This window comes from Saccopteryx leptura, chromosome X, assembly GCF_036850995.1.
Source record: "Saccopteryx leptura isolate mSacLep1 chromosome X, mSacLep1_pri_phased_curated, whole genome shotgun sequence".
NCBI classification, from domain to species: Eukaryota; Metazoa; Chordata; class Mammalia; order Chiroptera; family Emballonuridae; genus Saccopteryx; species Saccopteryx leptura.
The window spans coordinates 81,385,990-81,454,658 of record NC_089516.1 but is presented as its reverse complement, the minus strand read 5'-3'; the positions used below and the strand labels follow the sequence as shown (position 1 = coordinate 81,454,658).

General features: G+C 38.8%; 2 protein-coding genes across 2 annotated transcripts; both read left to right on the top strand.

Annotated features, from left to right (window-relative positions):
* The first annotated feature begins 28,259 nt into the window (after nucleotides 1-28,259).
* LOC136386142 (melanoma antigen preferentially expressed in tumors-like) lies at nucleotides 28,260-30,957 on the top strand. The gene is made up of 3 exons (XM_066357531.1): nucleotides 28,260-28,555; nucleotides 29,021-29,623; nucleotides 30,444-30,957. Exons 1-3 carry the CDS (start codon nucleotides 28,260-28,262, stop codon nucleotides 30,955-30,957), a joined length of 1,413 nt encoding a protein of 470 aa, XP_066213628.1.
* Nucleotides 30,958-36,132: 5,175 nt separating this feature from the next.
* On the top strand, nucleotides 36,133-49,515 carry LOC136386388 (nuclear RNA export factor 2-like). Its single transcript, XM_066357826.1, is given in 15 exon segments — nucleotides 36,133-36,216; nucleotides 36,332-36,415; nucleotides 36,523-36,627; nucleotides 36,739-36,819; nucleotides 36,936-36,997; nucleotides 37,144-37,237; nucleotides 37,349-37,456; nucleotides 37,589-37,698; nucleotides 39,509-39,545; nucleotides 39,968-40,036; nucleotides 40,117-40,172; nucleotides 40,314-40,421; nucleotides 40,547-40,605; nucleotides 40,712-40,827; nucleotides 49,339-49,515. Coding segments are annotated over 15 exon segments (1,350 nt in total).
* Nucleotides 49,516-68,669: the final 19,154 nt, after the last annotated feature.

The following is a 68,669-nucleotide window of genomic DNA, read 5'->3' as shown; positions in this document are numbered from 1 at the left end:
TATTTGTTGAGGCGCTTTGCATTGCCTATTATTTTTTTAATATCTGGCTCTATACTTGTAATAGCTATTCTTAACACAGCCTCCAAATGTAAATCATTCAATTTTGATCTTGTAGTTTTATTTAGATTCATTAAAGAAAAAGTTTGTTCACAAATATAAGTTGAGCTGAAGATTACTAAATATTCCTTGGCAAGTTTTTTTTAAATTTCCATATTTTTTATTATTCAATTGCTTAGAAAAATTGCACAGACGAGTACAAAAGTTGTAAATCTTTACAATGAAATGTTTTTAAAAAATAAAGAAGCATCGCAAATCCATTCAACCAATTATTGGAAGTTAACCCTAGATTAGTCACACATGGAATTCTTTTCCACGTATCACTATCTTCTTAAATATCTCGATTTCCAATAATCAAAGATGCTTCCACTTCTGAGTAACTGAGGTTTTAACTTTCATTGTTGTACAATGATTAGATATCGTAGTTTATGTATAACAATTTAAAAGTACTACTTATTTCATTTCCACAGTGTGTCATGTGAAGAATATTAAAAATTTAATTGCAGGCCTCATATACTCATTACATGGGCCGGATCCGGCCTGCGGGCTATATGTTGGCCATGCCTTCCCTAAAAGGGTCAGACTTGCTGCTCCCAAGTTCTTAGAAGTCTGGAAAAAACAATGATTTATGTGGAATGAAGTGGAAATGCCTGAGGTACCATGGTATACAAGAGAGAAAAAATACAAAGTATCAAGGAGGTAGACAAGATGGAATGACTATTTTACGGAGACAAGAAGACCCAGCTGAGTATAGTGTTCTATAAGACAGCTCAGAGAACACATTATTCATCTGGGCCCTCAGGAATGTAAGGAATGATAAGAGGGATACCAGCATCACTAAGAAGTTCAGTGCAGACCAAGAATGATGGTTGGAGAGGCAGTCACAAAGCTGGGCTTATTTATATCCATGGGATGAAGGCCTATCTTAAGTGCCTGAAGCCAGGAACCTAAAATTATAACAGCCAGCAACATAAGTGGGGAAGCCAAGAGTCTTTAGCCACAGATATTTGTGAAGATAATGAATGGAACATGGAGTCCCTAAGAGAAACATAACCTAACAACCAAAAACTGTGTGGCTTTATATCTACAAGATGAAAAAGACAAGAGTGTAAAAGAAGAAGGCCAGTGGAAGTTTTCCCAATAACATCATACTGCTTGTTCAGTTTCTAAACCTAACTCAATTTTAAGATCCATAACATTTATGAAGGAGGGAGCTAGGTGTCTAGAAGGAAAAACCATGCAACATGACAATAAGTAAATCCTATAATAATTCTGCTAATCCTTCTCTGAAGGAAACTATAGCTATTCACTCAAGTGATTGTATACAAGGGATATGAGAATACCAAGACATTTCAACAAATATTGAAGCCTGAGCCTGAGTTTGACATTGATATCTGGAGACCTAAAGCCTAGTCGTGGCCTTACTGTTACAGAGACTAGGTATAAGTCTCACAGTAACCACAAATCAAAAACCTTCTGTGGGTACACGCACAGAAACAAACAAACAAACAAATAGAAGAGAATCAAAGAATATCATTAAGAAAAACCATCAGTTAACCAAGGAAGTCAATAAGAGAGAAAGAAAAGAGCAAGGAAACTACAAAATAGCCAGAAAAAATAATACAATGATATGAATAAGTCCTTACCTATAAATAATTACTTTAAATTTAAATGGATTGAATTCTCCAATCAAAAATTATAAGAGTAGCTAAAAGGATTAAAATACAAGATCCAGCTGCATGCTGCATACAAGAGTCACTTCCAGCTTTAAGGACACATATAGGCTCAAAGTAAAAGTATGGAAAAAGATATTTCATGCAAATGGAAAGAAATACACTGCTAGGGTAGCCATATTAATATCAGGGAAAAGTAGACTAACTCAGAAAATGTAACATGATACACAGAAGATCATTATGTATTGACAAAGAGGGCAATTTCTCAAGCAGATTCAATAATTATAAATATATATGCACCCAACATCAAAGCACCTAAATATAATAAAGAAATACTAACAGATTCGATGGGAGAAGTAAACAGCAATACAACAATAGTAGGGAACATCAATACCCTAGTTTCAAAAATGCATAGATCACTCAAACAGTAAATTATTAAGGAGACATTGAAGATGAACTATCGTTAGATTACATAAACCTAATAGACATACAGAACATTCCATAGAACAGCAACAGAATACACATTCTTCTCAAGTGCACATAAAGCATTGGCTAGGATAAATTATGTTAATTCACAAAACAAGTCTTAGAAAATTGATATACTAAAAATCTTTTTTGACCACAAAGTTATAAAACTAGAAATCAATAACAGGAGGAAAACTGGAAAATTCACAAACATGTGCAAATTAAACAACACACTTCTGAACACCAACGGGTAAAAAAAAAAATCAAAAAGGGAATAAAAAGTATTTTGAAACAAATGAAAATGGAAAGACAACATACTAGAACCTGTGAGATGAAGCAAAAGAATTTCTAAGGGGAAAAATTTAGAGTAAAAAATCCTATATCAAGAATAAATAAAGATATTAAATTCAAAACTAAATTCACACCTCAAGGAACTAGAATAAGAAGAACAAGCTAACCCTAAAGTCAGCAAATGAGAAGAAATAACAAAGATCAGAGCAGAAATAAGTGAAATAGAAAAAAATAGAAAATATCAATGAAAGTGAGAGCTGGTATTTTGAAAAGATAAAATTTAGCCAAAATAAGAAAGAGAGAGACTTGACTCAAATAAATGAAATAAAAAATTAGTGAAGATACATTACAACTTATATCACAGAGATAGAACGAATCAAAGAGATTATTATAAACAATTAGACATGAACAGATTAAATAATCAAGAAGAAATAAACTTCTAAAAACATATAACCTACCAAGACAGAATCATGAAGAAATAGAAAATCTGAACAGACCAATAGCAAGTAAGGAAACTGAGTTTGAAATTAAAAACCTCCCAAAGAGAAAAGTCCAAGAATAGTTGGTTTCACCTGGAAAGGTGGGCCCTAAACGATACAGCATTTCCTCCCTGGTTTCCCCTTGTCCAGCTGTTTTTACTTCTGGAGGATACATTTCCCAAGTAGGGCTCTGTGTTAAGGGTTATTTGCATTTAAAAATGTAAAAAATATTGCCTGATTTGTTTATCAAAAAGTGTAATTTAAGATGATGTCTTGTTTTTAAAAAATATTTTTTCTGACTAAAAAACTTCCCCCTAATATTTTTTTTGTGTGTGTATTTTTCTGAAGCTGGAAATGGGGAGGCAGTCAGACAGACTCCCGCACGCGCCCGACCGGGATCCACCCGGCACGCCCACCAGGGGGCAATGCTCTGTCCATCCCGGCGTTGCTCTGTCGCCACCAGAGCCATTCTAGCGCCTGGGGTAGAAGCCAAGGAGCCATCCCCAGCGCCCGGGTCATCTTTTGCTCCAATGGGGCCTCGGCTGCGGGAGGGGAAGAGAGAGACAGAGAGGAAGGGGAGGGGGAAGGGTGGAGAAGCAGATGGGCGCCTCTCCTGTATGCCCTGGCCGGGAATCGAACCCGGACTTCCGCACGCCAGGCCGACGCTCTACCGCTGAGCCAACCGGCCAAGGCCCCCCCTAATATTTTTTAACATCTGTCGTTTTCTAAATTTATTTATTTATTTATTTATTTTAATGAGAGGAAGGGAGAGAGAGAAGAGAATGATCTTCTCCTGTATGTGTCCTGACCAGGTTATTACCGGCAGCTTTTGCACTTTGGGACAATAACCAACCAAGCTAAATGAACCAGGACCTAAAAAAATTATACCTGGAATTTGTTTTTGTGTAAAAAAAGTGACCTTGTGTTTTCATTGGTGAATTCTACCAAACATTTGAAATATAATTAATAACAATCTTTGCCAAATTCCTCCAAAATATTGGAGAGCAAGAAATACTCCAAATTCATTTAATAAGGCCAACATTATATTCATTATACTGATATCAAAGTCATATAAACCCTTTATAAGAAATATAATTAGGCCCTGGCCGGTTGGCTCAGCGGTAGAGCGTCGGCCTGGTGTGCGGGGGACTCGGGTTCGATTCCCGGCCAGGGCACATAGGAGAAGCGCCCATTTGCTTCTCCACCCCCACCCCCTCCTTCCTCTCTGTCTCTCTCTTCCCCTCCCGCAGCCAAGGCTCCATTGGAGCAAAGATGGCCCGGGCGCTGGGGATGGCTCCTTGGCCTCTGCCCCAGGCGCTAGAGTGGCTCTGGTCGCAGCAGAGCGACGCCCCGGAGGGGCAGAGCGTCACCTCTGGTGGGCGTGCCAGGTGGATCCCGGTCGGGCGCATGTGGGAGTCTGTCTGACTGTCTCTCCCCGTTTCCAGCTTCAGAAAAATACAAAAAAAAAAAAAAAAAGAAAGAAATATAATTATAGAACAATATCCTTAATGAAAATAGATACAAAAATTCTCAACAAAATATTGGCAAACAGAATTCAGTACCATATTAAATGGATCATATACCATGGTTAAGTGAGATTTAGCCTTGAGATGCAAGGATAATTCAACGTATTCAAATAAAAACTGTGGTGCACCATGTTAATAAAGTGAAAAGATAAAAATCATATGACCATCTTAATAAATACAGAAAAACATTTAAAAATTATTTCATGATAAAAACTCAACAAATTGAATGCAAAAGGAACATATCTCAACATTATAAAGGCCATATATGAGAAGTCAATTGCTGCCATCACACATAATGATAAAAGGCTGAAAAACTTTTCTTCTAATATCAGGAACAATACAAGGGTGCCCACTTTTACCACTCCTATTCTACATAATAAGTCACCCAAATAAGAAATGAGGATGTAAAATTGTCTCTGTTTTCAAATGAAATGATGTTTTATATTGAAAACCCTAAGAACTCTAACAAAAAACTCTTAGCAAGAATAAACAAATTCAAAAAAGTTGTAGGATACAAAATCAATATAGAACAATCAACTGTGTGTCTGTCTATACATTAACGGTGAACTATCTGAAAAAGAAATAAAACAATCCCATTTACAGTAGTCTTATAAGTAATAATATACTTAAGAATAAATTTAACCACTGAAAACTATGACATTGATAAAAGAAATTAAGACACAAACAAATGGAAAAATGCCCCAGGTTCATGGATGAGAAAAGTTAATATTATTAAAAGTTCCATATTAGCCAAAACACCTATAGATTTAATTCAATCTATATCAATATTCCAAAGGCATTTTTCACAAAAATAGAAAAAGCAATCTTAAAATTTGCATGGAACCACAAAAGACCTCAAATATCCAAAGCAATTCTAAGAAAGAACAATGCTGGAGATGTCATGCTCCCTGATTCTTTTTTTTAAAGAGACAGAGAGGGATAGATAAGGACAGACAGACAGGAATGGAGAGAGATGAGAAGCACCAATCATCAGTTTTTCGTTGAGACACCTTAGTTGTTCATTGATTGCTTTCTCATATGTGCCTTGACTGTGGGGCTACAGCAGACTGAGTAACCCCTTGCTCGAGCCAGCGACCTTGGATCCAAGCTGGTGAACCTTGCTCAAACCAGATGAGCCCTCGTTCAAGCTGGCAACCTTGGGGTCTCGAACCTGGGTCCTCCACATCCCAGTCCAACACTCTATCCACTGCGCCACTGCCTGGTCAGGCATGCTCCCTGATTTTAAAATATATGATAAATCTGTGGTAATCAAAACAGTATGGAACCAGCATAAAAATAGACATACAAACTAATGGAACAAAACTGACAGTTCAGAGATAAATTCATTTATATACAGACAACTAATTTTCAACAAAACTCCAAGAATAGTGCCTGACCTGTGGTGGCGCAGTGGATAAAGCATCAACCTGGAAACACTGAGGTTGCCGGTTCAAAACCCTGGCTTGCCTGGTCAAGGCACATATGGGAGTTGATGCTTCCTGCTCCTCCTCCTTCTCTCTCTCTGTTTCTCTCTCTTTCTCTCCCCCCCCCTCTAAAATGAATAAATAAATAAATAAAAAATTAAAAAAAAAAAACTCCAAGAATACACAAGGAAAGGATAATCTTGTCAATAAATAATGTTGGGAAAACTGAATATACACAAGCAAAAGAACGAAATTGGATTCTTATTTTACACCATACATAAAAATAGACTCAAGTAAATTAAAGACTTAACTATAAGACATCAAGCAGTAAAATTTCTAGAAATAAATATGAAAAAAGCTTCCAAATTATTGGCGATAATTTTTTGTATTGCATAAAGCAAAATCATAAGCAACAAATGCAAGTATAAACAAGTAAGAGTATATTAAAATTAATGTTTTCTGAACAACAAGGGAAAAATTTACAAAATTAAAAGGCAACCTATTGAATAGGAAAAAATATTTGCCAACCATTTACATGATAAGCGGTATATATCCAAAATATAAATAGAACTCATACAACTCAAAAACAACAACAAAACAAATAATCTGATTTTAAAGTTGGGCAAAGGAATTGAACAGATAATTTTTCCAACGAAGGTATACAAGTGGCCACAGATACATGAAAAGGAGCTTACCGTCACTAATCATAAGGAAAATGCAAACCAAAACCATAATCACATGTCACCTCACACCTGTAAGAATGAGCAATATTAAAATGACTAGAGATATCAAATTTGGGTAAAAATGTGGAAGAAAGGAAACCTTTGTACACTGTTGGTGGGCATATAAATTGGTATCACCACTGTGGAAAGCAGTATAGGAATTTTTCAATGAAAAATAGAACTACCATATGACCCAGCAATCTCACCTCTGGGTATATTGACAAGAAACAAAATCAGTATCTTTACAAAAATATGTGCACTTCCATATTTATTGCAGCATTATTCACAGTATCTAAGATATAAAAACAACCTAATCATTTGTCAACAGATGAATCGATGAATAATTTATAGCATATATGTACAGTAGAATATTATTTAGCCATACAAAAATAAGAAAATCCTGCCTTTTTCAATAGCATGGATGGATCTTGGGGATATTATGCTAAGTGAAATAAGTCAGAAAGGGAAAGACAAATATTGTATGGCCTCACTTACATGGTAGTCATTATGATAAGTGAAATAAGCCAGTCATAAAAAAGGAAAATACCATATGATCTCACTTATATGTGGAATCTAATAAACAAAATAAACCAATGAACAAAATAGAAACAGAGGCATGGCTACATGGAACAGATTGACAGCTGTCAGAGGAGATGAGGTTGGGAGAATTGAATGACAGAAATAAAAGTATTAGCCAAAAAACATACACCTAATACATATACATAGACAACAGTGTGGTGATGGCGAGAAAGGGAGGAGGTTGAGGGCTAGGTGGAGGCAGGCAGAGGTGGAGAAAATAGGGACAGAAAGAGATGTTGCTGGGGCACAGTATGCAAGATGTGGTGGGCAAATGGTGGTTTGCTGAGTTGTGTACTTGAAACCTGTCTGGCTTTGCAAAACAATGCCATCTCAACAAATTCAATAAAATAAAAATAAATAAAGCCAAACTCATAGAAACACCGAGTAAAATTATGGAGGAAATGCAGAGATGTTGGTCAAAAGGTCTAAACCTCTAGTTATAAGTTTAATAAGTTTCTCCCTGGCCAGGTAGTTCAGTTGGTTAGAGCACTGTCTCGATAATCCAAGATAATGGGTTCAATCTCTGATTAGGGCACATATAAGAATCAACCAACGAATACATGGAAATATATGGGTGGGTAGAACAACAAATCTCTTTCTCTCTCTCTTTCTCTCCATTCCTCTTTCTTTCTAAAAGTCAATTTAAATGAAACAATGTGCTCTAGGGCTCTAATATACAATATGGTGACTATAGTTAGCAGTACTGTATTATATATTTGAAAGTTGCTAAGTAAATAGTTGTTAAATATTCTCGCCACACACACACAAAAAGATAATTATGTGAGGTGAAGGAGGTGTTAGCTAACCCTATGGTGGTAATCATTTTTCAATATATAGGTGTATCAAATCACATTGTATATGTTATGTGTTAATTATATCTCAATAAATCTGGAAGAAAAAAGAAACAACACATTCACCTGAAATAGACAACACACACATTTATAAGTTTTGCCTTAGTGCAATTGAAATCCAGACTGCTAAGCCAACTCACAGAATATCACGGATTCATTATATCTACTACATTACAGTGATTGGACAGGAAGAACAAAAAGGGGTTATTACACTAGAGGTCTTGGTAAGACACACGTGCTGAAGAGAGTGAGAGATAAACCCTATGAAGTTTTAGAGACTTAAAATTTTATGAAAAATTTAAGAGTTACAGTGGGCAGGAGAATGCCAGGATATTTCCTCCAGAGTAAAAGACAACTTGCTGCACCCTACATCCCTTCCCACAAAGTAAAAGCACAGTACTCAGAGTTTTGGAAGCAACAAATTCACATCTGGACATACTGTTCTGGCCCATATCCTAGATGGCATGGTAGCTTTTTAGCTTTCAGTGGGGTCTTCTAGCCCTGGCCAGCTGCTCAGTGATAGAGCGTGGGCCCAGTGTGTGGATGTTCCGGGTTCAACTGCGGGTCAGGGCACCCAGGAGAAGCGATCATCTGCTTCCCCACTTTCCCTTCCTCCCCCTTAGCCATGGATCGAATAATTCCAGCGAGTTAGCCTCCGGAGTTGAGGGTAACTGTGGAGCCTCTGCTTCAAGAGCTAAAATAGCTCAGTTGCAAACATCAGCAGAGCATCGCCCCCTAGTGGGTTTTCCAAGTGGCTCCTGGTCAGGGAGTATATGGAAGTCTGTCTTCTTTCTGCCTTCCCTCCTCTCACTAAAAAAAAAAGAAAAGAAAAAAAGAAAATTTTAAAAAAGGTCTTCTTTGCGGGTCTCTGCAGTATGTTTAGCCTAAAATATAATCAGCTTAGTTGCTCGAGCCACATAATTTGGTAAGCTCTGTGGTGTGAGTAGAAAAAGATGCACTGTGGAGTTCATGGGAAATTGCCTGATTCTAGAGCAATACCATGTCACCCACAGCAAATAATTACATACCTTTTGAGGAACAGCTCCTTGTTTGGTACCAGGCTCTGGTAGAGCTACAATGCTATACGTGGAGCACCAAGTAACTATATATCTGAAACTAACCTTAAGATGTGGATTCTTTCAGACCCACTAAGTCATAAATTCAGGTGGTTTCAGCAGTAATCCATCATTAGATAGAAACAGAACATCCTAAATTAATACCAAGAAATACCAGAAAGCACAGATTGTATCTGTGCCTCTCTCCTGACTTGTAGGGATGGGATGATAATGGTTCCTTACAACTTGCTAAAGGAGGAGTAAAAGCTCAAGCTTGGTTTACAGATGGATCAGTCTGATATGTGCATGCAAATAAAAGTGATGGTGACTGCATTCTAACCACATTTAGGGAAAGGAAAATCTTCCCATTTCATATAAAAGAAGTTGCTCAAGGTGAGAAAAAATATATATATACATATACATATATATATGTGTGTGTATACAAATATATATACACACACATATATATATATATATTGCATATATATATATATATATATATATATATATATATATATATATGCAATGGTCAATGATCTGGCCATCTGGTCCAGAGCCTAGAAGGAAAAGATCAAATAAAGGTAGTATAGAGTAGAAGCATGGGGCTGGACTTATGGAGGGGGACATGAAACAGAAATATTTTGTATTAAGCCATTTTAATGACCCCTTGAAACCATTCATCATGAAAGAGTAACTGAAAAACTAAGTTTAAAAAGTGACTTAGCCAATTGACATTAATCAGCATTCATATACCTACTTCCGGACTGGTCTGACGGGCACCTCAGAGGTGTGGCCATAGTAGCAGAAATGTAGCCTGTGTATAAGACCAATGCCATAGCGTTTTATATACCAAGGAAATCTAGACATTTCCCCTTATTAATATCCAACCTGCAGTAACAGACACCAAGGCTTTTGTCCCAAAGATAGCATTATTTATCAAGAAGACCAATAGTCATTTAGTGACAGACTGACTACGTTGGACACCTTTTATCCTGTAATGGTCAGTGGTTAATGCTCACATAGGTTAATGCATATGCCTATGCAGGGTATGAGTTTTTATTTTCTTCTTGCACAGCCTCATTAAGCACCACTATCTATGGGCTTTTTGAGTACCTGATTTACAGTTATGGAATCCCGCACAGCATAGCATCTACACAGGGTAGCCACTTCATAGTACAGGATGTACAGAAATGAAACCATGACAAGGTGATCCACTGGTCATATAACATACTGTACTATCCAGAAGCACTTGGCCTCATAGAACACATTTAAAAACAAAGATAAAGCATCCATCAAATATATACAACACTGAAAAAAAAGGGGGTGTCATCTTCTGAGACATATATGTGCATTAAATCAGAAACTGCTGTATTGGACTTTGGCCTTAGTTAGAAAAACTGAATCTGGTATCTGGGGTAAAAGCAGTATAGTGTCTACTTTTAGCCAAAATGGTCCATAGGGGTCACAGCAGTGGTCCCATTTAATGATAAATATTGGACCACTGGTATTCAGAAATCTGCTGGCTAGTAAAGTAATCACCTTGTGGCAGAAGAAATTGACAATAATTGGTAAGAGGAGGTAGGCAGCTCTTGTAAAATGGGTCAAGGAAGAATACATGTGGAACCAGGTGATCTACATGGGTGCCTCCTGGTAGTCTCTTGCCCCATTATAATTGAATGGGTCTGTAGCAACCCAGTTAGAGGCAGGTGTGATTTTTTTTTCCTCCAAAGTGTTTATTAATTCTTGAGTGTTGTATGACTGGGGCTAGGGCAGGCCGGAGCCAAAAATAAGACTGCAGGAGAAAATACTCTGTTGGTCCCCTGTCCTCTCCCATTGAGGTCAATGTTATTGCCAAGGGTCAGGTCCCTCAGAAATAATGGGTTGGTTCATACAACTAGGTAAGCCTCCAAGACATGTTAAGATAATAACTGAGGGAGAGGGGAAATTAAAATGGATAGTGGAAAAGGAAAAGAATACTTACCAGTTCTGCTCCAAAGACAAAATGCAATAGCAGCTGTAGTTTGTTCCTAACCACCCCCCTTCAAATTTTCCCTCGTAAAGAGAGGTATATAAGAATGAGAAAGAAGCTATTCTCTAAACCTGCATGGAAAAATAGGCCTGTGTAGTACAAAGGTGAACTGTAGTGACTATTAAAATGTGCTACTTGGATCTCCTACTATAAGGAGCATAGTTAAATGATGGCCTCAGCTACTGCCCTTCTGAATCCACCAATGCATTTGCACCAAAGCTGTGCTTCTCTTGGACTGTTACCAAATAATCACTTAATGAAAAGTACTAGTGTAGGTGGGGACTCTTGGTGCAGGTTCTTTCTTTTAGAATGGAGACTTTTCTAACAGGCAACTTTGGCTCATGATATCCACATCAGCTTACCTTAAGTCAGAAACCTTAGAACTGTACGGCAGTCTGAGAGTCTTTCTACCTAATCCTTCTTTCCCTCTTTCACAGATATCATCTTTACATTATGGTCTGAAGGCTTTTCCTGTTCTCTTCTACTTCCCCTCTTTATCCTTTTCTCTTTTCTTTTTTTTAACTATCATTCTGTACCCAAGAAAACTAATGCATGAGCACATTTATGGATAGATTAAGGAGTTGAGGAAAGGCCCTAGAAGAATTAACATTATTATAATATCCATACTACCCAAAGCAATCTATAAATTTACTGCAATTCTTATCAAAATAATGGTGTATTTCACAGAACTAGAATAGAATGGTATATTTCACAGAACTATAATAGTGGTCATCTGTCTATTCAGATTTTTCTTTTTATATTCATATTTTCTGGTTCTTTTTGCTTCAGTTTTGGAAGATTGTATATTTCTAGAAATTTATCTATTTCATCCAAGTTGTCCAATTTGTTGGCATATAGTTTTTCACAATATTTTCTTACAATCCTTTGTATTTCTGTGGTGGCAGTTGTTAGTATTTTCTTTCATTTTTTATTTTGTTTACTTGGGTCTTTTTTTTCTTGATGAATCTGATTAAAGGTTTGTCAATCTTGTTTGTGTTTTCGAAGGACTAGCTCTTTCTCTCATTAATTTTCTGTGTTGCTTTTTTAGTGTCTATGTCATTTATTTCTGCTCTAATAGAATTTCAAAAATTTATATGGAACCACAAAATACACCAAATATCTTCTACATTCTTGAGAAAGATAAACAAAATTAGAGGAATCATTCTACCTGATATCAAACAATACTACAAGGCCATTGTAATAATAATAAAAAAGCATAGTACTGGAATAAAAACAGACATATAGATCAATGGAACAAAATAGAGAGCCCATAAATAAACCTGCACCTTTATGATTAATTAATATTTGACAGAGGAAGCAAGAACATACAATAAGATAAATACAGTCTATTTAATAAATGGTGTTGGAAAAATTGGACAGATACATGCAAAATATATAAATGAGACTAGACCACCTTCTCACATCACATACAAAAATAAACTCAAAATGGATTAAAGATTTAAATGTTACACTTGACACCGTAAAAATCCTAGAAGAAAACATATGTTGGACATTTCTCATAGCAACATTCTTTTCTGATTTATTGTTTCAGGCAAGGGAAACAACAGAAAAAATAAACAAGTCAGACTATATCAAAATAAACTTTTTGCACAGCAAAGAAAACCATCAACAAAATCAAAAGACAACCTACTGAGTAGGAGAAAATATTTACTGATACATCTTTTTAGGGATTAATAACTAAAACTTATAAAAATGCTTATAAAACGCAACACCTAACAAACTTTCCAATTAGGTAATGGGCAAAAACTAGACTAAACATTTTTCTAAAGAGTATATACAGATAGCCAATAGACGTACAAAAAAGATACTCAGTGTCACTAATCATCAGAGAAATACAAATTACAACCACAATGAAATATAATCTCACACCTCTAAAAATGGCTATCATTAATAAATCAACAAATAACAAGTGCTGGCCGGGATGTGGAGTAAAGGAAATCCTCTGCACTGTTGATGGGAATGTAGATTGGTAAAGTGACTATGGAAGGCAATGTGGAGTTTTCACAAAAAAACTTTAAAAATGGCCAAACATGGAAACATTCAAAGTGTCCTTAATAGAGGATTGGATAAAGAACATGTGTGTGTGTGTGTGTGTGTGTGCATGTGTGTGTGTGTGTGTATGGCAAAATACTACTTAGTCTTAGAAATGATGATGCCATTTATGACAATATGAATAAACCTTGAGAACATTATGCTAAGTAAAACAAATAAATCAGAAAAAGCTAAGAACTATATAATTTTACATGTAAGTGTATATAAAACTGAGACTCATGGACATAGACAAAAGTGAAATGATTACTGAGAGAGAGGTATGGGAGCAGGAGGGCAAATAAGAACAAATATGTGGTGAGGGAAAATAATTTCACTTTGGGTGATGGGCACAAATGTGATTAACAGTTCAAATACTATAGAGATTTTTATCTGAAACCTATGTGTTCTTATGGACAGTGCCACCCCATTAAGTGTAATTTCTCAAAAAAAAAATGGGCCTGACTGATGTGGTGCAATTGATAAAGCCCAGAATGCTGAAGTCGCCAGATAGAAACCCTGAGGTCATTGGCTCTGAGCACAGGTTCTTCAGCACAGGGTCATTGGCTTCAGGGGAAGGTTGTCCACAATCCCAAAGCTCTCCAGCTTGAGTCCAAAGATAGCTGACATGAAAAGTCCAAGGTCACTGGCTTGAGCAAAGGGACACTGGCTCGGCCCTGGTCAAGGCACATAGAAGAAGCAATCTATGTACAACTAAAGTGAAAGCAACTAAGAGTTGATGCTTCTCACCCTCTCATTTTCTTACTATTTCTCTCTCACTCTCTCCTCCCCCCCAAAAAATTAAAACGGAAGTGCTTTTTGATCTAGTGTTTCTACTTCTGGGAATACTAGAATCCCCAAACAGTGCTAAGAATCCCAAAACAGCAATTCGAAAGAATATATGCACCCCTATGATCACTGCATCTTTATTTACAATAGCTAAGATCTGGGAACAGCTCAAGTGCCCATCAGTAAATAAGTGGATAAAAAGCTGTAGTACATTTACACAATGGAATACTCTGCAGCTATAAAAAAAGAATAAAATATTACCCTTAATGACAGCATGGATGGACTTGAAGAACATTATGTTAAGTGAAATAAGCCAGTCAGAGAAAGACAAGTACCATATGATTTCACTCAACTGTGGAAACTAATAAACAAAATGAATTAACAAACAAATAGAGATAAACTCATACACAGAGATTAAGCTGACAGTGTTCAGGGGGCTGTGTAAAAGAGAGGAAGAGAGAGAGCAAAAAAAAAGGATTAAAAAAAAGCAACAAAATAAAAGACTCATAGTCACAGACAGTGGTGTGGTGATTGCTGGGTGAGGGGGAGATGGAGGAGGTTATGGGAGAATAAATGGTGATGGATGATAAGCAGACTTGGGGGTATGGACACACTATGCAGTGTAAAGAGGTAGGTTGAAGAATTGAGCTCTTGAAACCTGTATGACTATGTTAACCAATGTCACTCCAATAAACTAATTTTTTTTTAAAAAAGTGATACTGTGTTCATGATGAGTTAAAGACTTGTATTTTCCTTAAACCACTTATGGTAAGTAATACTGACTAGGTTATTAATACTTTTGACTAAAGTACAAACTAAAGTATGGTGTGGTTTAGGGTAACTTCTTGAATATCACAAAATATCTTTAAGAATAAAGACTGAGAAGAAACTCAAATATCTTGATCCTAAATTTTGATAATTTATAGTCAATGGTGATTATTAGAATAATCCACTTATCAACACTGTCAATTGTTCTGTTAAGCTCTATATTACATTATCTGGGGGAAACCTCATCAAAAGCCTCAATTGTCATTGTCATTTATAATATGGGTAATGAAATCTGGCAAGAGTTAATGTAGCTAGACAGGTTATATAGATACTAAGAGGTAAAGCCATAAAGGTAGGGATTCAACCTTAAGATATCTGATGCCATAATCTCAGATATTACTGAAATATTACATCATATTGGAAAAAATTATAACATTCATGGCATGTATAATTTTTTTACCTGCAATTAGATAATAAACATTTATGAAAGAAAATAGAAAAACTAAACAAAAAACTAAAGCAAAGCAAAAAACTTAAACAAAAATAAAAGCTATGATTACATACTGTCATGTAGAAAAAAGTAAAAAAATATCTGGTAAAATGACCAGAAATGTGAATTAATTAAGGAAGAGGATTATATGACTATCTGAGGGCAGACTGTTTCAGGAAAATACGTAATGGCATAGGAGCATATTTGGTGAGTTAGTCTTAAATAACAAAACAGAGTCTAGTGTGGCAGAAGAAAGGCTCAATTATTCATTCAAAAAATATTCTAGAATCTATTGAGCCAGGCACTATTATATCCACTTAGGAAACTTTAATGGGCAAGAAACAAAGATTCTTGCCCTCCTGGAATTTTATTTTTCTACTGATGGGGGGAGATGGGCAATTAAAAAAACAACAACAGCATATTAATTTATTGCATTTCAAAAAGTGGTAAATAACATGGAAAAGAAAAAGAAATAGTGAAGAAATGGAATTAGGAGTGTGGGGAGAGGTTTGGAAACAATTATTAGCTAGCTTTGTCATTGATAAGAAGATTAGATTGGTGGAAGTTTGTGTGTGTGTGCTGCTTTTGTCAGGTGTCAATGTAAATGCTCTGCTAGCTTTGCAGCACAGAAGTCAGAACTCATTTTTCCTATGTTTGAGAACTTGACTCCTTGTTTACTATATCAGAACATTAGGGACACTATAATGTCCCACAGGTTTTTCTTATCACTGGTCATTCATTTTTAAGTTAACATATACTGCTGCATAGCTAATAAATTTGGACATTAGTTCTCTGGGTTTGACATTGCCCCTGGTAGAAACCCTGGCCAGGCAATGCAGAGACTACACGCAGAGATGGTGTACCTTTTCCACCCAATAAGCTCCAAGTAAGTGGGTAGGAAACTAAGTCATAACCTTTTTACTCCTGAGGAGCTCTACAAAACTTTCCTTGCGCAGTGTCAGAAGTCGGGTCCAGCCTCCCAGTAGAGAGCTGATTGGTGGAAAGGGGTCACCTAACCCAAGCTGCTCCAATCAAAGTCCTCCCCCCACTAGTTTAACTTTGAGGAAATACCTTTCAGATCCCAAAGGCCCGTCTTGTTTGTGGCAAACTCCTGAGAGAAAATGAAGCGTTGGCATCAATACTGAACTGCTGCATTGCTGCCAAGTTTTCCATTTAGGTAAATTACAACAGTATCCTTTCTATAGATCACACCTATATTTGCTTAAATTCTCAAGGGGCAAGGTTTTGGGTTAATAAAAAGTCAATACAACTGGATTGCTTAACAATCCATTCTTCTCTCAACCCTAACACATCCCCATTTTGTCATGTGATTTGCTTCAATTGTATGGCTAATATTTTGACGCTCTTCAAAATTCCTCAGCCTTACTCTTAAAAAATACTTCTCCTTTGAATCTCAGCTTTGTTTTGGGGAAATTTTGATATTTCAGACTTTGAATTGCAAATATTGAATTGTACGTAGTATATTCTCTTTCTGTTGTATTTCATTTGTTTTATACTTAAAAATGCTTTTCCCATTTGAAGAGCAAATAAATATTCTTCTACATCTTGGAGATGACTACAGTTCCTTTTGTTAAACCAGTTTGAATTCATTTTTAGTAGATGACGTGATATGAGCATTTACCCACTTTTCTATACATTCTTCTAACTGTACCATCAGTTGGTTTTAAACTATTATTAAACAGTACAGTTGTAAAATAACAATTCCTTTAACCATTGATTTTTGTCATTTTTTCTTATTTTGCAATAATGTTAGACTTACAGAAAAGTTGCAGGGAAATTAACATTGATGAAGTACTATTAACTAGCTACTGTATTTGAATTTCACCAGTTCTGTCTTCAATGTTCTTTTTCTATTCCAGGATCCCATTCAGGATATCACATTGCATTTGATTATGATTTCTCCTTAGTTTTCTTCAGGCTGAGTTACTCAGTCTTTTTAGGTCTTTCACAACCTTTTTGAAGATACTGGTCAGGTATTTGATAGATTGTAAATCTGGGTATACATCTTTGGCCATATATATATAATTTTCCACCTCTTCACCCCAAAGGTGATGAAGGAATTTCTACCTTAGTATTATGGGGATGGATGAACATGGGACACAAGATACTGGACAGATGCAATCTATAGCAGTTTTTCAGTGACATTTACAACCCATGGTGGGAGAAAACTGCACTCCAGCTAGAACTTCACAGGTGTTGCACTCTAGAAGAGAGTGAACTGGTGCGTGTTGTGGGAGTAGTCTTTGTAGTAACAAAAGGATGAAGTGGCCTTGATTTATATGGGAGGATGTGATTGGCTTATTTGAATAATTCTGTGAGATAATGGGGAACTGAATCCCAGTACTCAGGGATAAGTGGACACTGTGCCTAGTTCCCATGATATGAAGGGTTCTTTGGCTAGGGAACCTTATTTATGGAAGTGCAATAGGAAGATAAACTTGTGGTTAGGTCATTTCAGCCCCTTTAGGTTTTCCCTAGATGTCAAGGCATTCACATAATTGGACCTTAATTTTAGATCTTATACTACCATACCAAAAATATAATTTTGTTCCCTTCTCAGTTTATTATGTTAGTGATCCATGATGTCCATATGTTGCATTACTGATGATATTCATCTTGATCATGTCATTAAAGTGGTGACAGTTATGGTGCTCTATTGTAATGGTACTTTTTTTTCCATTTGTATGTAATACACATTGTGTAGGAAATACTTCAAGACTATGAAAATATCCTGTTTCTTCTCAGACTTTTACTTACTACTTTTAGATCCAGCTGGGGATCTTGATTACAACAATTATTACTTACTGGTGACTTTCTATTTATTCATTCCTATTACATTTATTCATTGGAATTTTCCTGAAAAGCTGTTCTTTTCCCCCTAATTATAAACTTTCAAATTATTTATAAAATATTTTATCAAATTTATTTCAAATTATTGATTCAAATAATTTATATTAATATATACTCATGGATAGCTATGTTATACTATGAATTATAATCAAATTACAGTTGACCCTTTAATAACTCAAGTTGGAACTGTGTTGGTTCACTAATATGCGGGCCCACTTATACACGGATTTTTTTTTCCAGTAAAAACTGCAGATCTCTCATCTGTAGATCCATCCAACCACTAATGGAAAACAGTATGTTCACATTCTCAACTGTGATTTTTCACCTTCAGGTTGGTTGAATCCCTGGATTCCTAAGGACAATTGTAGTTAAGTTTTGGGGTAGTCATAAATTATTCCTCGATTTTCAACTGTGCAGGGGTTGGCACCCTTAACTCCTGCATTGTTCAAGGGTCAACTGTATATCATTATTTGTTTTGTTTCTTGAATTGTTCCAACTTTGGTCATTGGGAGCTCATTTTGGTTGGTTCTGTGTCATAATCTTATCCTTTTTTGTATACTTCCTTCTTTATGGGCACCATAGGATGTTCATGTTCATGGTGTGTGTGTGTGTGTGTGTGTGTGTGTGTGTATGTGTGTGTGTGTGTATGTGTGTGTGTGTGTGTGTTTTCCCACACCACAGCCCTGAAATCAAACCATTTCATCAATGAATCCTGGTTTCTTTTTTTTGGAAAATGACATCTAGAAACCAATATCTCAATGTGTGTTCATTTCTACTGGGGTTTCACTTCTGCTAGGCCTTCTCCATCAACAAAGGTAGGAAATATATTGTATGTATATATACATCTGCTTATTGATATACGTATATTTATTTCTGTACCAACCTATATTTATAAATATTTAAAGTCAGGAGCACATACTGATACCTCTGATTTCAATCCATTATAGCCTTATTTGTACCTTCTTTCTCTGACCTTGTTCTCATTATTTACAATAATTACGTATTTGTTCATTTCTGATGAGTACATAAAGGAGTCGTAGAGATGCTAACCAATAGTCCTGTTAAAAACAAATTTACTGCCTGACCAGTCAGTGGCACAGTGGATAGAACGTCAGATTGGGATGTGGAGGACCCAGGCCCAAAACCTCGAGGTCGCCAGCTTGAGCACAGGCTCATCTGGTTTGAGCAAGGTTCACTAGCTTGAGCCCAAGGTCGCTGGCTTGAGCAAGGGGTCACTCTGTTGGTTGTAGCCCCCCAGTCAAGGCACATATGAGAAAGCAATCAATGAACAACTAAGGTGCCACAACGAGGAATTGATGCTTCTCATCTCTCTCCCTTCCTGTCTGTCTGTCCCTCTGTCTCTCTCTGTCTCTGTCACACACAAAAGAACAAATTTACTAACTTGTATTTGTGTACAGTTCTTGTCTTCAGACTCAGAGATGCAATCAAAATACTGTTTCTTCAACTTTCTTAGCTTAGCTTTTCCTCACTTTTTCAGTGTGGTTAAGATAATCATTTGTATTATAGTTAATGTAATTTGTTGCTGTTTGTAGTTGAGTTTGGGTTCCTCCGACATCCTGATTGATCTTTTTAATTGGGGCATGTGAAACATTAATGTTATTCAAAAAGGCAGGGTTATACAAATATGTCTACTCAGAGAAGAATAATTTTTTCCTTGTACCTTCTACTTTCAAATTCCCAACTTCTTTCTACTCCTTTCCCACACTACCATAGTAGATAACCAGTCTCTTTAAGTTTCTGATTTAATCTTTCCTGATTTTATTCTGCACAAATTAGTAGATACATATATGGTTTCTTATATTCCTTTTCTACTTAGCAGTATCACTCCCTATCGTTCTATAGAGAACTTCATGTTTCTTTCTCACAGCTTCATTGGACTCCACTGGATGTCCGTATCACTCCCATATAACCACTATCTTTTGTATAAGCTTAAGTTTTCAACATTTTGCAAACAATACTGCAATGAATAACTATGGACATAAATGTTTCTGTAGTAGTGGAAATATAACTTCAAGTTACATTCTCAGGGGTGGGATGATTAGGCCAAAAGTTAAGTGCATATGTAGTTTTGTTAGGTATTGCCAATTTTTTCTCCAGAAGGTTATACTGGTATTCATTCCCACCTACAATGTTAAGAGTAACTGATTTCCCACAATCTCTCTTATACAATGTGTTACCCTACTTTATTTTTTAACTTTTGTCAATATGGTAGGTGAGAAACAATATTTTGCATTGTTGTAATATGTGTAATATGAATTTGTATAATTGTAAGATTTGATTTATCATGTTTGAGGACTGTCTTACATATTTTTGTGAATTATCTGTTCATACATCCTTGCCCATTTTCTTATAATATTTTTGGCCCTTTGTCCCTCAAATGTATAGAGTTCTGTATATATTTGGGATATTTTTTATTTGCCCATTGTGTGTGCTACAAATACATTACATCAGTTTGTCAGTTGCCTTTTGTTTTATTTATAATTTATCTGCTATACATTTTAAAAAATTGTGTCATCAAATTGGTCATTCTTTTCTTTCATTGCACCAGGCAATTGAATCACAGAAAACTTTTCCCTACACTGAGGTTAAAGAAGAGCTCTGCTTTTTTTTTTCTTCACAAACTTGTTATGGTTCATTTTTTAATGGAATTTATGGGAGTGACACTGGTTAACATAATTATACAGGTTTCAAGTGCCCAATTCTATATCACATTTCTGTATACCATGTTGTGTGTTCGCCACCATCAGAAGTCAGATCTTAATCCATCACCACTTTTTAAGTTTAGATTTCTCACCCATTTGTAGTTTATTTTTGTGTATACTATGAATCTATTTTTTTCTAAATGTCTCAATTGTTCCAACATCATTTCTTTATATAATTTTATTAAAATTTTAAATTTATTGCTAACATGGATTCAAGTGTCTCACTCAATATAACACCCTCTAACTCCAACAACGTGCTCCCTTTTGCCCCCTGCCCCACCTCCCTCACTCCCCTTCCCTCTGGAAGTTGCTGTGCTGTTATCTGTATCACTGTGTTATGTATATATAATTTGGCTAATGCCTTCACTTTCTCTGATCCCATCCCTTCTTTTCCCTTCCCTCTGACAGCTGTCCTTTTGGTCCCTGTGACCCCATCTCTGCCTCTATTTCATCCTTCAGTTCACCATGTTCATTAGATTTCACATAAAAGTGAGATCATATTATATTTGTCTTTCTCTACCTGGCTTATTTCACATAGCATAATAATCTCCAGGTCCATCCATGCCATCGCAAAAAAGTAAGATTTCCTTCTTTTTCACAACTGCATAGTATTCCATTGTGTATGTGTACCATAGCTTTTTTATCCACTCATCCACTAACAGGTACTTGGGCTGCTTCCAGATCTTGCCTATTGTAAACAGTGTTGCAATAAACATGGGGGGGTGCATATCTTTTTTTGAATTAGTGTTTTGGAATTCTTAGAATATATTCCTAAAAGTGGGATAGCTGGGTTAAAAGGCAGTTTCATTTTTAATTTCTTGAGGAAATGCCATAATGTTTTCCACAGTGGCTGCACAAGTCTGCATTCCCACCAGCAGTGCAGGAGGGTTCCCTTTTCTCCACACCCCCACCAGCACTTGTTGATTTGTTAATGAGAGCATTCTGACAGGTATGAGATGGTATCTCATTGTGGTTTTAATTTGCATTTCTCTGATGATTAGTGACATTGAACCTTTTTTCATATGCCTATTGGCCATCTCTATGTCCTCTTTGGAAAAGTGTCTATTCAATTCCTTTGCCCATTTTTAAATTAGATTGTTTACCTTCCTGGTGTTGAGTGTTAGAAGTCCTTTATAAATTTTGGTTATTAACCCCTTACGAGTCGTACTGGCAAATATGTTCTCCCATTGAGTGGGTTGTCTTTTTATTTTGTTAATGATGTCTTTTGATGTGCAAAAAATATTTTTAGTTTGATATAGTTCCATTTGTTTATTTCATCCTTTATTCCACTTGCCTGTGGAGATATATCGGCAAAAATATTGCTACGAGAGATATTGGAGAGTTTACTGCCGATGTTTTCTTCCAAGATTTTTATAGTTTTATGACTTACATTTAAGTCTTTTAACCATTTTGAGTTTGTTTTTGTGAATTGGTATAAGTTGGTGGTCTAGTTTCATTTTTTTTTTGCGTGCACTTGTCCAATATTCCCAACACCATTTATTAAAGAGACTGTCTACTTTATTGTATATTCTTGCTTCCTTTGTGAAATATCAATTTACCATAAAGGTGTGGGTTTATTTATGGGTTCTCTGTTCTGTTCCACTGATCTGTATACCTGTTCTTATGCAAATACCAAGCTGTTTTGATTACAGTGAGCTTGTACTATAACTTTACATCAGGAAGTGTGATACCTCCCACTTTTTTCTTCATTTTCAAGATTGCTGATGGTATTCGTGTTCTTTATTGGTTCCCTATAAATCTTTGGAATCCAATACCATTTATTAAATGTCCATCTTTGCCCCAATGATTTTATATGACCTTTTTATCATATACTAAACTTTTCATATATACTTGGGTGTATTTCTAGGTTTTCTATTTTATTCCACTGGGCTATTTACTTATTCATGTACCAGTATCATGATACTGAGACTACAGAAGCTTTATCGTATGCTTTAATGTCCAGTGTCATTACTTTTGACTTACAGGTTTTCTTTCACTTATATCATGGTTATCCTTACTTTAAAAAAATACAACTTTGTATCAATTTGTCTAACTCAATAAAAATGTTTTTGATATTTTGGGGATTATATTAAACCCATACATTAATTTAGGGAAAACGAGCATATTTTTAATGTTGAGTTAGATCCAAAGGCAATGATTTTTTTCCAATTATTAAAGTTTCCTCTGTTGTTCAGGGATATTTTAAAAATTTTATGGAACAAATTCTCTAAGTTTATCCTTATGTATATAATCTTAGTTGTTGCTATTCTATATGAGATTTTTCTCTACTTGTTTGTTAATTTGTTGTTGTTGCTTCTATGTGTGTGTATATAAAGACTATTACCTTTTATGTGTTAGCTTTATATACTGTTACCTTACTGATTTCTTAAATTGTTTCAGTTAATTTGCCATTATTTGTCTAAGGCTTTTTAGGTATACTATATCATCTGCATATAGAGAAAGCTTTACTTTTTGTAATCCATTCTTCTAAGTCTAATTGATTTCTTGAGTCAATTAAGACTTACAGTACAGCATTGAATGGAAGTAAAGGAATGGGCATACTTTTCTTGTTTTTAATCCAGTAAAAAATCTCTAGTGGTCTCCTGTTAAATAAAAATTAGCACTAGAAATTAATTATATGTCTTTTATCATGTTACAAAAGTCTGATTTTTTCAAAGTTTTTTTTTATTATTTCGAAATTAAATTTAATAAGTTGACATGGGTCCACAAGAACACATAAGTTTCAGGTAAACATCTTTAGAGCATTTGAGCTGTTCCTTGCACTGTGCGCCCATCACCTAAAGTCAAATAATTTTCTGGCACCATATAATTAGCCCTCTTTACTTCCCTCCTCCCACTTCTCCCTCTGGTAACCATTTCACTTTCATCTACATCCATGAGTCTCAGTTTTATATTCTACTTATGTGTAAAATCATATAGTTCTTAGCTTTTTTGATTTACTTATTTCACTTAGCATAGTATTCTCAAGGTCCATCCATATTGTTACAAATGAAAATAAATCATTTTTTATGGCTGGCTAGAATTCCATTGTATATATGTACCACTTCTTCTTTACTGATCTCCTATTGAGGGATACATTGATTGTTTCCATGTCTTGGCCACTGTGAATAATGTGTAGGAGTGCATGTCATGAATGGTGCTGAGTTTTCCCAAAGGTTTGTTAAGCATCTGTGGTTATAATTATATTTTATATGTCCTTAACTATATTATTATGAAAAATGATATCAATGACATTCCTAATATAGAAACAACCTTATATGAAACAAATCTTGCCTGTCACAGTATATTTGTTTGGTTTTTAAATGTATTGTTGGTGATTTGCTAATATTTTATTTAGTATTTTTAAAATTAATTTTTATTAGTTTTAATTTATTGTGTTAATATGGGTTCAAGTGTCCCACTCACTATAACTTCCTCACTCCCTACCCTGTTGTCCCTCACTACACCCCCATTGTCCCCCTCCCCATAACTCCCTCCCCTCCTTCCCTCTGGGATTTGCTGTCCTGTTATCTGTATCTTTGTGTTAAGTATATATAGTTTCACTAATCCTTATTTAGTATTTTTTATGTACATTTTACCTATTAGTGTCATACTTGCTTCATAAAAGGAGTTAGGGAATTTTCCTTTTGTTTTAATGCTCTTGAATAATTTATAGAGCATTGATACTATTTACTTTTTGATGGTTTACTAAAATTCACCAGTAAACCCATGTGAGCGAAGTGCTTCTTGGGGATAATTCTTTAATAACTATCTCTATTTATTCTATGAAAATTGCCTAATTCAAGCTTTCTAACACTAGAATTAGAATTTTGGTAATCTGTATTTCTCTAGAAAATTATTTAGTTCATGAAGACCATCAAATTTACTTGCATAGAGGTTTGAAGTAATTTATTTTATTTTTTTTATTGTCTCAGTAGTTATTTATCCTTTGTCATTTATTATTTTGTATACTTCTTTCTGTCTTTCTTCCTTCCTCAAGCTAGCTAGTGGTTTGTCTATTTTTTAAAGCAGGATTTTTTGTAATTTTATTTAATTTGGTTTTTAAAATTTCTGTACCTCAATTGTTTCTATTTTTATATGTTTTATGGGTTTCCTTGTGACTTCTTGTAGTTTACTTAGGTTTTTAGGTTTTCTTTTCAGGTCATAATATAATTCATTTATTTTTATTGTTTTATTTGTACTCATTAAAGTACTGAGTGCTCTGAATTTTCCCCTGATCATTGCTTTAAAAGTATTTCATAGATTCTGATATATAGTTTTTCATTATCATTCTTTTAAAATTTTTCTGTAACTTCAGTTATTATCTCCTCTTTAAATCAACACATTTTAACATAGGCCTTTAAACAATTTTCAAGTGTAAAGACCTTTATGTTTTCAGGTTTTTTATAGTAGTTTTAACTTTTGTTACATTGTAATTAGAGAGGATTGTTTGTAGTGTTCCACATTGCAGAACTTAATGATGTCATCCATGACACGATTTTTTATCTTTAATCAATTTTAACAAGAAAATATATTCCCTACTCCCAGAATAAATAAATAAATATGGTTTAGCTCATGGATTATGCTGTTTAGATTTTCAGTTTTTATTTATTTATTTTTGAATGTATTAAGGTGACATTGGTTAGTAGATTTATATAGTTTTCAATGTACAGTTCTATAATACATTATCTGCTTAATGTACTATGCATTCACCACCCCAAGTCAAGTCTCCTTCCATCACTATTTATCACCTCATACCCTCTTCTACCTCTCCTCACCTCAGATATGTTTATAGTCCTGTGATTTGTACTACTTGATCTGTCTTGTACTGACATTGGTATATTAAATCTCCTATTATTATTATGTCTATTATTTAATTCTTCTTGCTGTATAACTTTATAAATGTAGTTCCTGTGTTATTTGGTATGTAAATATTATTCAGTGATATATCTTCATTGTGAATCTTGGCTTTTATCATTATATGTTCTTTGTCATGTTTAATGCTTTATTTAAAAAATTATTATTTTTTCTTCTTCTTCTTTTCCAAGTGAGAGGAGAGAAATAGAGAGACAGACTCTTGTAGGCGCCCCAACTGGGATCTGGGGCCAATGTTCTGCTCATGTTTTTGTTCCATTGCTCAATCTGGGGTCACTTGAAACTAAATTATTTTTAACACCTGAAGTGGAGGCTCCACAGAGCTATCCTCAGCACCTGGGGCCGATGCGTTCAAATCAATCAAGCCATAGCTGCAGGAGAAGGAGAGGGATAAAGAGAGAGAAAGGAGAGGAGGAGGGACGGAGAAGCAGATGATCGCTTTCCCTGTGTGCCCTGACTGGGAATTGAACCTAGGACATCCACATGCCGGGCTGACACTCTACTACTAAGCCAACTGGCCAGGGCCTAAAAACATCATTCTTAACCACCTATTTACTTTGGACTTAATTCTCTGGTCCATTCTTTTGTTGTTGTTGTTTTCCCCTCAGTATCATTTAACAATCATCTACTGTGTTCAGACAAAAAGTTTATTCTATTATCTCTTGTTCCTCTTACTTCTCTTATTTTTAGTTGAACAATATGTTTTTTTGCAACAGAAAATGCTTTACAGTGGTCTTTCACCTTTCCCCCACCTAATATTAGTATTAGATGTAAAATGCTCATTATCAGATATTTTGGTTAAATTTTCACTGTCACCACATGTGGTATCAATACCAGTTCATCGGCCTGACCTGTGGTGGCGCAGTGGATAAAGCGTCGACCTGGAAATGCTGAGGTCGCCGGTTCGAAACCCTGGGCTTGCCTGGTCAAGGCACATATGGGAGTTGATGCTTCCAGCTCCTCCCCCCCTTCTCTCTCTCTGTCTCTCCCTCTCCTCTCTAAAATGAATAACTTAAAAAAAAATACCAGTTCATCTTTTAGAAGATTACTTGGTAAACATTCTGTAAAGAGACATAAAATAAATATTTTAAAGTTGTGGGCCACAGTGTCTCTGACACAACCGCTGAACTTTGCCATAGTAGTACAAAAGTATCCATGGTCAATACATAAGTAATTGATCATGTCTTTGTTCCAATAAAACTTTACTTACAAAATCACTCAATGGCTACATTTTGCATAATGAGGCACAGTTTGCACAGCCTGCTCTAGTGGACCTCTCAGTAAAGACTAAGGTGTGTAGAATTTCCTAAGTTCCTACATGTTGAAACGCTGTTTCTCTATAGATTGTAAAATTTAAAGAATACCCCCCCCCCCGGATACAAAATCTTTACTTGAAACTTTCTTTTTAGTTCATTTCTGTTTTTAGATTTTAAAAAGTATTCTGATTAAAAGTAAGTGCTATATCCTCAAGTGCTTTCTTGAGTATAATTAATTCTGTTGGCTTACAATCTATTTCATGGTTGTTTAAATATGTGACGTTTTGTTCTCTCATCTTTTTGTGCAATATTTTTGCATAGAATTTCCTTCCTTCATTTGGATGGTATTTCACAAGATTCTTAGTTTAATGATACCACTTTTGTCAGTATAGCAAAGCCTAGATCCTTTGTTTATTTTATTTGTTTTGGTGATGGAGGGAGAAGTTGTTAGTGCTCTCACTTTGTAGTTCTGCTATGCCTTGCAAGATTCTTAGTTTTTCTTTTTTGGTTTCCTTTCCCCATCATAACCCAAGGGCCAAAAGATATTTTCTCTTACTCTTTGCCTTTATTATTTTCTAGAAGTTATGTTTTTCAAAGTCTGCACCTTTAAATCATCCTTACCCCTTTAAATGCTCATGTTTTGCAGTCCCTTCCTTGTAGCCCCTTCATCTTTAAAAAACATGTTTAAGTATTTTCCTGTTTATTCTGTGCCTAGTTATTCTGCTGTAGTGTTAGATCAACTTTAAGCCCTTTACCATCTTTCTTTCTCTTTGCCTCTTTCAGCTATTCTTGGTCTGCCTTTGCTTGCCACAAAACCAAGATAAGAATGTAACAGATTGTGTACTGGTGTTTCGTGTTTTTTTTTGTTTTTACTAACAATTATTTTGAAGTTTTGGCATTATCAATTTTAAAGTGATGATGAAGGTGTGCATTTTTTATACATTTACATTTATTTTCTATTAGTTTGTATCCTTTTGTAAGGAAATATTGGAAAGATGGCAGCCACATTGTATTCTGCTGTTCACCTCTAATTTTTAATGGCATTTTATTATATATGTATGAAGTTTATACATGCATGTGTATGCAAACAAATTGAATACACTCCTATACTTAGACAACAAATCTATTGTTATTTTATTCTTAAAACAAAAGTCAGTTGATGTGGCTGTCCGATTCACCATATATTTATTCAATAAATGTTTTGTTCATAGCCAACCTTGAAAACAAACAAGAGACTGTAGATGTTGTCTCAGGATTTCTAAATATTAATCACCCTGAAGGAAGTTCATGAAGATGGATCAAAAAGCCACAGCCACACTACTAGAGCTTGCTGCAAAATGTCTCCTGAGTAATGAACCTTCAGCTATCCATGCCCTGGAAGAACTCCCAAGAGACCTCTTTGTTCCATTGTTTATTGCTGCCTTCTTAGGTAGGCATATGAAGGTATTAAAGGAAATGGTGAAGGTTTGGCCCTTTCACTGTCTCCATATTGGGACTTTGAATACAGAAGAGACATGTTATGAAATTTTGGAAGCTATGATTGATGGTCTGCAAATCCTACCTGCTCAGAATTCTTCCACTTGGTAAGATTATGTGTAATACAGACATAAGTGAATCAGTAGGAGGGTATGCTGGAGCTTGGGGCAGGGGAATACCTAACACTCTCCCAAAAATAACTAATGGGGAATGCTGAACATCTTTGTGGGGCTATAGGTTGAACACTTGAGTCACCTTAGGGACTTCAGTGTCATACAGGGTTGATTAAAGATTAGAGATGATTGAGGATACCATGGATAGATTTACCTCCTGAATGTGATTACATAGATGAAGGACGTGGGCATTGAGAATGGGAAAGGCTAGAGATGATGAAAGTACGGAGAAAAGAATGAAACATGCTGAGTTTGTATGTAAAGGACTTCTTGGTGAATGGTATACCAAGTGAAAACCCAGGATAAAGATCTCTGGTCTTGCTTCTTATCATTGATATTTCCGGGGTTTATTTAAAATCAGTTACCTGTCATGCATTCTGTCTACTTCTTTTCTTACAGGGGACCAAAACTAAGGATCCTAGATTTAAGGCAAGACCCAGACTGTGAGACAACATGCTCAGAGGTCACAACGACACTCCCTTTCTGTTTTCAGTCTTGTGTTTACTCACAACAGTCCATCCTTAAAATAGAAGAAGCCCAGCAAAATGTCAGTTGCCTCAAAATCATTAATTCAGAATCTGAGCCTCATTCAGCCTGGGAACCTGTGGAATTATTAGTGGACCTTTTCATTAGTGATACCTTGAGAACTAAACAATTTATTTCTTTCCTTCAGAGTAAAGTTGAGCAAAACTTTGGGACTTTGCACCTCTGCTGCAGAGGTTTGAAAATTGATACTATATCTGCCGACAAAAGTATCTTGCAGTTTCTGGATCTGGGGTGCATTGATCACCTGGAAATGGATCAGGCTGATCTGAGTGAGATCACCAGTTTTTTGGCTCAGATGATCCACCTGAACAGCCTCAGTCTGTCTGACATCCCTTTTAAATCTTGTAAGGGGATAAATTTCAGAACTTTTCTCATCTGGCTTGGGAAGCTGAAAAACCTGCAGGAGTTCAGCTTGTTTTCTGTCTGCCTCAAAAATCAACTGCACAAACTTCTCAGGTGAGGGGTTGGGAAAGAACCTGGGTGCCCTAAACACACTATTGTTAAGACAAGAGAAGAGCTCATGCTTGGATATAAGCTCCTTGTAACCTATTTCTTCTTTTGCCTCAACATGGGCAATGCTGAGTTTGAAACTGGCCAGACTCGAAACAAGTACATCCTGGTGAGGAGAAAGACAAAATTAGAAAAAGAGACTGTGTTCACTTATTCAGTAGACCATATAGAGACACTATGGAAATTTTGTATATATATTGGTGAAAAGGACTCAGTTCTCATTGTATTGGAGTTTACAACTCTCTAGAGAAGAGGGGGAGGCGTTCAGTGGAGAAACATTTTATGCTCGAGCACTGATGGACTTTCCACAATAGTTACTGCCAGATCATTATGCTCCTGTATTATTCCCAAGGCTTAGACCTTGCATGGAGAACTTGCCATATGAGAACTAGTCAAGGGAACGCTCACTTAGCTGTTTTTCCAGACCCATCTTACCAAATAAGTAAACAAGATTCATCATTAATTATGTTTTATATACTAAGTCCATATAATTTTATTCACATAATCTTTCTCACAAACCTATATAATAATGACTGTTGTGCACATTTTAAAGATGAAAAACTTGTATATCTCAGAATGGAAAAGTAACCTTTTCAGGGTCACAAGTTTCTTGAATCTGATTCCAAAGTTCACATTATTAACGATTGCTGCAAAACAGATACAAATCAGTTTCTTTTAGAACTTCAGGTACCTGTCATTCAGAGCTCTCTGCCCTGGTCCAATCTTTCTTCTTCCAAAATAACTGTTCTTTATTTTCTCTCTACAGAGTCCTGCCACCTGAGTTGGATACACTGTATCTACCTTACTGTGGCCTTTCTAACAGAGATATCACTGCCCTGTCCCAGAGCTCTCAGGCCACCCACCTAATGCTGTTGAATCTCAGTGACAACCAGATATTCTCAGAAGTTTATGAGCCTTTCCAGATTCTGCTAGAGAAGGTCTCAGGTACCCTGAAGCTTCTGGAGTTAAATAATTGCCTGATGACTGATTCTGTTCTCTCTGCTGTCCTCCCAGCCTTGAGCCACTGTTCTCATCTCCGTGTCTTTAGCTTTGCCTCTAATCCCATTTCAATGCCCATGCTCACAAGCCTTCTGCAACACTTAACATCCTTGATGGAGCTGAAGCATGTCATTTACCCTGTCCCTATTCATTGCTATGAACATTGGGATTTTCAGGGAAGATTGGACCAGCAGAAACTTGCTGAAGTGCAGGCCCAATTAAAGGTGATGCTGAAGACAGCACAGCGAGAAGACATGAAGTGGACCACTTCTCCTCAGTGATATCCACAGTACAAGTTGTTTCAATATTGATCTTTGGCCATTAAAGCACTCAGTGTTTTTCCTGAAGTCCAAGTTTGTATAGAAACATATATAAAATTGTACTGTTACGGGAAACTGGGGTTAGAAAATTGTATATGTAACTGACCTCTATAAAAGAGGAACTCTTTGGATTTTATTCATTCATTTTAGAGAGAGGAGACAGAGAGAGAGAAAGGGGGAGGAGCAGAAAGCATCAACTCCAATATGTGCCTTGACTAAGCAAGCCCGGGGTTTTGAACCGGCAACCTCAGCATTCCAGGTCGATGGTTTACCCATTGCACCATCACAGGTCAAGACTATAAAAGAGGAACTCTTAAAGGAAATAGGGAAATTTGAAAGGTCTTGTAGGTCTCTTGCCCATTATCCTTTATATCCTCTTCTGGTTGCTAATCACAGTGTTGGCTTACCCAGTCAATGGAACATCATTTTTCTGTCTGCACTGATGGTTACATTTATCTACATATGGGTGCTTGACACAAGTCAGATCAATTGAAACTCTTTCTGGATGTTAGTTGTTAAAGCTAATAATTTTACTCTTCAGGGTCTTGAAAACTTCTTATACTTAAGATTCCCTTAGCTTGCTTATGAGAGACCGTATGCAAGTAAAAGGAAATGCACTAACTATGCCCAATACTTACTGGTGTCTTCATCAACATGTTACCTGTTTTCTCATGTCTCAGATCTCTGGTCAGTTATTCCTTACTTACACACATCCAGTATTTTTATATTTTCAGGTGCTAAGGAAGATAAAGTCCCTGATCTCAAAGTACTGAGAGTACAGAGATGTTCCTATGATTTGTCAGTTTTTCTACTCTTTCTTAAGAGATTTGGGAAAATTATTAACCCATCCTCCCATAACCCAGATTTCTTTCCCCACTTATTCCCTTCCATGCTGCTCAATCTTATTGGACTTCTAATGTTCTTAGATAGCCAGTTGCTCAACCCTTTGCTCATGGTTTAAATGTTATCTTCTCGAGTGAGTTTTCTGTTACTTCCTTATTAAGTAAGCTTACTCTGGTATTGTTTTCTCTTAATTTACCAGGTACATTTCCTTCATGTACACATCATTCATATATACTTGTTCTCTCCGCTGTTCTACTAAAGGTTCAGTATGGTACACACTAGCTAAATGTGGCTACTGAGCACTAGAAATTTGACTACTCTGAAATGTGATGTACTCTGTTAAATACATACTGCATATCAAAGACTTAGTAAAAAATAAAACCTGTAGCATAACTAATCAATAATTTTCTATGTTGTTTACATGTTGAAATGATAATATACTGCTTGTAAAAGACATAAACTAAAATACTCTAATTTAATTTTTATTGTTTACATGCGCTTCAAGCAGAAAAAATGTTAAAATAACTAGTGATCTATTTATGTGTTTGCATATCAAAATAATAATTTTATATATCAAATTGCATTTCTAAGACTTATTGAAAAGTAAACATCTAATAGTTTGTTCTTATTGCTTACATGTTGAAATGATAGCGTATGAATTTCAATGACTTATAAACAAAAAAGAATGAAAAAACAATTGCTACTTTATGTAGTATTTCCCTGTTAAAATGAAAACTAGCTGCATTTTTAAGGACAGTAAGAAAAGAACGTAAAAATAATTAATGAGATGCTTATATTGTATCTAGGTTAAAATGAGAACACAAGTATTTCAAAGACATAGTAAAATATTTTTAATTGCTTATGATTCATGATTGAGTGGAAATCAGGATTACTTTAAACTTTTAAGGTTCAGAAACCTGTGGTGGCTCAGTAGATAAAGCATCTGCCTGGAATGTTGAGATCGCAGTTTCAAAAACCTGGGCTTATCTGATCAAGGTGCATATGAGAAGCAGCTACTATGAGTTTATATTTCCCATTCCTCCCCTTGCCTTTTATCTCCTCTCTCTCTAAAAATAAATAAATAAATAAATTTAAGAAATAAAGTTTTATGGTTCAATAAATTTTTGTGTGTGTGACAGAGACAGAGAGAGAGGCAGAGAGAGGGACAGATAGGGACAGACAGACAGGAAGGGAGAGAGATGAGAAGCATCAATTCTTTGTTGTGACACCTTAGTTGTTCATTGATTGATTTTTCATATGTGCCTTGACTGGAGGGCTACAGCAGACTGAGTAACCCCTTGCTCAAGCCAGCGATATTGGGCTCAAGCTGGTGAGCCTTACTCAAACCAAATGAGCCCACGCTCAAGCTGGTGACTTCAGGGTTTCGAATCTGGGTTTTCTGCACCCCAATTCGATGCTCTATCGACTGCACCACCACCTGGTCAGGCTAAGGTTCAGTAATTTTTAACACAAACATTCATCTACAATGTAACAACTAAGTTGAGTAAACACTAATTGTTAAACAATTTTTCTTTTCTCAAGTTAGTTTTATTTAGGATGTACTTATACAGTAAGTATACAAGCTGTGACAAAAGTAGGTTTACAGTTGTGAGTATATGAAACCGAGCTTATTCTTGTATTATTATTTATTAATTTTTGTATTATTTTCCATATGAACAGCTGTAAACCTACATTAGCCCCACCCTGTATTTACATTGAAGCAGTTGAATTATGTTAAATGTTGCTCTTATACTAAATACATTACACTGAACACTGTTTGGATGCATATTCAAAGACATCTTTTTTTCTTTTTTTAACTCAGTGTAGGATCTGTGTCTTCAGTTAAAAATGAACTATCTGGTATATTTCTTAAGTCTAGTTTTATTTAATAATTTCTAAGATATGTAAATTTAAGCTTTATGTTTTACCTTAATGGAGAAAATTTGAGACATAATACCAATACTTTATGATTTTAGCCTTGGTGTTTGCTTGAAATTCTGAGGCCTTGATTTAAATCCTCTATTTTATTGTGATTTACTTTTAGGTGTATTTTGTTAAGTGAAACTTGTTAAAAATATCTTCCTTTTAAAAACTGCAGAAATAAACCCAAAAACAAAAACGAAAAATTCTTATTGCTTACACTTTGAAATGACAACTGCATTTCAAATACTTAGAGAAAATAATATAAAAATTAATAATTAACAAAAATAGTTAAAATTTATTCTTATTTACATTTTGCAATAACACTGCATTTCTTAGACAAACATGTTATAATAACTAATAAAATGAATAGTATGTGTTGTTTATTTCTTTGTTAATGATAGCCTACAACATTTTAAAGATTTTGAGAGAAAAATATTGCAGATAAATAATTTGTTCATTTTGCTTATATGTTAAAATATTGCACATCATTTCAAGACCTACGGAAAATCTGAAGTTAATTAACAACTTATTTCTTTCCATGTTGAAATTATATTGTTTATACTTTTTTCTTAAATAAAATAATTATTCCTATTAAGTTGACTTGTTCTTTTTTAACTTTTTATTTATTTATTTCTTGGAGGGAAATCACAGATGTTACATTTTATACATAATGCAAGTTGTATTGATTAAGTAAAGGTGATTAAATAACAAGATTGTGCTTACATTTAAAGGGGATTTAAATACTTCTTGACACATGGTTCAAGAATATTGTCACTATGATAGCTTTTATCACATGGAACTTAAATAACCCACTTTATTTTTCAACCATTTCAACATTTCCGAGTTTCTTCTGCAAAACAATAGGGTCAAGAAACAGCAAAACGAAAATATACATTAGTTTAGAGAAGAAAGGGATATACAAGAGTGAAGTTAAATGAATTTTCATACTAGAAGAATTTTTAAGATAATATGCTGCAATACAATATGACTTTCAAAGGGAAGAATAGACACAGCATTTTCTTTGCAGTACAGTAAACCAAAATACATATTTATATGACCATAATATATAAAAGGATAAATACATACCAGTGAAAACAAAGCTGTTAGTACAATATGGTTATCTTCATAAAAATATAAGAGAGGTTACACAAAATTAAGATTAATAATAGAGATTAATAAGTTTGTTGAGTGTAAGACTAATATATACAAAATACTTGTAAAAAAATAGAAAATGCCATTTACATTCAGAATATACCATTCACACAAGCACAAATTATAACATTCTATAATATAAACCATGAATCAATTCCCTTGGCAACTATTCCAATACTCATATATACTCTCATTTAAATTCTTATTCCATAGAGATTAGAAAGCTCAAAATCTGAAAAGAAACCAGTGTGTGACACACACATACACATTAACCAGAACCCCTTACAGCTAGGATTCTAAATGGGATCTCATTGTTTGAAACATATGCACCATTCTGAGACTTGGAAGTATAATTGAATGATGTGGACAACTACGTATAATGGGACAGGCCTCCGGGTTTTATGGGATAGCTATAGCAGAGTATCTAGAATTCAGAGTCTGTCATACACGTCAAGTAGTGGACAAGTGAAAGTAGTGCTTTATACCATGACAGGGCTTCCCCTACCTTTGCAACATCTAAGTCTCTTTATCTGGCCCTCACAGAGTTTTGGTAAGCCATGTTATATATTATATTAAAAACATCTTATGTTTATGAAACACCCAGCATGGAATCAGGCATAAGCAATAGGGAACCTTGATCAACAGAGAACTTGACACCAAAATTGGTTGCAAGCAGAGGGCCCCAAGGGAAATGGGGATCTTGGATAGATTATCTGATCTAGGCATATCAAAAGATAGCAAGGATCCAATTGACGTTAGAGCAGCGGTTCTCAACCTGTGGGTCGCGACCCCGGTGGGGGTCGAACGACCAAAACACAGGGGGCGCCTAAAGCCATCGGAAATACATATTTTAAAAATGTATTGTATAATAAATATGTATTTTCTGATGGCTTTTGGCGACCCCTGTGTTTTGGTCTTTCGACTCCCGCCGGGGTCGCGACCCACAGGTTGAGAACCGCTGCGTTAGAGGATCAAATATTGGTATTCCATGGTAGGCAGTGGTAAAATAGTGGCAAAAGCTATCACCTGTGGTCACTTGAATTGAAGTATCTTTTAATTCAGTTTTGGATGGCCCAAGTAGCAGTTATAAAAGACTTAGAAGGCACTCCTTTCCACACAGAACTGGAGACTATTGGTGAGGAGGACTTTTTAAAAAATTTTGAAAATGTTTTGAAGTGACTTCCCTGTGCAGATGAGATGAGAGAGCATGCCATTGACATGTTCATCCTCATTGCAATGGAGACTTTGGAATCCTGGAGTCACAGGCAAACCAGTGAGGCTGTTTCCTTGTTGCCTATTGAAGTAAACAGAATACACCTTGACCTGGACGGTAGAAAAAGACCATCATGTTGCGTCTATTCTCCAGCTTTATTTCATGTTGGCCATCCTGTCTCCATGCCTTTGTTTTCACCTTTAGGTTCCTTGCGGAAGAAAGTATGACAAGGCATCATTGATTAAATTAATCCAGAGCCATTGCAGAGTCCCCTTCATTCCAGTGGACGTAAGAAATTCTGGTGGAGTCAGATGAGGGGGCACAGGGAAGAGAGAGAGATGTGGCTCAGGTGAGGCTACCAACCTCTGACACTATTGTTGCTTCAACCCCTGTGGTTTCATTATGTTTGAAATGAGGCCCAGTTCTTTGTCCAGGATGATAGCGCTGCTTCTACATTGAAGATGGTCAGCAATAAGATTTGTGATGAGGGGAACCGAAAGGTGTGTTGAGGTCATTATCTGTACTTAGTGCTGGGGCAGGAGGACAAGCAGAGCTGGTCAGCTTCCTTGGACTAGAGTTCCTGGTGCTTACCTCACCTCTTCTTCCTGCAGATACCTATCTTTGTCACTAGTGATCCTGTACCCTACTCTGTGCAAGATAAACTGGGGCCAGAAGAAATGAAGCAGCTAAAGGTAGTGCAGACAAAAGGCATGTTGTGTGCCCATCCTCAGACCCACCTAATATTCCTCCAGCCTCCAATTCCCTGTCACCACAACAGCCTCAGAACCCTCTCTCTGTCCCTCTGCAGCTGACCATGAGCAAACGATATGTCTTTCAGAAAACTCTTGATCTCCAGTTGTTCCACTTTGAACTAGGTACAGCTGACAGAAGTAATTCAAGAATAGGTTAGAACTGAGGCTTCTACTTAGGAGGAAGTCTTAGGGTTGGTAACATCAGAAGGGGTTGGTGCTGATGCTGGCTAGTTCTCAGCCTTGTGATTTCTACTCTCACCTTCTTGAAAGCATTGCGTGTCTTGAAATTGAAATAATCCTGAATCAGAGAAACTGCATGGTGGCCACCCTGCAGATCATTGTAAAGAGTTTCCCTGAGGTGAAGCCTTAGACCAGTTTTGGTGTATGGTAGGGGGTGCAGCAGAAGTGACAGAGGTACATTTGTCCCCAAGGTCATAGCAACTGTCACTCTAACTCTTCTTCCCCAAAGCTGTTGTCCTTGAACTTGCGCAAGAACAGACTGTACCAGCTGGATGGCTTATCTGACATCAAAGACATAGCTCCCACAATCAAGATCCTGAACCTGTCCAAAAATGAGGTAAGAAGAGGGACAGATCAAAGTTGGGTTGAGTGTGGGTGATAGTGGATATCAGAGTGTTGATGGTGGGCAGGGGCTTGGATGTTCCTCTTCCCCTGAGACTATTTTTAGTTACCTCCCCATATTCCTCAGCTGAACTCAGCCTGTGAGTTGGAGAAGATCAAAGGCCTAAAGCTCAAAGAGCTCTGGCTGGAAGGGAACCCTTTGTGTGGCACCTTCCCAGACCAGCTCACCTACATAAGGTCAGTATCAGCCCTGTCAGCTTCCTCGGTTCCATTCACCTCAGGAGCCTGAACTATCCCTGACAGTTCCCTACCACAAAAGGTGACAGACAGCCTAGTCCTCTGGGAGGATCACTGCCCCACCTTCCCATTTCTATATTCCCGGCCTGTGCTTAGAAGTCTCCTATCCGTCCTCTGACCTGTTCACCTGTTCTGGTCTGGGGGCTGGTTCCCGAGTCTGCATTTAGTTTTCTCTAGCATGCATCCAAGAATGTGCCCCAGGACGCAGGGGTCCCCCTCTTCACCAGGACTAAGAGTGTCGAGTTTCAAGGCAGACACCGCTGACCCGAACTGAGGAACATCCTCCACCACAGAGTCATGGTTCTGAGAATATACGAGTGTCCCTATCTTATTGTGGGAGGAGCCTTCCTTTCCTTACTTCAAAAGGGTCTCCACTCGATTTCCAGGTTAACATGAGGTATCTCCACATCATACCAAGGGCCCAGGCCCCAGGTGACTGTCATCAAGACATCTGTCCCTTCAAGTGCAATGCCTGGGATGGGCAATCCTTAGGAGAATCCAGCATTTCCTGAGATGGGGCCAGAAGTGGGCTGCCATCACTGAACACAGGGCCTCCCGAGGCAGCAGTGGAAGGCAGAGGGCAGAGGGCAGAAGAGACAGAAGGGCACTCCTCTCAGGGACACTCCTTCTCTCCACACGTCATATCCCTTGCTAGTCCCTCAGAGGAGCCCTGAGTAGCCTGAGCCAGGTGGTGTATTTTAGGCAATGAACAACTAAGACAGGTACATGTGCATGGGGGCCATGAGGAGAGAAGGCAGTGATCAAAGGAGGGGGCCACAGACTCCCAACCCCATGCTGAGGTGAGGGCTGACCTTTATTACTGAAGAAAGTGTCCTGATCCCTTGGCCGCTGCATTTCCTATGCCCGGTTCAGACTGAGCTCCCACAGGTGACAAAGACTCCACCAGCATGCCATGGTGCTCAGGCCAACAAGGGCACGTTTTCTATTCCTATCTGGAGACCCAGGGCCAGCCTGGGGCAGAGGAAGGACAGGGCTGCTTCAGGGGAGCCATGCCTCCTTCTCTCTACTTCCCTGATCCCACCCCATGGTAGAGCTTCTTCGCTTCCCGTTGCTTTGCTTTCTTTTTCTCCTTTGTCTCTTCTACATCTCCCCATGTCTGCTCCTGTCTTCACTCCTTTCTGTCTTCTTCCTCCTCCCTTTCTCTCCTGCCCCTGATGCCTCCCACACTCACCTCCCTACCCCAGCACCTCGGGCCATCCCAGGGTGTGCCCTGGTCCTGGCAGGGTGCTGGACCTGCAGTGTGATAGCAGAGCCCTGGGCTCCCACCCCATTGTCTCTTCTTTCTGCAGTCTTCGATGAGGACCTGAAGGAAGGCAGGGAGACAGAGAAGGGGACGAAGTCTTGGAGTCTGGGATCATATGTTGTGTCCTGTGGCACTGGAGAGGGAGTCAGGACCCGGTAGGTGGGAACTAACCAGGGGGATGGAGAGGGAGGCAGAGAGAAGGGTGGGGGAAAAGTGTGTAAGAGAGGGAGGGAAGAAGGAAGGGAGGGAATATGAATGTGAAGGTGTGGACAGAGATGATGTATTTCAGAGATTCCGTATGGCAGATGGCCAGGGCTCAACAGAGAAGTGGACCCAGAACTCTGGATGTCAGAGGCTGAGGAGGGGAAAGGGGGCTCCTGGGTGGGCAGAACACCTGTTTCTCTTCATGCTCTCGGTGTTTTAACTAACCGGAAGTGCTGCAACCCAAACTATCAACCACTACTTTCTGTTTTTGGATTTGAACAGTGCCATCAGGAAATGTTTCCCCGAGATGTTACGCTTGGTAAGTGCCTACATTCCTCATCCTCCTAGTAGCATTGTCCTCCTCCAGACCTGCCCTCAAACCTTTGTGTCTTACATAGATTACATGTTTGCATCAGACCCTTATCTATTTTGGGGAACATAGACTTATAAAAAAGACACAGTATGATCTCCATGAAAATTTACAGAGATACAAAAAGAGAGATGTGTGTGTACACCCAAATACACACACACATACAAACACACACATACACAAATTACATACAGCAGTAGAGACTTCCAATACCTCATAATGCAGACACTCACTGTAATCTTGCTCATGAAATTTCGAGGGCCTATTATTCCTGACCTCTGACCTTCACCATCTCCTGGGCCCACACTTTCCCTAATCATCCAGGACCACCTCCCTGCTTTACACTGCTAACTGACGCTTCCCTTCTCCAGGATGGCCAGGATTTACTCCCAGCAATTACCGCTGACACTGGTGGACAGCACTTGCCAACCCCCAACAAGGTGAGGTATACAGATCAACATTGAGGGGATTTCAAGAGAGGCTTTATCAGCCACATGGTCTCAAATGTCTTTTATTCCAGGAAAGCTATAAAGGATCTGATCATCTGAAGAGTCTAGTCCTGCAATTCCCGCAGCAGTAAGTACCCCTGGGACACCAGGAATGGAAAGAGCTGGGACAGACCAGGCCCCTCAGGCACAGGCTGCTCATGAGATATATTTAAAATGCCATTTGGGGTCCAGACCATGAGGATAGACTCTCCTCCTTGTCCCCTCACAGGTATTACTTAGTCTATGACTCTGGAGACAGACAGAGTCTCCTTGATGCTTGTCATGATGAGGCCTCCTTCTCCCTGACAATTCCCTTCAACTCCGAGGACCCAGCCCCGTGAGTATCACAGCTTGGGCTCTGATTTGGAGAATGTTCCCTACGATAGAAAACAATCACCTCATGGAAACACCCACACTGGCCTGACCACCACCTCCAGTTTGTTTCATTTTTTTTCCTCGTAGAAGCAGCTTGTTTCAGAACTTCAAAGATAACAGGAATATGAAGAACATCAAGGACCCCAGTGCGTGTGGGATGGGGACGATTGGGCAAGAAAAGGGGACATGAAGGGGGTCAATCTAAGGGCCCAGAGTGTCACAGCCCTGACCTTTGCTGTCCTTTCCCTACAGACCTGTGTTTTCAGCTGCTGAAACATACAAAACGTGACATTGTTTGCTCTCTCTGTCGATTGCCCAAAACTCAGCATGACACCAGCTCCTTTGTGGTGGACATGTGGTTCAGCTCGGTGAGCACCCACTCTCCCTCGTGCCGGCCCAGAAAGATGCAAGTGGATGGTGATGTAGACAGTGACTGAGCACCTGCACTCTTCTCTTTCAGGGAAACCTGTTCTTCTTCTGTGTCAGTGGGCTGTTCAAGGAAGGTGAGTGTGTGTAGACTTGCCACTTCTGATGTCTCACTGATCTCTCCCTCCGGCTGATTTCTCTCTCATATTTATCAAGGCTTCCCTGACTTCTTTCTTTTCCTTCCTATTCCCTATGTGTTCTCCTGCCTCCACGATGCCCCCAAACCATCCTGGTCTGATCTGCATCCATGATTGTCAGTCCCGCACAACTGAGGTGTTGGGAGCGTGAACTTTGAGGTTTGATGACTGTCATCTAAGATCCTTACAGTGCAAACTTGGACCCATTACTTAATCTTTCATTTCCCTCATTTGCAAAATGGCAGTAATTGTACCCACCTGTTGGGTAGCTGCAAAAATCAAAGGAACTTAAGGTGGTTTTCCCATCCCATGGCACATAGTAGGGTCCGAGTAAGTGGGGGCAGATTACTCCTATTGTTGCCCTCCCTGTTCTCGACCCTCTGGCTCCATGGGAACCATTGGCATGAGTATGGAGTCCAACCCTATTTGTCACTACTCTATGAGCATGTGAGCATGTCAAGCTTGGGTGACTCTAAAAGGGTCTTATTGTTTGTTGTGGTTGAAAAGGTCTCAGGATCCTATGTATGCCTTCCCTCAGGCCTTCATCATTAACCTTGCCAACAATTCCAGGTTAGTGCTGTGATCTTGGTGGGAATACGCAGCCCAGCCTGGGTACAGGGTGTGGGAATGTGACAGTGCATGTGCTCAGGGTTTTTCATTGTTGTAGACAGCCTACAAGTATGTCATGGCAACAATTCAGCTTACGGTCTAAGAGTGTGAGCTTTGGAGTTAGAACACTGGGTTCTCTTCATGATCCCAACACTCACTAGATTTATACTTTTGGGAAATCACATGAACCCTCTGTGTCTTTCTCTGACAAATGGGATTAGACTGTGCTCTCTCTTGGGCTGCCTTGCAGAGTAAATGCAATGGGGTTAAAGGTACTCTCCTAGGGTGAGCTCAGTGGCAGGGCAGAGCTACCAGCAAGGAGTGTGGGGGGCGGGCTTAGTCAGGCTATGGAAGGAGTGGCTGTGGAAGCAGATTGTTGGTGTCGGGTTGTCCATCTGTCAGTTGCCTGAAGGCCCTTTTTCTCTCCAATATGTTTATTGTGAACAATGAGCTGTTTGTGAAGTACGTCACTTCCACAGAGACTCAAAGTGCATTGTCCATTCAAGTGTCTACACCTTCTTCCAGCTCAGGATCCACCCTCTCTCAAGAGCAGCAGGAAATGGCACAGGTTTCTGTCAGCCTGTCTCAGATGAGCCTCTAGTTGTCTCAGAAGGGAGTGATGTGTGTGCGTGGGGACAGGAGGGAGCTGGGAGGAGCAGAGTTTTGAATAGTAGGAACTGGCACAGTTATTTTAGATCTATTTATTTTTTCTTGAGAAAGTTTATATGTAAAAAATACCGTAATTTTATGCTAATACATTGAAAAATATTATAAAACTCATTTTTCCTACTGTACTTACTGTTTTGAAACTTCTTTTGTTTATTAACAATTAGCACTTCTATAATTTCCTCTCAGTATATGTTAGGCTACCTTGTTCCTGCTGACACCTCTGTATTAAACAATTGAATTCTAGTAAACCATAGATATTTGTCTTTTCACTGTTTTTTTTTTTTCAGCATCATATGCAGTATCAGCTGGTCATTCTGGTGCATACATCTGGTAAACTTGGAAGTTCTTTCTGTAGCATAGATTGATCAGTGACATTGTGTGGTCAAAGGGCCTCACCGTTGGGCCTAAGGGAGGTTTTCTGTCCTCCCTCACCACAGGTGCTTTAAGTACAGTGATGACATGATACCAGAACTTAAAATTCTTTACACACCAAAAAGGCAAGTCTGAGACTTCAGAGAGAAAAGGAAATGGTCTGCAGGCTTTCAGCCAGGCTAAGTGAACAGAAGTCAGGTGTCCGAGGGATGAGTCCCAATGCTCCTAGCTCTGATGTCTTTCCAATGCTCTCTCTTGACTTTCTCTAGATGAAGGGCAGGATGCCAGAGGAGGCCTTCATGCGGTGACCTAGGATCTTATAAAAGTAGCCTGGGAAAGGGGCCTTTGGGTGTTCTCATTTTAATGCTCATCATATTTGTTATATCTCTCCTCCAACCCGAGGCCACATCTGTGACTAAGGCTGAAGCCCGACTGAACGGGAAGCCAAAGTTTACCTTGAAGCCTGCCAGTTGTTCTGTCTTTTTCCCCACTCATGATCCTTGTTTATTTTTATATTAAAGAGTTACATTGCACATTGTATGTTTTGTGTCTTAGATTGCTATTCCCTGTCCCAACCATGAACCAACGGAGCAGGGACCACAAGATACAGTCTGCCCCTTCATTCATGGAAGTCTCTAGCATTTATTTATTTTTTCTTAAATTTGTTAGGGTGATACTGGTAAACAAATCCATACAGGTTTCAAGTGTACACTCAACCAAATATCTGCATATTGAACATGTGCCCATCGCCGAAACCATGATCTCTTTTCATCCCCAGTCAACCCCCTTTGGAGCCTCTACCGAGCCTCCGCTCCCTTTGGCACTGGCTGTCACCACACTGTTGTCTGTGTCTATGTGAGATACAGATACATAGATACGCGTATCGTTATCTCTTTCTCTGTGTATGTTAACGTTGCTGCTTAATCCCTTCACTACTTTTCAGGCAGACCTCCAACCCACCTCACCTGTGACAACTATCAGCTGTTCTATATACTCATGCTTCTGTTTTTATTTTGTTTGTTAAGTTATTTTGCTCATTTCGTACTACATATAAATGACGTCATATGGTATTTGTCTTGCTCTGACTGGCTTATTTCATTTAGCATAATGTTCTGCAGGTCCACACGCACCACCACAAAAAGTAAGATTTCCTTCTTTTTATACTGCCGCATGGTATTCCATTGTGTAAATGTACCACAGCTGTTTTAGCCACTCGTCCACTGATGGACACTTGGGCTGGTTCCAAATCTTGGCTATTATAAATAATGTGGCAATGAACGTAAGGGTGCATATATTCTTAGAAATTACTGTTTCAGTTTTCTTCGGATATATTCCCAGAAGTGGAATTGCTGGGTCCTAAGGCAGTTCCATTTTTAATCTTTTGAGGAACTCCATGTTGCTTTCCACAGTGGCTGCCCCAACCTGCATTCCCACCGGCAATGCACGAGGATTCCCTTTTCTCTGCACCTTCACCAGCACTTGTTTGTTGATTTATTCCTGGTAGCCATTCTGACAGGCATGAGGTGGTATCTCATGGAGGTTTTAATTTGCATCTCTCTGATGATTAGTGAAATTGAGAATCTCTTTGTATGTCTATAGGCCATCTGTCTGTATTCTTTTTTTTTTTTTTTTTTTTTGTATTTTTCTGAAGCTGGAAACCGGGAGAGACAGTCAGACAGACTCCCGCATGCGCCCGACCGGGATCCACCCGGCACGCCCACCAGGGGGCCACGCTCTGCCCACCAGGGGGCGATGCTCTGCCCCTCCAGGGCATCGCTCTGCAGCGACCCGACCAGAGCCACTCTAGCGCCTGGGGCAGAGGCCAAGGAGCCATCCCCAGCGCCTGGGCCATCTTTGCTCCAATGGAGCCTTGGCTGTGGGAGGGGAAGAGAGAGACAGAGAGGAAGGAGGGGGATGGAGAAGCAAATGGGCGCTTTTTCTATGTGCCCTGGCCGGGAATCGAATCCCGGTCCCCCGCACGCCAGGCTGATGCTCTACCGCTGAGCCAACCGGCCAGGGCTAATAATTTTTTTTAAAGATTTTATTTATTCATTATAGGGAGGGGAGAGAGAGAGAGAAGGGGGAAGAGCAAGAAGCATCAACTCCCATATGTGCCTTGACCAGGCAAGCCCAGGGTTTTGAACCAGCAACCTCAGTTTCCAGGTTGACGCTTTATCCACTGCGCCACCACAGGTCAGGCCTGTCTGTATTCTTGAAGAAGTATCTGTTAAGATCCATTGCCCATCTTTTCATTGAAATGCTTGTTTTCTTGGTGTTGAGTTGTATATGTTCCTTATGTATACTGGATATTAATCCTTTACCACATGTATCAGTTGGTAGCCTTTTCATTTTGTTGATGGGTTTTTTTGTTTTGGATATTTTTGCTGTGCAAAAGAGCTTTTTAGTTTAATGTAGTCTCATTTGTTTCTTTTTCCTTTTTTTCCCTTGCCCAACAAAATATGTCGGCCAACGCACTGGTACAAGAAATGTGTGAGATTTTACTACCTATGTTGTCTTCTAGGATTTTATGGTTTTGTGACTTACATTAAATCTTTAATTTATTTATTCTTGTGTATGGTGTAAATTGGCCTTCACAGTGCTTGAAAATTATAGAGCTGGGTCTCCCTTCCTGGACTCCCTTAAAATCGAAGCTTTGCTCCCTGTATCTTGGTAACCTTCTCTCCACAACTTCACAGGAACTCACAAGCTATGACACTCACTTCTGTAAACAAACTTGCCATCTTTATCAAGTAGTATGCTCTCCTTATTGTAGTACTTATGGACTTCTTACCCATTTAACTGGTCTAAAGTCATTCTAATCTTTTTATTAGCTCCTTATTTTTTAAAGTGTCACTGGTAAAGTTTTTAGTATTGTGAACCTAATTCTATTTCTCCCCATGATTCTTGATTAGTTTCTAATTTTTTTATTGGGAAATAATTATCAATTTACAAAACGTTTCAAGAATTATGCAAACAGGTCATGTACATCCTCCACTCAGCTTCTCCCAATGATAACATCTTGCATTACTGTTGTGAGATACCAAACCAGGAAATGGCCCTTGGTAGAGCCCACAGAGCTAACAGAGATTTCACCAGTTTTACATGCACTCATTTCCAGGCACTCTGTCCAGTTCTGTAGATTCTGTCACTCTCACCACAAACAAGATACAAAACTGTTCCATCACCACAGGTCTCCCTCATGTTACCCTTTAAACCAAAGTACAGCTTCTCCCCAGCACCACATTTCGCACCTGTTTCAAAACCTCTTGTGATTCCAAAAATGTCATCTACTTGGAATCCTATAGTGTGCTACCTTTTGGAATGGATTGCTTTCACTCGGCATAACTCCCCTGAGTGCCATGCAAGTTAAGTGTATCGATAGTCTCCTTTTTTATTGCTGAGTGTGTGCTATGGTATGAATATACTACGGTTTCTTTAACCATTCACCTGTTGAAAGACATCTGGGCTGTTGTTTTCACTTTTCAACTATTGTGAATGAAATTGTTAGCAAGATTCGTGTACAGGTATTTCCATGAACACAAATTTTCTCTTCTATGGGTGAATTGTCCATTGTGTAATTGCTCTATCATGTGGTAACTGCATGTTTAGTTTTGAAAGAAACTGCCAAATTGTTTTGCAGATTGCCTTTACCATTTTGCATTCCCATTAGCAACGCAAGCCTGACTCACTTTAGCCATAGCTTTGCCTGCATTCGGTGTTAATGTTTTCTAGCCATTCTGACAAGTGTCTTGAATGCTTCTTTGTATGTTTAGTTTGAATTTCCATGAAGGTTAAAGAAGGTGAGTATCTTTTCATTTAACAATTTGCCATCTGTAAATTGTCTAGTCTTCTTTCCTGCTCATCTTCTAGTTGGGTTAAGTGGCCGGATGTAGTTCTAGAGAGCTGTGCTGGCTCAGGCTAATGGGAAGAATAAGAGAAAATAAGGCCTCTTTACACTCACTTTTCTTAGCTGGGAAGGCAGAATGGTGCTGAAACAGCTTAATGTATTCTGAGTTAAGATTGATCTTGGACTTGGAATGGGACTAATGGAGAAACCTCTAGGTCCATCCGTGGGGATCAGGATAGAGCAGAAAAAGAAAGGAGATGTGGCTGGAGTGAAAACTGTGGAAGGAGGGATATATGTGAGAAAATATCTTCTAAGTGATGCTAGATTCATTACTCACATGCCGCTCCATAGGGTCCAGAAAACTATTCTCCTAGACATGTGGGTTTCAATACTGAGAATCCATTAAAATGCCCTCTCATCTCCAGCTTGAAGTAATTGAATCAGAATCTCTAGAGTGAGTTCCAGTTGTGAGTATATCCAATGACCTGCCAAAATTGAAAGCCATCTCTGATTTTGAATTACTTTTCTGGATCTGCCATAACAAGATAGCACAGACTAAGTGGCCTAATCGACAGAAATTTATTTCTCACATTTCTGGAAATTACAAGTCCACTGGTTTGGTTTCTCCTGCGGCCTCTCTCCTTGGCTTCCAGATGGCCACCCTCTTACGCCTTCTCCACATGGTCAACTCTCTTACATATGCAGTCCTGGTATCTCTGTGTGTCCTAAACTCATTCTATGGCCAGTGGTCATGGCTGTCATGGCCATGCACATGCAGGTTCCCATTGAGTTCAGGCAGACGGTAAAGAAACAGTGGGGCCAAAAACTGATGGGCCATTCCTTTATTCAAGCCTTGCACTGGCCTATAAACAAACACTTACTTCCCTTTCACTCATTCAGAGCACCCAAATCCCTGACACATTCTCCAGTTCCACAACCAGGAGATTTTTCTCCAGTTATTCCTAGAATCAAAGGACAAGATAGAGAGAGAAAAGAAGGAGAAGAGAGAGAAGCCATGTTTGCAAAGTGAGAGCAGAGAGAATGCAGAGTGCTGAAGAAGAAGCCAGTTTGTGCAGAGAGAGAGAAGGTGTGCAGATGGGGAGCCAGAGGTGAGGGGCTTTGCGAGCTCTGCTGAGACTGGAGAGGCCTTTGATTTTAGAAGAAACCTGAGAAGGTTCTCCTGGTTGTGGAACCAGAGAATGTTCAGTGGCTTTGGGAACCCTGAGTGAAAGGAAAGTGTTTTCCTTGTGTGGTTGCTCATCGGCTGGTGCGAGGCTTTAATAAAGGAATGGCCCACCATTTTCTGGCTCCCTGTTTCTTTATCATCTGCCCGAATCCCAGGAGAACCTGCATGGCCACGACGGCGGCCACGACTACTGGCCCTACACTCTTCTTAAACGAAAACCAATCCAATAGGATTAGGACCCACCTTAATGGTCTCCTTTTAACTTAATCAACTCTTTAAAGGCCCTATCTTTAAACAGGCACATCCTTAGATATTGCAAACTAGAGCTTTAACATATAAATTTGGGTGGGACACAATTCAGTCCACAAGAGATGGTGTGAGAGATAACTTGGTCTGAGAAATTGAGCTCCCCTTTACCTGCCCTCCTGGAAGTACCCTACAATACTTCTGCAATCACCAGATGGAGCAGCTCTCGGACATATGGCCACACCTAGCTGCAAAGGAGGCTACAGATGTGGACGTTATTGGGAACATTACAATCCCAAACATATTTAGGATTCTCTCACTCAGAAAGATGGAGAATTAGTATAAAATATATGTTATGCTTGTACACCCAAGGCAGCTAGAAACACACCCTCAATTATCGTGTCTTTTCTACCCAATTTTCCATCCATAATTTTTGTAGTTCCAAACAAAAGTGCTTCTTCTGTGACACTCCAGCTTGCTCCACCATCCTTCCAAATCTCCTGCCCCAGAATCTGTCTGGCTCGCCACAACTTAACATACGTATGTTAAATCTATGTCATTCATTTATTCACTCATTCATTCAACACATCTATTGGTTATCAATGATATGAGAGGCACTGGAGATAAATCAGAGAAACTGATGATGAGCAGAAAATATGGAGAATAGTTAAATAGATTGGACTTTTTCACCCAGATAAGGTCAATCATTTAGATGAATATACATATACCTCAGGTAATTGTTAGCTTGCACGGCTTCAGCCATGACCTTTATCTGAGAGCATACACAGTGCTTTATTCACTGTCAGGAGATTCCCAGAAAAAATATCTGATGAGTAGACTTGATATACAGCAACAATGTATGGAAATGAACCAGTGGACATGAAGTCCAGTGGTCATATGGCATTTTGTTCCACCCAAAAGCTGCTAGTTAATAGAGGATTGGAATGGATAGCGAAATGCCCAGGTAAAGTTTTGCTTGCAACTAATATTTCAGTAACATTGCCAGTCATTCTGTACAACTCACTATACACCATGAGTAAAAGACCTTTGCATGGTTCTGGTTCTCAAAAGGAATACTACATGGATCTAAGAAACAAGGAGTATGAGTGGGAGACACCGCACATGCCATCATTCCACTTGCCCTGGGTGGTAAATTTGGGTGTGTGGCTCCTAGAACTCTGGGGTGTGGAAGCATAAGCTGCAAATGGCACTTTACACTTTGTCCTCCTGTATCCACCAATCATCCTTCAGAAAGAAGACGCGGCCTCTTGGCAGAGATAATGGACTCTGATCATCAGGAGAGAGTAAGGATAATATTACACATTGAGAAACAAATCCTAGGTTTCAAATTGATCCTTTGAGTGTTTTTTGGTACACTCCTGTCAAGTTTGACAGCAGAAGGACAAAGGAGAAACCCAATCCAGGGAAAGTTAAGGTGATCAGGAATGAGAGTGTGGATAATGCCACTCATACTGAATATAAAGGGAATCTCGAATGGACAGTGGAAGAAGGAGATATTAGTTGTGACTGCAAGATCATCTGTAGCACGATTTTCATCTTCTGAGTTTCTTGCCGTAAAGCAGACTTTCCAGATTCTAGAGAATTTGCTCCCTGGACATATGTGAAGAAATGGATCCAATCAGAAAAAAAGGGTAGTCTGAGATGAACACAGAGTCATGCTCCTTAGGTGTCCCCTTCAAGGATGGACTAGTTGCCCACCCTGCTGGCATCTACAGCATGAAGCCTTCAGCTGTCAGTGGTTTCAGGGGTAACCTCATCTGCAGACAGCTGTCTTGCCCACAGTCATGCATTCCCTGTGGTGTTTTTCAGTGATGGACATAAGGTATAAAGGCCCAGCCCTTGAGGCCGAATGCTTGGCAAGTCTGGTAAGACGTTTTAGCTCCACAACTCTACACAACTGCTTTCATTTATATAGAAATCTAAAACATGCAAACTAAATATTAGCAACAGAAAACAAATCAGTGGTTGCTTGGGAATAGTGGAGGGGTACAACAGGAAGTGAGAGGAATTAGAAAGGGAATGAGGAATTTTGTGAGTAGCTAATTAATATGCACATTATCCTTATAGTGATTATAGAATAATGGGTGTTTCCATATGTCATAACAAGTTGCACAATGTATACATCAAAAATCTTTTTAAATAATCATTGATTAGATAAAAGAATGAAGCTATGACAGTCATTTTCCCAAATTGCCTGGAAAAAAAATATTATCTCTTCTACATTTCACAAATCAGGAAGCAGACCCCTGAATGTTCACTCTCTGGGGGTCTTAGGAATGAGCTTAAGAAACATGGTTGCCCACACACCCATGTCTTTTGTACAAAAGACCCATTGAACACAGCCCCACCCTAACCCTTTTTAAAAACTGGAGTACAAGAACAGATTGTAGACAAACAGCTCTGATCTGGCCGCATCTAGGCAGCAAGTCACATCCTTGATAGTTCACGAACAAAAGAGGGACTTGCGGAAATGGCAGCTATAGGCAGGAAACAAAGCTCCAGCCCACACCATGTGCTGAAAAGAGACACTGTGGGTCATGTGTTGAAAATTCCTGAGGTGAGGAATGGTTGTATCTGAGGTTATGAAAAAGCAATGAGAAAATCAAAGTGGCAATGTGAAAAACCTTTATTATATACAATATATAATTGTCCAATACTTTAAAGGAGAGATATAAAGAATGATCCTCTATGTGCTGAACAAGGTGACATATGTGAGGATTCTCTCATAAGAAGTGGAGAGGGGTAAATGGCTCGACTTACACCAGAGATTTGGTGAGAAGGAGATTGATCAGGAAGAATGGGAGTTTCTCGTGAGGGTGCAGGGAACGGGGGCAAATCTGTCCAATGAAAAGCGATTGAAGAAATTTTGCAGTGCAATATGCCAGGGAACCACTTCCTTTGTTTCCCTGAAGATATCGATAAAAAAACACTTTGAATATTTTTGTAATTACATTTATCATTGGCTGAAGAGTGGAGATGAATTTCAGGACCTGCTCTCAAAGATGGGGCAAGAGCAAACATCATCTTAATGTCCCAATGACATCTTGCTTCCATAAGGTAACTGCTACTATTGCACATTGTTTCAGCAGAAGTGTCTGCATATGGGCTTAACTTCAGAGAAATGGAAAGATTCTGAAGAAGCATAGAGATAAGATTGAATCTGGCCACAAGCACATCTGCAGCAGATGCTCCAGTTTCCTTCAGACAGGATTTAAAAGCACTGGGTGGATTCTAACAGGTGCCTGCTGCTTTTCTCTCCTGTCCTGTGCTGGCCCTTCGGTCATGCGCGTCTGATCAGCATCTCACCAGGCCTAAAGCAATAGACCTAGATGGGTCTGGTCAGTTTTTGGGGGGAAGCTTGATTTTTAAAATCAACATTACCAACTTCCCCCTTTCCTGACACCTACAGAAAGGAAGAATAAACCGTTGTAGGATGAAGTGCAATGGATGTTACGAGGGTCAGTGAAACAGGGAGGGTGTGAAGGAAACTGGGGTTGATGTGCCTGAGGTGGGAATTCTAACTGCTTCAGATGGTGTAAAACATAGGGGAGATTACATGCTCTTTCTTTTTTTTATTATAATTTTATTTTTTTAATGGGGTGACATCAATAAATCAGGATACATATATTCAAAGATAACATGTCCAGGTTATCTTGTCGTTCAATTATGTTGCATACCCATCACCCAAAGTCAGATTGTCCTCTGTCACCTTCTATCTAGTTTTCTTTGTGCCCCCCTCCCCCTTTCCCTCTCCCCCCTCCCCCCGTAACCACCACACTCTTATCAATGTCTCTTAGTCTCACTTTTATGTCCCACCTACATATGGAATAACGCAGTTCCTGGTTTTTTCTGATTTACTTATTTCACTTCGTATAATGTTATCAAGATCCCACCATTTTGCTGTAAATGATCTGATGTCATCATTTCTTATGGCTGAGTAGTATTCCATAGTGTATATGTGCCACATCTTCTTTATCCAGTCATCTATTGACGGGCTTTTTGGTTGTTTCCATGTCCTGGCCACTGTGAACAATGCTGCAATGAACATGGGGCTGCATGTGTCCTTGCGTATCAATGTTTCTGAGTTTTTGGGGGTATATACCCAGTAGAGGGATTGCTGGATCATAAGGTAGTTCTATTTTCAGTTTTTTGAGGAACCACCATACTTTCTTCCATAATGGTTGTACTACTTTACATTCCCACCAACAGTGTATGAGGGTTCCTTTTTCTCCACAGCCTCTCCAACATTTGCTATTACCTGTCTTGTTAATAATAGCTAATCTAACAGGTGTGAGGTGGTATCTCATTGCAGTTTTGATTTGCATTTCTCTAATAACTAAAGAAGACAAGCATCTTTTCATATATCTGTTGACATGCTCTTTCTAATATGGTCCCATGAGTCCTCCAATAATCAGACTGACCCTCTGGTCACTGCATTGGAACATACTTTGTTCTTCCAGTTCCCAGTCGTTTAGGGTTCTACAATTTGTTTCTTGAAGGCTTGGTGTTCAGCTCTTACGGTCTGTTCAGGAGTTACTACTAATTCACCTGTTTTCCAGCTTCCAAAACGTCACTTACATTTTTTATCTGATGCCCTTTTTTCAAACTTCTTATTTTTTTCCTTTTTCTTCCTATACTTCATTGTAGGAAGCTTTCTGCTGGGAATAAAAAAAACATTTGTATTAGATTTTCCAGAAATCATCAGAAGTTGTTTGATAAATTTTTGAATAGTCTATGACCCTTTTATTTCTCGAATAAATCCTTTCTGAACATATTCCTTTACAAGACATTTCTAAGTTCAGCTTGGTAATATTTTATTTAGAAATTGTGCATCTATATTATACCCATGTACTATAATTTTCAATACTCATACTGTCTTTTTCTAATGTTTAGAGTCCAATATTGCTAGCCTCATAAGATAAGATTTCTTTTCATAAGAGAGGATTTTTTAAATCTCTTTTTACTTTATTGATAAGCTTTTATCATCTCTTTGTTATAATGGGAGATAGAACCAAAACCAAATTAGTGAATATAAATATGCTGGAATGAGTGAAAAGGAAGGATAGTCTGAACATGTGGGAAAGGACCATTACTATTTTAAAAGCACTGCTCTGTGAAAGAGGGCAAAGAAAACCTCATTAAATGGACTTTTATTACCAAAAGAACTTGGATAAATGTTTGGGTGTCCAGGGGTTTTCATTAAAATAACCTTCATAATCATAATGTTTATTCTGAGGAAAAGCTAATAAATTATATATGGAGTAATTTTTACTCTCTGAATCCAGGCAAACACAGAAACAAAATTAGTAGTTAACAATTGTATCACTCATGGTTCCTATAAAACCAAAACCAATAGATTCTATAAACAGACAGGCAGACTGACAGCCAAATGGATAGAGAGAGATCTAAATAAAGAAGTTCGTTATAAGTAATTGGCTTACACATTATCAGATGCTTAGAAGTCACCCACCTTCTATCTGCAAACTGGAGGCCAAGGAATGCTGCTGGTGTTGTTCCATTTTGAGTCTAAAAACCTGCGAACCAGGAGACTGACTGCATACGTTCCTGTCCAAATCTTTCTGAAAGCTTGAGAACCATGAATGCTGATGTAATTTCTACTTCCAGGGTTGCAGTAGACCATTATCTTAGTGTAATGCCCCAGCAGAAAGAGAGCATATCTTTCTTTTCTGCATTTTTTTGTTCTATTTAGTCACTCAACCAATTGGGTGATGCCCACCCACATTGGAGAGGAAAATTTGCTTTATTCAGTTGTTAAATTAAACATTCACTTCATCCAGAAACATCCCCACAGACACGTCCAGAAATAGCATTTAACGAAAATACCTCTGTGCCCTGTCAAATCAACACATAAAATTAACCAATGCAATGATCCACGTCTAAATTACATATTGCAGGGCCTGGTCTACTAAGGGCTGGCATAGGCAGAGAAATAACTATCAATTTCTAGTCAATAATGCCGGATGGAGAGAGATGTAAGAGAGAACACTGAGGTTCTCTCCTGAGTCCACCACTGTGAAGGGTTGTTCTGGCCTAACCCAGGAGAAAAGCTGAGCACTGTGAAGATACTCTCTGAGTTTGCTCTTTTCTCACAATGGTTAGGAACAGACAAGATTCCCTCAGTCTCTTAGGTCATGCAATGCAGAGTGTGCTGACTGTGGAATGCTCAGCCGCACGTGCCCTGGAAGAAATCTCTAGGGCCTCTTCTGAATGCTCTCAACCTAAAGAAAGTGATCTGGAACCAGGGGGAATAGGAAACCAACGAGTGACCACGACTGAGTGAACAACAAATGAATGCTTCCCTTTCCCTTCCACTCTCTCTATCTCAAAAAGAAAAAAAAATATTAAGCCCTGTTTGGAGAGGTTGGTTAGATGTAGCGTCAACTCACAGTGCAGAGGTTGTTGGTTCGATTCCCGTGTCAAGGCACACTCTCCCAACCTCTCTATCAATTAATTAATTAATAGCGTGAAAGCATGTGCCCAAATCTACCTATGGTACAGCATGGTATCATTGAGAGTCTTTTAAGTCATTTGCTTTGCATTCTTTAGAGAAAAAGGATTTGGTGTAGCTCAAAGCTAAATATATATTAAGTTGACGTGTCTAAAAGTGTTAATGTTCTTGGCAGTAGCTGGTCTGGAAGAGAAGCTGAGAAAGATTTAAAAGGATAATATGGCCTGAATAGGCGATGGTGCAGTGGATAGAGCATCAGAGAGGGATGCGGAAAGCCCAGGTTTGAAACCCCGAGGTGGCCGGCTTGAGCAAGGGGTCACTCGATCTGCTCTAGCCTCCCAGTCAAGGCACATATGAGAAAGCAATCACTGAACAACTAAGGAGCTACAACAAGGAATAGATGTTTCTCATCTCTCTCCCTTTCTGTCTGTCTGTCCCTATTTGTCCCTCTCCCTGAATTTCTCTGTCTCTGTAAAAAAAAAAAAAAAAAAAAAAAAAAAGATAAAGTGGATGGAGGATGACCACTACAGGGATGGTCAATGAGTAGGTGGGAAAGGGGAACAAAGTTCCACTGACTACTGATCTTATAGTTTCTTTGCTGCACTTAACCTAAAATCAATATCGCAAACCATCCCCTTGTTTCCCCACAAAAGGTCAAAGTTTCAGGGATTGACGTTAACTTATGACTTAAAAACTCCAAAGAAGAGGTTTGAAGTGAGACCTTCATTTGTAACCATAGTCATTACTCAGACAATGAAGAGAGAGGCGCAGACCAGCTCATGGCCAAGTCCTAAGGCAAGGGCCTCGGTATAACTTAGAAACTGTGGAAATATGCATGGACAATTTGGTATGTGGCTTATTTAAGGTTTTACACTTTTCTGTGTTTCCTTGCGTATATCAGATATTTAGAAGCACCAGGGCTTCTGTGTCTCTGATATAGGATAGAAGTCATTACTCATCCCATGCCATTCTACAGCCTTGAGGAGATCCTTGGAAAGCTGGAGCTAGAATTCTTCCAAGAGGTGAGCTTACATCACTGGACAAGGAACCGCTTTCAGTTCCTTACCTACTAATGGATATAAGTAAACAGGTTAACTTCACGATGACCTACATCCCCAGGGCTTGTCTTTTGGACAGCTTCTCCCAACTGAAGCTGGATCATCTTCAGACATTTTTCTTGGCCTTTTCTTTATAGTGTCATTAAATTGCAAAATGGAATATCGTTACAAGCTCTTGGCTTTAAAAGAAGGTCAGTCTTCTAATGCACTAAAAATGAATAATACCTTCCATTAATGCAAATTCTCATAAATACATTAACAGGAATAGTTCTCTTAAACACAACATATGCATGTGAAAGAAATTTTTTAATCTTTTAATCTTTCTTTTTCTTTTTTTTTTTTTTTTAAGCACAGAAAAAGGGATAAGCAGGGGCAGACAGACAGGAAGGGAGAGGGATGAGAAGCATCAATTCTTCCTTGCAGCACCTTAGTTGTTTATTGATTGCTTTCTCATATGTGCCTTGACCAGGAGGCTACAGCAGAGCAAGGGACTCCTTGCTCTAGCTAGAGACCTTGGGCTTCAAGCTTGCGACCTTTGGCCTCAAGCCCACAACCATGGGTTCATGTCTATGATCCCACACTCAAGCTGGCAACCCCCGCTCAAGCTGGTGAGCCCGCATTCAAGCTGAATGAGCCTGTGCTCAAGTCAGTGATCAGATTTGGAACTTAGTCCTCATCGTCCCATGCCCACGCTCTATGCACTGCGCCACCACCTGGTCAGGCTACAGTAAGAATTCAGTCTACAAATACAAGGATTTGAAAACAAAATAGCAAGATAAAAATGTAAACTTTTAATAAAGATGTTTTATATCATATAGACAAATGTGCCGTGTATTTGGGTTTTGCTCACATTTTGCCTTAAGCTGCATCTACAGTCAAACTACCTTAATCATGTGTACTCTTCAGTTTGTTCTTCATTTTCTATTTCTTTGAATTATAAGGTTAGTTTGTTTATTTGAGGTCTTACTTTTTTAGTGTAGGTGTTTTTTCCCTATAAACTTCCCTGTTAGTATTGTTTTTTTTTTTTGCATCCCATACATTTTAGTATACTGCGCTTTCCTTTTCATTTATCTCTAGATATTTGCCTTTTGAGTTCTTCTTTGACTCATTAGTTGTGCAAAATTGTGTGATTTAATTTTCACCTATTTGTGAATTTTCTAGGTTTCTTTCTGCTACTGATATTTTATTTTTTATTAAAAAATTTTATTATGCATACTTGGACTATTTTTGCTATTGATACTTTGTTTCATTCTGTTGTGGTTGGAAGATACTTGGTATGTTTCCTCTCTTCTTAAATTTGTTAAGACTTGCTTTGTGACAACATGTGCTCTGCTCTGCAAAGTGTTCCCTTAGCACTTGAAAGAAATGTATATTCTGTAGTTCCTAAAATTGTGGTCATGTGGATACTGTCTTCATGTGGACGCTGTAGTGATGTGAAAGGCCCAGAGCTACTGGTCATGTCAGCACCTGAGTTCATACGACTTTCTGGACCTGTTGGAACTGCGGTCACGTGGTATATCAAGCTCTTCAAGTCACTAGAGCATGTGAATTCTTCCCATCATGTAGCGCTTAGTACTATAGGCATGGGGAAGCTGCAGCCTTCAAAATCAAACACGTGACAGCACGTGACAGCGCCAGTCATCTCTACTACATGAAAATGGTGGACTATCACTCTGCAGATAGATGTATCGTCAGTCATGTGCCTCCTACTCTTTATGGGTTTTTTTTGTTTGTTTGTTTTTTCATTTTTTCTGAAGCTGGAAACAGGGAGAGACAGTCAGATAGACTCCCGCATGCACCCGACCGGGATCCACCCGGCACGCCCACCAGGGATGATGCTCTTCCCACCAGGGGGCGATGCTCTGCCCATCCTGGGTGTCGCCATGTTGCGACCAGAGCCACTCTAGCGCCTGAGGCGGTGGCCACAGAGCCATCCCCAGCGCCCGGGCCATCTTTGCTCCAATGGAGCCTTGGCTGCAGGAGGGGAAGAGAGAGACAGAGAGGAAAGTGCGGCGGAGGGGTGGAGAAGCAAATGGGCACTTCTCCTGTGTGTGTGCCCTGGCCGGGAATCGAACCCGGGTCCTCCGCATGCTAGGCCAACGCTCTACCGCTGAGCCAACCGGCCAGGGCCTGCCTCCTACTCTTGAAGGCAGGCAAAGACTTTGAAGTCACATGAGCACCACCGTTAACCAATCACTGTTGGTCATGTATATTCTGTGGTCACGTCTATCCTATTGTCACGTACCTGCTTATAATCTCGCGAGACTCAGTTCTCAGTTCTATCAGCCACAGCAAGATTAACGGCTGCTAAACCTGGAATTCTTATCGCATGTTCTCCACGCCACACAAGACACTGGATGTCAGGTAGGGTTCTGAAGCTGAGGGTTTGGGACCCTGCAGTGTTGTGATACTCCTGAAACCCACCCTCGATCCCCCACCCCTGTGCTATGGGCGTTTATGATAGTGTGCCCTGTGCGTGTGTGTGTGTGTGTGTGTGTGTGTGCGTGCGCATGCGTGTGTGTGCGCGCCCGCACCGCAATCTCTCCTGAACCGTAACTATGGAGCTTTCTGACGTAAACTTTTAGAGCGGTGGTTCCGGACCCTGGCTCAGGATCATTTTTAGGTCGATACCACCCATTTGGTTCCTGTCAGGTAAGCGGTGGGCGGTGCCCAGGTAGAAGGGGGGGGTGTCGACCCAGCAGGGGGCATAGGAGCGTCACGGATCTGTACAGTTTCCTCAGAGAACTGGCGGCAGGAAGCTCCCGCGGGGGTGTGACGGGCTTCTCTCAGGGCCCAGGCTCCGGAAGTCAGGTGAGGCCCTCCCTTGCCATTTTTTCCCGCCCCCACATCAGAGCCCCACTCCCGCTTGTCACCCGCCATACTCCCGTGATGCTCCATCTACTGCGCCACCACCTGGTCAGGCAGAAACTTTTTTTTTTGTAAAAGTAGCATCATGTGAGAATTCAGAATTTATTTATTTATTTGTATTTTTTTTTGTATTTTTTTTTTCTGAAGCTGGAAACGGGGAGAGACAGTCAGACAGACTCCCGCATGCACCCGACCGGGATCCACCCGGCACGCCCACCAGGAGCGACGCTCTGCCCACCAGGGGGCGATGCTCTGCCCCTCCGGGGCGTCACTCTGCCACGACCAGAGCCACTCTAGCGCCTGGGGCAGAGGCCAAGGAGCCATCCCCAGCGCCCGGGCCATCTTTGGTCCAATGGAGCCTTGGCTGCGGGAGGGAAAGAGAGAGACAGAGAGGAAGGAGGGGGGGAGGGGTAGAGAAGCAGATGGGCGCTTCGCCTATTTGCCCTGGCTGGAAATCGAACCCCGGTCCCCCGCATGCCAGGCCGACGCTCTACCGCTGAGCCAACCGGCCAGGGCCAGAATTTATTTTTCATATTTACTGAGCTGCTCAGTAGTTCCTTTTTTTTTGGAGTATATACATCTTTATTTTTTTAATTTTTGTTAATTTTTAATTTATTGTGCTTACATGGATTCAAGTTTCCCGCTGAATATAACTCCCTCACCACCTACCCCTGTGTCCTTTTTATACCCCCTTTTCCCCCTCTCCCTAACTCCTTCCCCCCTTTCTTCTAGGATTTTCTGTCTTGCTATCTATATCTGTGTGTTATGTATATATAGTTTCACTACTCCCTTTACCTTCTCTGATTCCATCCCCTCACCCCCTTCCCTCTGACTTCTGTCCCTCTGGTCCCTGTGACCCCATCTCTGCCTCTATTCTGTTCCTCAGTTCACTTTGCTCATTAAATTCCACATATAAGTAAGGTCATATGATATTTGTCTTTCTCTGCTTGGCTTGTTTCACTTAGAATAATAGTTTCCAGGTCCTTCCATGTTGTCGCAAAAGGTAAGATTTTCTTCTTTTTCAAGGCTATGTAATATTCCATTGTGTATATGTATCGCTGCTTTTTAATCTACTTGTTCACTGACAAACACTTGGGCTGCTTCCAGATCTTGGCTATTGTAAAAAATGCTACAATAAACATGGGAATGCAAATCTTCTTTTGAATTAGTGATTTGGTATTCTTAGGATATATTCCAAAAACTGGGATAGCTGGGTCAAAAGGCAGTTACATTTTCAATTTTTTGAGAAAACCCCATACAGTTCTCCACAATGGCTGCACAAGTCTGCATTCCCACCAGCAGAGCAGGAGAGTTCCTTTTCTCCACACCCTCACCAGCACTTATTGTGTGTTGTTTTGTTATTGAATGCCATTCTGACAGGTGTAAGGTTGTATCTCATTGTGATTTTAATTTGCATTTCTCTGGTGATTAGTGTGCCTGTTCACCATTTGTATGTCCTCTTTGGAGAAGTGTCTATTAGTTCTTTTGCCCATTTTTTAATTGGATTGTTTACCTTCCTGGTGTTGAGTTTTAGAAGTACTTTATAAATTTTGGTTATTAACTGCTTATCAGATGTATTGGCAAATATGTTCTTCCATTGTGGTAGTTTGTCTTTTTATTCTTTTAATGGTGATCTTGCTGTGCAAAAGCTTTTCAATTTGATATAGTCCCATTTGTTCATCCTGTCCTTTATTTCATTTGCCCATGGAGAAAAGTCAACAAAAATATTGCTATGAGAGTTATCGGAGAGTTTACTGCCTATTTTCTTCCAACATGTTTATGATTTCATGACTTACATTTAAGTCTTTTATACATTCTGAGTTAATTTTTGTGAATGGTGTAAGTTGGTGGTCTAAGTTCATTTTTTTTCACATGTACCTGTCCAACTTTCCCAACACTATTTATTAAAGAGAATGTCTTTATTCCATTGTATGCTCTTGCTTCCTTTGTCAAATATCAATTAACCATAAAAAAACAGGTTTATTTCTGGGTTCTCTGTTCTGTTCCATTTATCTGTGTGCCTGTTCTTATACCAGTACTAAGCAGTTTTGAGTACTTCTTTGAATATTTGGTAAGATTCCCTGTGAAGCGATCTGGACCAGGACTTTTGTTTCTGGGAGTTTTTTGATAACTGTTTCCATTTCATTTTTTATATTCAGTCTGTTTAGGTTTTCTGATTCTTCTAGATTGAGTTTTGGGGGCTTCTATGTTCCTAGGAATTTATTCATTTCATTTAGGTTGTCCAATTTTTTGGCACACAGATCTTCATAGTATTTTCTTACAATGCTTTGTATTTCTGTGATGTCAGTTGTTACTTCTCCACTTTCATTTCTAATTTTATTTATTTGAATCTTCTCTCTTTTTTTCTTGGTGAGTCTGGTTAAAGGTTCATCAATAATGTTTACCCTTTCAAAGAACCAGATCTTGGTTTCATTGATCCTCTGTATTGTTTCTTTAGCCTCTATGCCATTTATTTCCACTCTGATCTTTATTATCTCCCTCCTTCTGCTACCTCTGGGCTTTACTTTGTGTTCTTTTTCTAGTTCTTTTAGATGCAGGGTTAGGTTGTTTATTTGAGCTTTTTCTTGCTTCTTAAGGTGTGCTTGTAATCTATGAACTTCCCTCTCACGACTGCTTTTGCTGTGTCCCATAAATTTTGAGTTGTTGTATGGTCATTTTCATTTGTTTCAAAGAAATTTTTTATTTTTTCCTTGATCTCATTGTTAATCCATTCATGATTTAATAACATGCTAGTTAGCTTCCAAATGTTTGAATTTATTTCAATTTTTCTATTGTAATTGATTTCTAGTTTCATGCCATTGTGTTAAGAGAAGACGTTTGATATGATTTCAATCTTCTGAAATTTATTGAGACTCATTTTGTGTCCTAACGTGGTCTATCCTGGAGAATGTACCATGAGCATTTGAAAAGAATGTATATTCTGCTGCTTTGGGGTGAAAGGTTCTGAAGATATCTATTAGATCCAGTTTATCTAGTGTGTCATTTAAGACCACTGTTTCTTTGTTAAATTTTGTCTGGAGGATCTATCCATTGATGTTAGTGGGTTATTAAAATCACCTACTATTGGTTTTGATCTCGCCCTTTATGTCCATCAAAATCTACTTTATATATTTAGGTGCTCCAATACTAGGCACATAGATATTTACAGCGGTTATATTCTCCTGTTGGATTGATCCCTTTACCATATGTTGTGACCTTCTTTATCCCATACTATAGCCTTTGCTTTACAGTCTATGTTGTCAGGTATAAGTATTGCTGCCTTAGCTTTTTTTCATTTCCATTTGCATGAAATATTTTTTTCCATCCTTTCACTTTTAGTGTATGTGTGTTTTTTGTTCTGAGGTGGGTCTCTTGTAGATGGCATATGTATGGGTCCTGTTTTCTTATCCATGCAGCTACCCTATGTCTTTTGATTGGAGCATTTAATCCATTTACATTTAAGATCATTATTGATATGTAGTTGTTTATTGCCATTTTATTATTTAAATCTGCAATCCTGGCCTGACCTGTGGTGGCGCAGTGGGATAAAGCGTCGACCTGGAACACTGAGGTTGCCAGTTCGAAACCTTGGGCTTGCCTGATCAAGGAACATATGGGAGTTGATGCTTCCTGCACCTCCCCCTTCTCTCTCTCTCTCTCCCCTCTCTCTAAAAATCAATAGATAAAATATTTTTAAAAATTTTAAAAATATATATGCAATCCTCTTTTTCTCGATTTTTTTTCCCTTTGCTCTTTTTACAGCAAGCCCCTTAACATTTCTTGCAGTCCTGGTTTGGTTGTAATGAATTCCTTGAGGGTTTCTTTTTGTCTGGAAAGCTTTTTATTTCCCTTAAATTTTAAATGATAGCCTTGCTGGATAAAAAATGCTTAGTTGTAGATTTTTGCTTTGCATCACTTTGAATATTTCTTGCCAATCTCTTCTGGCCTCAAGTGTTTCTTTTGAGAATTTGGGTGTCATCCTTATGGGGACTCTTCTGTAGATAATTAACTGCTTTTCTCTTGCAGCTTTTAGTATTTTTTCTTTGTCTCTGAACTTTGACACTTTAATTATGATGTGTCTTGCTGTAGGCTTCCTTGAGTTCCTCATTAATGGAACTCTTTGTGCTTCTTGAACTTGTATGACTTTTTCCTTCATCAATGATTTCTTCAAACAGGTTCTCTATTCCTTGTTCGCTCTCTTCTCCTTCAGGAACCGCTATGATGTGGATGTTGTTTCTCTTCATGTTGTCACAGAGCTCTCTTAGAGTTTCCTCAGACTTTTTGAGCCCCTCTTTTCTTTTTGCTGCTGTTTCCTTGCTTTCATTTATCTTGGTCTCTAAATTGCTGATTCAGTCCTTTGCTTCATCCAGCCTACTATTGATTCCTTCTAGTGCATTCTTCATTTTTGATATTGTATTTGTCATCTCTGACTGGTTCTTTTTTATGATTTTAATGTCCTTTTTGATAGTTGCTATCTTTTTATTTAGGTGCTCATTATGTCCATCCATTGTTGCTCTAAGATCCTTGAGAAACCTAAAAATCATTGTTTTAAACTCTGTATCTGGTATTTTGGTTACTTCCATCTCATTCAGTTCTTTTTCTGGGGATTTCTCTTGTTGATTCATTTGGATTTCTTTTCTCTGTCTGCCCATTTTGTCTGTGTATTAGGTAGTGCTGTCTGACTTTGAATTTTTTTTGTGGTTTTTATGAGGAAGATGGGCTTGGTTGTACTGTCCTCTAGGCCACTTGTTTTCTTTGTTCTAGGAATGTTTCTTGAGGCCATTATTTTCCCTCTTGTTGTATGTGTGTATTAGATGTAGTTGGTCTTTTTGTGGGTACGTTTATCCCTTCAGGCTGGATGGCTCTAAGGGTCAACCTTGATTATGTGTATTACACACTGTGCAATGTCTGTCCTGTTGGGTGTATTTATTCTCCACAGTATCTGGTGCCTGCTAGACTCCACCTTTGGGTGTACTACTTATGTATGTAGTTGAGTCTAAGGTTGGTGCTGTCTGCTACCCACTACCAGTAGCATTGGCTCTAGTTCTTCTTGGTTTGGTATCAGCTGTTGTTTGTAATCCTCTGTGGGTTACCAGTCTGCAGCTACTGCACTTTTTGCATTTGTGGCTGCATTTTCTGTCTGAGTACTGTGAGAGGGGCCCACCTTTTATAAGGATCAGCTTCTTCCTGCTTAGAGATGACAAGAGCTCCGTAAAAGCTCCTAGGTCTGTAAGATTTGTCTCCAATTTTCAGCTGCTTCTCCTCCTCTTCCAGCTTCCTGATCTTCCCACAAAGTCTTCTGTAGTAAGACTGTAGTGTAGGCTCAGATTGGACTCACCCAACCAACCCTTCTACAGGTTGCAAGCTTGGTAGGTTAGGGCAACTGAAGTTGTGAATACAATGTTTGTGGGACCCCCTACTTCAGGAGCTTCTTCGTCAGGAGCTCAATACAAGGAATGTGGCCCCCTACTGCAGAGCTTGATCCCTCAGCCATAGCTAGATACTCAAATTTTATTGCTCCCCAACAAGGTGAGGAACAGATTCAGACTGAGTGTGACCAACAGTCCCCTATGCAGAAGTTCTTTTAGCTGTTGAGACCCCAGTTTCAGGGAAGAAGACAGAGAGAGTTCTCTCCTGAGGCTGACTGTGCCTCTCCCAACAATGGTTAAGCCCCTCGACCAGATCCAGTAATAGACTTAAAGGGACCCACACTTTAAATGTCCATGCTCCAAGCCTCTCTCCCTTCTCCCTGTGGAACCTATCCTAGCAGTTTAGAGTACCCAGAGCCCAGGCCAGCTGACTGTGAAGCTCCACCCTATTCAATGTGCATTAGCTGCTATGCTGATGCTATTCACAGAGAGTGGAACTCACTTCAGCTGGGCCAAGTGTGAGGAGATTTTCTTTAGGATACCACTCCAGTAAGGGTTGTTAGGTCCTGAACCAATGCTTTTCACAGCTGGCCCCTGGATGTGCCAGTCCTGGGCCTCCCAAGCAGGAACTCTGCACAGACCAGAGTGAGACACTGCCTGTTACTGGCCCTCAGCAACCTTCTTAGGGCTACAAGCAATTCAGAGTTTGTGGCTGCCTCTGCTGGGCCCAGCTGTACATGGAAATTCCAAGCTGCACTCCTAGGCTGACTTTTACCCCCTCTGGCCCTGGGGGAAAGTCCACTCAAATGGATAAGTTTCCCTGAGTCTCACCTCATGCAGCCTGTCTGCTGGCTGCTTGTTGGGCTCAGCTGCTGAAAAAAACCTCTGCTATAGTCTAGAGTCTGCAGCAATTCAGTGATTAGGAAGGGTAGTCGGTGTGGCTTCACCCCTTGGCCCCCGGTGTTAGTCTGTTCAGACTTTTTTTCACAAACCTCAGTAGGGTGTGGCCCCAGGAGTCTGGTGGGTGTGGCCTTTGAGACCCAGAGAAGTGTGTTCTTCCCCCCCCCTCCTGGACAGTTTCAACTGAGTCTATTGTGAGGTGGAAGCACCAGTCATAGACTGGGGAATGTGTGGGGGGAGCTCCGGTCTCAACACCAAAAAAATGAGTCACTGATGCGCCCCCTGTTTCCTGGCCTCTCAGAATGACTCATCACCATTCCTGGGGTAAGAGAGAGTCCCGAGGGCAGAACAACTGCTTTTCCTTAGGCTGATGCCACACAAAGGGGATTAGTAGTTCCTTTTAAGTGCATGTGAGGTGGGATGCCATAGTTTTTTTGTGCTTGGTATCCCTAAATGGTTTAAACTAATCCAACAAAACACCATTAATTAGCCTTTGATTTTCTAACCATTGCTTGAATAGACTCTTTGAAGATTCCGTGCTTTTCTTCATGTGGAAAACCATAGAGAATTTATTTATGATTAACATGTTAAGTAAAATTATAAGGGATATATTTCATAAAAATAATGTAGATGAGCCTGACAGGTAGTGTCACAGTGGATAGAGTGTTGATCTGGTATGTTGAGGACGCAGGTTTGAAACCCTGATGTCCTCAACTTGAGTGCAGGCTCATTGGGCTTGAGTGAAGGCTCATCAGCTTGAACCTGGGTTGCCAGCTTAAACACTGGAACATAGATATTATGCCATGGTCACTGCCTTGAGCACAAAGGATGCTAGCTTGTTGCCCAATGTTACTGGCTTGAGCAAAGGGTCACTGGCTTGGCCAAAGCCTTTCCCACTCTCACTGTCAAGGTACATATGAGAAGCAATGAGTGAACAACTAAAGTGATGCAACTACCAATTGATGTTTCTCATCTCTATTCTTGCCTTTCCTTCTTTTCTGTATGCCTGTCTCTTTCTCTCTGAAAAACAATCATGTAGATGATATTGAATGAGTATAATCAAAGCAAGTAAAGGATTGTGTTTATATTTATGGGTGATTTAAATATTGTTTGGTAAATGGATCAATAGTGCTATCACTTGTGCTTTTTTGGAAGATTATATTTATTTTTTAGAGAGGAGAGAGAGAGAGAGAAAGAGAGAAGGGGGAGGAGTAGGAAGCATCAACTCCAATATGTGGCTTGAACAAACAAGCCCAGGGCTTTGAACTGGTGACCTCAGTGTCCCAGATCAATGCTTTATCCACTGTGCCACCACAGGTCAGACCCTATTTTTATTATAATATGTCTACTTATTTTTCTCATTTCATAACTTTCAAGTTTGTTTTACAAGACACTATGTCCAAGAGATAGCAACAGCAAAAATGTTTTCTTTCATTAGAGAGACATGGGACATACAGAAATGAAGGTAAAGGGATTTCCATATGGTAGTATTTTTAAAGATAATATGCTAATATGCTATTTGAATCTTAAACAGAGCAGTAGTGTCTTAGTTCATTCAAGTTGCTGTAAAAGAATACCAAGAACTGGTGGCTTACAAACAACAGAGATTTATTTCTCACAATTCTGGAGGCCATTTCCTGGTTCATAAGCTACTGTTTCCTTGCTGTGTTCTCACATGGCAGAAATGGCAATAGATATGTTTTCTTTTATAAAGGCACTAACCTCATTATGAGGGCACCTCCCCCGTGACCTAATACCCTCCAAATATTGCCACATTGGAGATTAGGTTGAAACATAGACATTCAGTCTACAGCAGATACTTTTTCAAATTATATGGGAAGAGAACATTTTTAAGAACAGTTTTCCACAGACCACCTTAGAAAACATTGTAGGAGACACTGTTCAAACTAATTCTCTTCTAGTACATTAATACTTTGTTTACTAAAAACAATCTAAAGTATGTTTACCTATATATAATCTGTGCTTCTTATTGAGAAACTACTTTTTGCTCTTTAACTCATTTTATCTCATTTCAGTAGTCAGTCTCTCATTCTCAGTCTTTCCATTTGTTCATTCTTTACATACTCCCAATTTATAAGTATGTTTCTGATATCTTGATGGCAAGATGTAAGTGCAAGTCATTAGGATTTTTTATATCTAGCAACAAATACAATGCCCCACTTTTACAGCAAGATACAATTTACCTGTAAAGATGGGCAGATGCAGAATATCTCAATTTATACCAACTTTTCATAAATTTTCAAAATCAGCCTTTTCTCATTACAGGGAGTCCTCAGGTTATAACACAGTTCCATTCTTACAACAGTGATGTAACCTGAATTTTGGTGTAAGTCGAAACACACCCTAGCCTAAGTCACATATCCTTAACACATTTGTAAAGTCATAATCTAGAACATAAAAACACAACTAAACCATAGAAAAAAGAAAAGCACATAAATATACTGTACACTGTACTGCATATTCTTCTGGCATGCACAACCGAACTAGTTCATCCACGTATTCTGTAAGTATGATGCTAACAAGAAAAGCCAAAGCACTCACGTCTCAATTTTTTTTAAGTTTTTATGGGATTGAGCATCATAAACTTGAAATGTGATATGTCAAGACTGTCATAACCCAAGGACCCCTGTATTTAATCATTGTAGCTGCCATTTTTTAGTTCTTATTATATGTCAAACACTGTGATAACCTTGTCATATAAGTTATTTAATTTTTTAGGAAAAATGTTAAGAAGGTATTATTTTAATTTACAGATGAGATATATGAGACAAAAGGATGGGTTATTCCAAATGGCAGTGGTTTATTCTTCACTCGTATTACATGTCCATGGCAGGTATATGTCCATCATGGGATGATGGACGTTGGGGGTCTGAGCAGTTCTTACTGGAATAACTTGGAGACCCAAACTGACAGAGGAGACATAATCCAGAAAATTGTCAGTGACTGTGCCTGAGGGGAATATGGTCCTTGAGTGGGGGGATTTCAAACCAACAACCATATTTTCTCACCCTCAAATAACACGATAGTCTCCATTCCTTAGCCAGAACTAGCCACATACACATCCCCACCCATACAAGGGGAGTTAAGCAAGAAGCATAGTTCCACCAGAGGCCTGCAAGAGGAGAGAAATAGAAACACTTGGCAAACAGCACCACTGGCAACCACATGTAGAACTGAAGCTCAGAGAGATTGAGTACTTCCTGAAATCACATGGGCAGTAAGTGACAGATAATATTCTATATATATTTTTTTGAAGTTCATGCTTTTTCTCCTCCAATGTATATTTTATTTTCTTAAGTGATTTTCATATATATAATGAAAATTTCATTTCTCTTAATCATCCAACAAAATAATTGAATAGACATGATGGTCTTGAATTAAGTTTCTGAGACTGGTAAGGCACATGTCTTTTCCAAGTAAATAAATGTATTACAGATTTGGATATCCATCATATCACAAAAATAAACTGTATAAAAGAAAACCTAATGGTAGATGAAAATATTTTATTTGTCATATACTTAATAAAGGTAATCTCTTATTGTCAAAAGAAATAATAAAAATAAAGACAAAATTTAATGAAATTGATCACAGATATGAAAGAGTTGAAAAAAGTGCTAGATGTTAGTGTTTTGAAAGAATAAACTTCTGAGAAGATGGGTCAAGATGATTAGAAGACACAGATTAGCCACTTTTGAATGAAAAAGGCATTATGTTTTCACTCACAATAAAAATGTAAAGATTAGACAGTATTATGAAGAAGATATGTTGATAATTTTTAAATTGGTATTAAATGGATAAATTCTAGGAAAAGCATAACCTCCTTATATTGAAGAAATAAAAATAATATTACATCTATTCTTGAGAAATAATGCATGAGAAGGCAAAATTACTGGTCAGTGTTTATGAGTTATAGAAATGCAAAAAAAAAAAAAAATGTCCTGACCATTTGGCTCAGTGGTAGAACATCAGCCTGATGTGAAGAAGGCCCATGTTCAATCCTCAATCAGGGCAC

Excerpts from the sequence above, each read along its gene's own strand:
- LOC136386142 (XM_066357531.1), top strand. The coding sequence starts at position 28,260 with ATGAAGATGGATCAAAAAGCCACAGCCACACTACTAGAGCTTGCTGCA. Across the intron at positions 28,556-29,020 it reads GCTCAGAATTCTTCCACTTG|GGGACCAAAACTAAGGATCC; the intron begins GTAAGATTATGT and ends CTTTTCTTACAG. Across the intron at positions 29,624-30,443 it reads CAACTGCACAAACTTCTCAG|AGTCCTGCCACCTGAGTTGG; the intron begins GTGAGGGGTTGG and ends TTCTCTCTACAG.